This window comes from Trachurus trachurus, assembly GCF_905171665.1.
Source record: "Trachurus trachurus genome assembly, chromosome: 22".
Taxonomy (NCBI): domain Eukaryota; kingdom Metazoa; phylum Chordata; class Actinopteri; order Carangiformes; family Carangidae; genus Trachurus; species Trachurus trachurus.
In genome coordinates, this window is record NC_139907.1 from 14,705,466 (window position 1) to 14,777,554 (window position 72,089).

Sequence of the window (72,089 nt, forward strand, 5' to 3'; positions counted from 1 at the left end):
CCTATAATAAAAAAGTTTAGAGTAAGCAAGTAAGCATCTCAAAGGAATTTTAAATCGAAAGCAACTAGACTTGGTTATTTGTCTAGGAAGACGTTTCACCTCTCATCCAAGAGGCTTCATCAGTTCACCTACGCCTCTGACCAGGCTGGGACTGGTCCAACTATCTGGTGTGGAGACCCAAGTAAGCATGCACAGCCCTATCCAAGTAAAAAATTCCCATATCTCTCCAAGAAATGTTTCTCTTTTTACATGTTAGTTGGTTTTTGTATTAAACAGAGATGTAACCTGTTGATCAGTGAATGTTACATGTGTTTGTAAGTGGTTCTCGCCACCTTTGGACTGAGTCAAGGCTAGCAAAATTTGCTGAACTAATTTAAACTAAGCTGCTGTTAGCTAGTTTTGTATCATGCTGAAGCTAAAAACAAACCAATCCTTCATGGCATGTTCTCATCAATGTTGTCAAGCAGGTGCATACTTAAGTGTCATTCTCAAACACCTTTATTCAACTAAGTGTCATATTGGTCCATATACAGTAAATGAATTCCACTGTTGAATTGCAGTGAGGCTGTTTGTTAGGCTCCAAACTTTACTACACAGTTAAGTGATGCATGTTTCACTGTATTATCAATTTATTAAAGTTATGTAGTAATGGTTCAAGACGTGTATTAAAACTTGTGAATTTGTGGACTTAATCTTTTTTTCTTTAAAGTGGTGATTCAGTCCGGCCATATGATAGTGTCGTATTTCCCCTCCTTCCCTCCCTCGCTCTCTCTCAGCTCTCTCTCCGCCCATCAGTGTATTGGCAGCGTGAGGCGCGCGGCGCACAGCGTGGACTTGGAGATGTCTTGGCAGGATTACGCACGCCGACAAGATCAACGCGACAGCCTCTTTTAGTCGGACAGGACACTTTCAAGCCAGACTGGACAGACTTTTAATCATTCGGCAAACATTAATTATCCCGGTTTCCCTCAAGGCGATTTTCTTATCTTTTCTTGAGAGACTCTGAGGAACAAGCAGCGAGTCTGTGTGACTTTTCCACCCCCTCCTCTCAGACCCGGGTCACAGTGACAATAGAGGAATGGGACCGATGTAAGCAGCTGGTGGGAAGGAAAACAGACTCTACAGAGCAACAGTTTTTTTTTCCAGCGATCACTAAAAGAGAGAGGATGATCCCGCCGGCCAACATGATCCAGGACGAAAGTGGGGGCAAAGAGGACGAACGGGACCAGAATGAGACACCGAAATCCCCAACGGCGAACGCCAGCCAGCAGGAAACCAAGGTAGGACTGCTCTGTTATTATTCTTTATTTACCACCAACCGGATACAACGAGATCGCACTGCCCAACTCTTATTACTAGAGCAGCTAAGCAAACTTCTAAAAACATGACAATAACATCCGACTCAACAGGGATCAGCTACACACAACAACATTCATTTAAACTCTGTCAGAGTCTGATCAGCCTTTTACAAACAGCCTCAGCAGTCTGGTCCTGATTACATGTAGGACGGCACTGTATAGGCTACCTGCTGCACTGATTGACTAACAACGATATCAGATGTACAAAACACGAGCACAACACGCTGTAAGTGCCATAAAGAGTCACCACACAGACTCATTCTCGGTACAACACAGCACCCTGCAGTTATAAATACCAGTGCAATAACATCATGCCATTGTACCATTTACGAAAATAACCTTTAAATTAAGATGATATCAGTTTAAACTCATCAAGTATCACTGTTACTCTTCATATATTTCTTATCTTTAACAGAAAGGTGTTTTATTTGTCTAGGAGAGACTAAAACCATGTGTAGGATCACAAAACTGGAATTATTTAATGTAGGAATAATGTGGATGTAGAAGCTCTTTAAGCCCCGGATTTGCCTGTAAACAAAATCCATGGTGTGCTGTAGTGGCAAAGGAAACAATATGTTGTTGTTGTTATTATCATGGAAATATTAATAAAAAGTGGCATATGGGTTTGTACTTTCTACTTGTGGCTGATATAGAAAAGTAGGCTGTGTGACAGAGATCCACAGCTGCCTCAGGCGTTTTGCCATCTATGTGGGTCACATGGTGCCCAGACTACTACAATTAGCAGTAAAATATTGGACGAGTCATCACGGTAGTGGATGGCTTCAGTGGCTCTCCTCTCTCCTCTCCAGAGCTCTTGCAAAGGACAGATGAGACTCAAACTTTCTCTATTTGACTTTTGCAGTCATGTAATCAGTCCTCGGTCCCAGGTTTGTCCGTCGCAGCAGAGATGACACAGATGATTTCCTCTGTTTCTGCATTTATGTCTTTTAAGGCCTGAGCATGTGAGCTCCTACTTTGGCATGTGTAGTTCGAGAAAACTCCTGGCTGACTTTTCACATAGTACTGAAGCTTGTGCCGAACAGCCACTCTCGCTTCCAAAATCAGAGGCAGAACAGCTCAAGAGAAACAAAAAAAGATGATTTAATAAAGTGTTTTTAGACTGGATAAATAGGCCCAGCTCCTTAATTGGAGTATACTACCGTTAAGTAAAGCTGTGTTTGTGTTTTTATTCCTCCTTAAAGAATACTGTGAGGCCTGAACATCACAAGCGCAAGGTGAGCCTAAACTCTTGTGCAAACTGTAGAGTACTGCTCATTTAAGTCCATCGCAACAGCATATACCTGCATGTACGAGCTGTTCAACATTACAGCTTTTACTGTTTTTAAATGATCACTCAGTTCTATCAATGCCACACAAGATGAAAAACCATCAGGGCCCATAATTAAAGAATGCACTCTTTATTTCTGGGGCTGCATCAGTAAGCATATTTATTCATTTACTATGATTTGATATGTTATCTGTAAGCAATAACTGTTTGTTTTTTTGTTTTGCATTTCCCTGCCCAGCCACCATTAACCCTCCCAGCTTCCTGACAGAACACATCTCTTATAGATTTGTGTCATCAAACACAGCATGAGCTCCTGGATGCATGCACGCATTTCCCCACTTTGCTCATTTTACGATAACTATATTTATAAAGACTGTTTTTTAATATAAAACCATTTTACATGATAAGTGTAGTATACTTCATCATCACACCATTTATAGATAAATACAATGCTCCACGAATTGACAGGGAAAAAATAATGTGTCAAATTTAGTTTTTCACAACCAGCTGTGTTTGTATTATTATTATTATGTCTTTACCGCCAATTGTATTTTCAGTGTATCTAAAAGCCATGCAATTGAGGAGCTACAATAGGTTGTGGGAAAATGTATGAGGTCTTTATGTTCATGTCCGTGTGTGAAGCAGTGTGTACGTGGGTGGTAATGGCAGAGAAAAGGGTCTAAATTGATTGTTCCCCAAGTGACCCCATGGAGCTGATTGATCTTCACCATGCCAAAGCTGCAACAATAAGCACTCTAAACAATTTACTCAGGCATGTTTGCCAAAAGTATTAACAGCAAACGATAATGTTAATTCTCCTTAGTGTATAGGATTAGTTTAAGTCCAGGATTTCAGGAGAATCTCTCCCCCTCAGGATCGGTGGATGTGGACGGTGTCTGTGTGTACATAGCTGTTACTTCATGGCAAACAAACTTCACAGAGGACGACTCAACCTTGAGCGACCAGCAGGAACAACAGTTAATCCCCACAGGTGTTTGCCTGTTTACAGTTCTACATTCAGGCCTGTACTATAAGAGATATGAGGGATCATTAGGAATCCTTCCCTTCCTCCTTCAATCACAGACCTACAGCTACACACCAGCCAGAAACCAGAAACCAGAAAATCACATTTCAGTCGCTCGGGCATCCTTCATTATGTGTGTGAGCTCAGAATTGGGTGCGTTTCACAGGGGAGGACGTACACACTGAGAGGTTAAATGAGGAGTTGTCACTATGGAGTATTATGAATAGCTTTACTGTAAAATAGGAGGCTAATGAGATTGATAGAGGCTGCGGCCAGAAACGACGGCACAGCTTGTGAGAAATGGTGTTGATATAATGCATGAGCCTAACCTGGAAATCACATTATCCTCCAGGTAGGGAACCTCCAAGATTTTCCACTAAGCAGCAATAAGTTCCCTCTAGCTATGGTCTTTTTTTTTTTTTATCTGGACATCAGACAATGAGACATTTGCTTTAAGGTTTTAAAGACTTTGTAAGTTAGTTTATTGCAGGAATTGATTTATTTCACGTCCCACTTTTCTCTCTCCTCTGTCGTTCTTTCTTTTCATTCTATCTTTGACTTTTTTCTCTCCCTCGCTCCAGTTTTCTTCAACTATTTCTCTCTCTTTGCAGCTGCAGAGACTCAAACGTTCCTTGTCCTTCAAGACCAAGAGCATCCGGAGCAAGAGCGCCGACAACTTCTTCCGCACCAGCAACGACAACAAGACGGAGCTGCTCTCCGATGTGAGCAGCAGCACGGGCCATCTCTGCAACATCGGGATGGCCCCGCCACACACCACCAACCTCTCCATCCCTCCGGTCCCTCCGGCCATCCCCTGCGCTCCTCCTCCCACATCGCGCTCCCAGTCACGCAACCCGCTGCAGGTGGACTCTGCGGGACACTGCTTTATGGAGCACATCTTCAAGAAGCCCACCTTCTGTGACGTCTGCAACCACATGATCGTAGGTATGGTAACGACACCTCAGCCCTTCATTAGTGTGCTCAGAATATCAAACAAAGCACAGAAGACAAAGGACAAATCTGTGACACAGCAATAAACTGTGCAATCATAGCATTCAGGTTATTCCTTACATTACTACACCTTCATTTGTTTATGTCTAGGACTTTGAGTTAAAATTAGATGGTGATACATAATAATATGCAGATATGCAAACAGCGGATAGCGTTTCCTACAGTGCTTACCTTTGTTTTTGCATTATGAATGCAATGCCATTATGCAGTGAGAATAGTTTGCACAGATTTCACATACACACACACACACACAGTATAATGTCAGACATACAGACAGTTGGGCACCTGACACTGAGTATCCAACCTGACCTGCTGACATGTGACTGAAGTATCTCGGTCCTCCACACTGAGCCCATCCCTCCATCTGTCCACTGAGGTGCCAGGTAGTCAAAATCACCCATGCCGGCACCTCGGCCTGATCTCCCCTCGCCAGATGTTTTGGTTTCTCCGGCTGCTCCCTTCCTTGTTAACCGTCAGTACTGAGGGACCACTAAGTATTACTATCCCAGGGCCTCTGCACCATGATAATGACGAAGGCTGTCCACACCATCTGCTCAACAAGCCCCTGATATCAAGTTTGGTAGCAGATAAAAGACGTCAGACTGGTGGGAACGTGCTGTAGGTGGCTCAAAATATGTGCATGTAAACAAGCACATGTATAACCAGAGTTAAATCACCAAAAAGGGGTCACACATAGACAGAGATTTTTCACCAAACTCTGCAGCTCCTCTCAGCACGGCAGAGTTTCATAGTATCTCTCAGCTCATTGTTTTTGCTTTAATAGCCTGCAACTTTACAGTTGTGGTTGACTTTCATCTTTTTCCCAGCTGGAGGATGCAGCTGCTTTCAGACTAAAGAATCTGTGCAGTACTGGCCTGCACCAAACGACAGATAGACACCATTAGCAATGAGCATTTAGCAGCTAACAGATATTTCCCTTTAGGATTTGATAAAGATCAAAAACAGATTACCGGTAATAGAGAGTGAATACTTTACATTACATTTGCAATCATCACTCAATGTTGCTCCACAACAGCTAGATTAGCAAAATAAACAGCTGTTTACAAACTAGTTTGCTATTTCAACAGGTGATAATATGTTTTAATAGTGTTTACAAGCGATTTACACGTACGGCCCCAAAGTGGCCAGGAAATCTGTAAATGCAGGTTTAATGTCAGCTGGTTTAATATGTTCTCCTCCACAACTTAACGGCACTGAGCAGCCAAACAAACACCGTACCACAGGTATCACAGGAATTTTAAATGATTTCTGACACAGTCTTCTCATAAGGATACATCAGATCTATCTACAAACATTTCAGCGTCATCAAAAAGCGTCCTGGCTTCAAATGCAAAACCACTACAGTAAAGCTGAACTTTTAATTCCACCATGAAATTAATTTACACGTTTATGACCATTATTGCTCACCCTGGTCTGTTTTATGTGACTTGGCCACTGAAGCACGTCCAGTGGCCAAAGCACTGAGTGGCCCTCTGGTGGTCTGCTGGTAATGAAAGTGTGATGTCAGGTCTGTCTGGCCCTGAGGTGGGTGCTTTGCCCCCCGGTGCACTCGAGAAAAAAGATGCTGCCCTCTTCTTCATTTGTCCTGTTTTAATGAGAACATGGCACAGTCAGCAGAAAAAGGAGAGAGAGACAGAGTGGAGGGTGGTTCTCTCTCTCTCTCTCTCTCTCTCTCTCTGCACAAGTGTCTGTATGTGTGTATAATGAGATGCAATAGTGCTGTCAAAGTCTGACAGTGTGTGTGTGTGTGTGTGTGTGTGTGTAGTGAAATTTCTGCTTGTTTGGTGAATTGAAATGGTGCAGGGATTGTTCTGTGAGATTAATTAAGATGCAGACAGTTGTGCAGTGTGAATTGGAAAACACTTGCTTGAAATCCACATTTGTAGTTTTCTGTGCACAAAATCACTGTTACATGATCAGTATAGATCCCCATCCATGCTTTTGTTAGTCTCATCAAGAAAACAACATGTTTTTTAACTTAATGAATCTACAAGTTAACTGAGTTGTAAAATACATCAAGGTGTGATAGAAACATACCATGTAACTACTAATGATAGGAATAATTAGGAAAGGTGTACTAATGCATCAGTTTTACTTCAGTGATCAATCTTTTAATGACTTTCACAGTTTTTGACTGTGAACAGATGCATACCAATATCTTGATTTTGCAAAAAGCAGACTGGAAATATTAAACACCCACTTTCATCCTACAGAGGATCCTTTATTATATAAAAGTCTGTACAAATTGAATGTGTCATCCATTATAAAAAAGAAAATGATGAATTATATTATAGTGCTGCCTGAGTCATCCATTAGCTTTACTAGATGAAGGCTGTGTAAACTACATTAGTAAATAATGGATAGAGCCATAAACACATTACCATGTTTCTGGAGGCGTTCATTTCTTCTTCTTTTTTTAACTCCTTGTAGCGTATATAAAATAATACATATTGTGTTCAGTTGATGTGACCGATTGTAACTCAACATCAAAATAATAAAAACAGCCAAACACTGAAACCTACATTACAGTTAAAACATCTACAAGTCTGGACTGACATGGGTTGAGTCTATTGACTTTCTTTCCCCACTAATCTGCCTTCAGTGTATCCAGTCAATTCAGCACCTTTCATAATAAATTTACCTCAAATGAATTGATTTCATTTAATTAATATAAGTGAATTTCCCAGTAGTTTAATTTATAAAAAATATAATTGAGTCAAATTAAGTTAATTCAATTCGATCTTATTCAGTAATTTTAATTATTTACTCATTTATAATTTATTTCACCGATGCATTCGACTGAGTTAATTTAATATAATTAGGAGGGCACAGTTGAAACCTAATATTCAAGAACAGAATATCACTGTCTATCACTGTCTCTATAAAAAGCCTTTATAGGTTAGACGGTCATTTATTTATCATTTCATATTATTTATTTGTTTATTTACTGTCATTCCTGAGATGCTGCACTCCTCCCTGTGTATCACACTTTGTTTTTTTGGGACGTTATCACATGTTTGAGTTACATAGTAAATGTCACCACACATGTGCATTGTTTCGGGATACTAGTGGGTTTTTTAACAAGCCTGATCTTCCACTGACTAACTACTGACAGCCAACACTGTCTGTTGTGTCTTGAAAATATCCCACACATCTGTTACAAAAATGCACCAGTCCAGGAAAAGTTTACTGTAAGGAGAGTGAACATTTCTTTCTTACAAGTAGCTATTTTTAGACATGTGAGGTTGATGTCAGTCTGCTGGACTTTGGTCCCAACTGAAATATCCCCCAAAACTATTTGATGAATTGGCACAAAATTTTGTTCGGACATCCATCATTCCCAGACGATGAATCCTACAGACTTAAGTGATGAGACTGCGATGACCTTAGTGGTCCTCTCTGACTTCTCCTCACACGCCACCATGAGTTTGTGGTTTTGTGTGACTGGCTTTCTGCGGGGACTGCGTGAGGATTTCAGAGAATTTCTGATAAAACATTTTTGCATTTTTATTCCTAAGAACATTTCATGCGACATCAGAGCACAGAACTACAGCTGATTTTAGATAACCCCTGATCACAAATGGATACACAAAAAAATTGCATTAAGTATTCTAGGACTTATTTCCTTCATTTCCCAGAGGGGGAAATGGTGGGAGAAAATCAAATGGCTGTGGAAGAAACTAATTAAAGTCTGCAAATAAACCAGAGAGATCTGCACAGGTCAGTGTTTTGGAGGAGCTTAAGAAGAAGCAAAGTTGGAGGAGTGATTGTCACGATGAAGGCTAGCTGCAAAACAGGAGACGTGTTGTAAGATCAGCACATAGTCAGTGTGTGGATCTTGTAAAGACAGCGCGTGGCGTCAGTAGGAAGACGAGGAAATAGAGGATGTGAGACTGTGGGAAAGGAAGAAGAAGATATGGGAAATGGCAGGAATCTCTTCTGTGATGCAAATGAATAATAGACTAACAATAACAGACTACAAGACAGAGTAGCCAAGAAAAATGAAATGCCAGAGAGAGCAACACTGTTATTCACGTTCCCCACAGCTGTAATGGCTTAAGGCCTTGGACACTTCTGAGGAAAAACACACACACACACACACACACACACACACACACACACACACACACACACACACACACACACACACACACACACACACACACACACACACACACACACACACACACACACACACACACACACACACACACACACACACACACACACACACACACTACAGCATCATCACCTAGCTATTTCCAAAGACAAAGTCAGCATCTTGTATCTTCCTGCTAAGACACAGCGGCGTGTTGATGTTTAAGCTGTTACAAGTTAACATGGAGGCATCTCATTCCTCTTTCATGTTGGAATGAGTCAGCTCAAACAAGTCTACAGTATCAACACCAGCTTTACACGGACTCTATTTGCTTCTCGGTCCCATGCATCTGAAGAGACAGATAAAAGTTTGAACCAGGGTGGCTTAAAGACACCGGAGAGAAATCCTCTACTGAATGAGAATGACACTCAAAGTGCTCATTAAGCAGCATCATCAGTTGACCTGATTTCAAGTGACCTAAAAAAAATTGTGCAGATTGTGTTCACTGCATCTGTTTCTGCTGCTGCTGCTGCTGCTGCTGCTGCTGCTGCTGTTGTTGTTGCTGTTGTCGTCTATGGCTGACCAGCAGAGAGGATTCAGGCCAGGATCACATTTCTCCCAGTTTCCATCTCAGTGTAAACCAGCTCTGGCAGGTCAGCCAAGCAACACAAGGAGCTTTAAAAATGGGGTGGGGGGGGGGGTGGGGGGGGCATCCAGTTTTCCAGACATTACTGAGTTTCACTGCCGTCCAGCTCCAGATAGCTGTGACATCGTGTCACATTGCAGCACGTGAAGAGCAAACAGAGATTCTTTTCCACCCTGTTGGTTGAGTAAACTGAGAAGCTTTGTACCTTTAAGCACACGGTATCTTGTGTTTGCCGTCTTGTTCAGGGGGGATCAGGTGTTCTGCTTGGTTTCATTTTTACAGTGCAGCATTACCTTTGCTTACTGAACCTCCCCAACCTGCCTGTCAAACTGAATATGCTGCATTTTGAGGCTAATCTGGACTGAAATGCTCTCTGTATATTTCTGTGATGATACCTGGATTGGTCAAATCATCACCTCTACAGTATACGTACACACCCTTCTGCACTTCACGGCCACTGAAGTGGATCGATAATTCCTTTGCATACTTTCATTCACACACACATGGGCGGTGTGGAGCAGACCATGGCACGTGATCATTGATTAATCAATAAAGAGCTGGAAGCACATCGCTGTCAGACTACAACTAATAACAGCACAGGGATTTGGTAACAGTGTCCTCTCTTGTTAATGTGGAACAGCTGTCAAATGATACACCGCTGCCGGCTCTAAGTGGTGGCTTTTGTCGTCCCATGTATGACACATATGGGTTTCAAGGTAATTTGTCTTCTCAGGAACCCGAAACCTGCTTTCATCTTCTCTGGGGATTATGCCGACTTTTATCATTTGACACATCAATTCTACTTGAAAACAAGAGATTAAGAATTTACATTTTCATAGCTGGTTATCAATTTATCTTCTAAGTTCAGTTTTTGCTTCAGATTGTGTTCAGATTTGATGTTTAAACTAAATCTCAGTGGAGCAGAGATTGGACTCAATTTTCAGGATCTTTTTTTGGCCCTGAGTAGGAATGTCACACAAGATGTTTCACAGTCTATAGGAGTAATGTGAGAATCTTTTAAATCTTTTAAAACTTTGACAGATAAGTGAAGTTGAGCTATTTACCTGCTAAGTAACTACTTTCTTAATGATCAAGTCCACATTTACTTAATTACTCTGCTTTATCTTCTATACCTAATTAACACACATTTATGCCTATTCATCTCTTGCCCTTTTGTTGTCTTTCTTTTAGCCTTATAAACACAAACTCTCAATGATCATCATTAAAAACTGAGCTGTCACACCATGTAAGCTTTACTCTCTGCCAACACTTCTCTCTTTATGATTTCACATCTCCATCCCAAACAAAACAATCATTGTCATCTCTCATGTCTCTATCATCTACAGTATCTGCCTCTCCATTGTATTTTTCAAAGGTTATTAATTTGCTATTCATGCACAAACACTCATTTCCAGCGACAGTGAGTCACGCGTTAAAAAGTGAGGGTTGAGCTGCACTAAGACAGAAGTTTGAGATTACATGGTGATGATAGCACAGGCTCACATACAGTTGGTTTGGTCCGGGTTATTTTGATTGATTCGCTCAATTTTGTCCATGTTACTGTAAAATATTCAACATGTATTTTTTTTTTAATGGCTGGGAAAGGCTCCAGAAACTCTGTCTTATAAACAATAAATAAATGAATGAGATGGAGGCCAGTTCTTGACAAAGCAGATTTGAACCTGTTGCCTCTTTTTCTGTGTGTGTGTCTCAGGTACCACTGCCAAACATGTGGTGTTCTTGGCGGGAAACACAGCAAAACACGGCCTGCGATGCAAAGCCTGCAAGATGAGTCTGCACCACAAATGTGAAAACGGAGTGGGACAGCAGCGCTGCATGGGAAAACTGGTAAGCACAACATGGAAAGATACAAGTCATGATATGATATAGGTGCCACATTCTCCATTTAGCTGTCAACAGTTTGGGAGACTCCGATATAGTTGTTGTAATTGCGAACAACCAAAACAGACATGTTGGAGTTGGCTGTCTGACCATTTCCCACCAGAATGTGCTTATTCAGAAATCACACTCTACGTGTGAGTGTGCCGGTACATCTGTGACCAACGTCCGTCCTCGTCATCATCCTCATGATCGTTATATCATCGCTCTGTCGGCCTTTGTGTTAGATAATGGTAATGCAGCACACCATTTACAAAAACGCCGACCTCCACCTCACCTCTGTCAAGTTCTGCCATGTTGCAGTCAGCATATACCATTAAGTCAGGAGGATCAATATGATGCAACACTGATGCAGCTTTATAACACACTACTGGAGATCTGTTTCATTTTGTGTTTGACATTTCACACAAGTCAAGTCTTATTTTTTGTAGAGTTAGAGGGTGGAAAAGCGAGATTAGTCATCATTATGATTAAATATCTTATCATCCGCAGAAGGGACGGGTTTGTGAAAAGTTATCAGTATCAAAAAAATGGAGAAGTTGGCTGTGCTATCTAGTGATAAAGACACTGAATAAATAATATTACAACAACTTATGTTGTTAGCAGCCTGTCCTGCCCTTTTTTGTAGAAATAAAGATTATTTTTGTTAAGTTTTAACTTTTTTAACTAAAATTTTGTCTTGTCTTTCGATGTCAACAATATGTCATGTTTACATCCGTCCTCTGTCGCTCACCCTGAGGTTTCTCCTGTTATTTTTCCCTGATATGGATTTTCTTTTGTTTTGATGTTTTGTCATTGTTGTGTCTTCACCATGGGGAAAGAAAGTTCTTCATGAACATAGTCATAGTTTTGGTTAATGCCATTAAGCTTAAAAGGAAACTACTCTGGTCAATTGTAAAATATTTCTTCTTTTTTTTTTTTGGAAAAGGTTTTATTATTCCTCTATCTATATATTCTCTGTTTTATACAAGTTACTTCTTTTCTAATTAGCTCAAAATCATTAAGTTCATACTGATTGATCAGTTTCACCTAAACTTAAAAGTTGTTGTAAAAAGCTAGAGCAAAACTTCCGTGTGAAAAATGATTTATTTAAGAAGATAGTATCATCTATAAGACTCTTAGCTTTATTACGTCAGAAATTAGTGGTGATGACCACACAGTAATAACCCTTCAACTGACAATGGTTATTGTCTGTTGTGTCCCCCCAGAACACACTTTCTGATGGTCTGTCCTCATTGTTTGGAATTGATAGTTTAGAGTTTGGACTATGATGATATTCACAATCATCACAGCTGAAGACCTGCTGCATTATAATGAAACCATTTGCTCATGGAGCTGGACTGTTGGGGTGGGCAGGCTGTCTTGTTTGAATGTTTTTTGTTTTTCTTTACTGGAGAAGGATCGGTCACTAGTAAAACCAAGAGCCAGGGCACAGTCATCTCCTCCATAACAGTTCAGAAAACTGGCAGTCAGGACTGAACTGTTGCTCTTTAGTCATTCATACACACATCCCACACGTGACAGGTCGTGTTACGTGTGATTTTCTATCTTTTCTAACTTGACTACACCTCACTTGAGAAAATTTGCCCGGAATCAGTTGAAGATATCGAAGTACATCTTCAAAAAAAAAAGGGGGTTTCAGTCATCAAGAAGAAAGGGAACTGACGTCTTATGGAAATATTATGGACATGATACCAACAGCACAGGCCCCCTTTTTCTCCTTTCCCTTCCTTTGTGACGTCTTTCCACTAGATGCCTGAGGGATGAGGCCTGAAGATATGATCGGCTCTCAGGAGTGGAAAATGAGGTTGAGAGGTCATGCATAAAAAGGGAAGTTTCCCCAGTGGAGTACAGCTCTAAATTCGACTTACTCTAAACTTGGACACTTCTGCAGCCAAGCTTGTTTCTGTTGGCTTGAGAACCCTTAAGCTAAGAAATCAAGTTACCTCATGATCTGCATCTTCAGAGTGTCTTCGTTTGTTCAGTAAGTTTCTGAACTTACTGACACAGTAATACTCTTGCAGATGTAGTTGAAAAATCAGTGGTAATGAACATGTAAGCTCTCAGCTATTTGGTTACATAACCTAACTTCATTTGTATTTATTGCTTCAGATAGCTGAGTTATGCTCTAAGAGAGAACCAATGTTTATAATTGTTGGTTTTGGCAAAAAACTGTTCTAACATATTAGCGTTAAAGATACAGTTTTAATGTTTTTATCAGTTCTACCAGATACTCTACCAGTTGTTTAAGTTATCTAGAAACACTGTGTTATTTACAGTGAATCAAAAATACTTAGTAGCAACAGTTTGCAGGTATACAGTACGTCGGTGTCTTTGCTTAACAAAGCTGAGCACTGACTGGAAAAGATTTATTCTCTCCTCCTAGCATATGGTTGTTATTCAGTCTCAACAACAACAACTCCAGTCTAATTAAAGTTTCTGGGAGACCTGCCAGTTTGGATCAAACATGATTAATAATCAATATGTGTCAGTTAATATGTGAGTCACTGCTTGAAACTCACCCTCTTACACCCTCAGTCAGCAGCAGATTTGAGTCGTACTACAGTGCTTGAACTACATATTGAACCAGATCTGCTGCAGTGACACAGTTCGACTGATTCAGAGTCTTACTCACGATAAATAAGATAATTCACTTAAGTTTGGACGAGCAGTGCTTCTTATCATTCACACACAATCAATAGCAGGTGTCCTCAGTTCCTCCCGGACATGTAGCTCATATTCTGACCACTACATCATGCAGATCTTTTACTCCATCTTTCTTCCATGTTTCCTTGGTGCCTTCTCTAGACAAGCGGTTATTCAAAAGAATGCAGCCTTGAGCGCTGTGGTTTAGGAAGTCAGACCTGACTCGTGACACTGCTTTCAGCGACTGAAAGAGACAAGATCACAACATTGGTATGCTCTGCCCCAGAATTAAAAAACAAAACAAAAAACTTCAGCCCTTTTCTTACTTTTCTTACTGTGTGATTTGCCTGTGTGATCAAATCAGTGCCTCCCAAAACAGAAAATGAGCCAACACAATGACACCTTTACTAGCTCTTACTTAAGTATCTGCTGTAATTTATTAAACAGTCTTAACAATGTTACACCCAGCTAACACAGAAATAACACACCCTTAACCATGGAAGATCATAATAAATGACAAATGACTGAAAATTCTCAACCCCTTGTGAGTAAATCTGTAAAGACTTCTTATTTTCCCTTTGTTAAACCCTTTGTCCAGGCTACTGAGATTAGAGTTTGTTTGTGTCTACATCTCCACTTGTTTCAGTGTGTACATAATAAAGCTGACTGTTGCATAAAGATAGGCCAGACCAGCCCAATGAGGCTGAGGTGCTGTGTCAGTAAAGTCTGTATGCACACTGACAACAGAGGGTTTTGTTTTAAAGTTCACCTGTACTTGGCTATAACCTTGTGCAGGCAGGAAGGGTGTCTGTGCAAAACATCTGCGCATGAATAAATTATTCAAGTGCTGTGCTGTTCTCATCATGACTTTAGATGAATATATAAACTGCGACAGAGAGGCTTCAATGACTTTAACTATACTTTTAACTATATCTGGAATCAGTGCTGCTGCAACATCACTGTAGTAAATGTACTCGCTGACAGCGACGGTGACAGATTTCTTTAGTTTGCAGCCAAAAACGACAAAAAACAAACAAAAAGCTTGCTCTTTTAACCTTTTCCTTAATGAGGTTGCCCCTGAAAGTCTGACCTGTCAGTTCTTGCAGGTTGCTCATTGTGGCCGACTCATGATGAGAAGTTTTAAACGAAAAAACAAGTGGGAACTGCTTAACCAGCTGTGGCCTAAACACACCATGTGTAAACAAACATAAAGATATCCAGTATCTCATCTCATCAGTAAATGGCTGCACAGTGGTTATTTGGGACGTTTGAGGACTCCCAAACATGGAGAAATGCTAAAATAAATGTAAAAAAGTGAATATATACAGTTCAGTTATCCACTGTGCCTTGGGTGATATAATACCTTCAGTGACTGTGGGGAATTTCAATCTCCTGACTTTCTTCTGTGCTTAAGACGGATTCAGCACTGATGGGGAAGTATTGATCGGTTAGCACGCAGGCAGGTAATGGAGAAAGAAATGATAAATGTTTCAAGGTCCTGGGAAATGCAAGGACATGACAGGCAGATGAATTAAGCCCTAGACTTTAAGAACAGTTTTTATAGTCAGGTGATCAAGCAGGCAAGCCACATTCTCTACTCCTGCTTGTTTGGATTTCAACATAACAAATCATTTATTATTAGTTTATGACAGTCATGCTTCAACTGCCATTGTTATATTTTTCATTAACAAATTAATGTGCTAATATTCAACTTTAATTGAGTGTAACTAATGTTGCACCTCTGCTGCGCGGTAGTGAAGTATTGAGTGTGGACTGAGTCTGACAGCTCCTTCAGCATCTGCGTCTCCTGCTGTGTAACTCTCAAGCTATCCAGACCAGCAGTCATGCAATTGTTTTTCACATCCTCACCTTTTTTTTTCATGGCAGTTAGTTAGTTACACTGTGATTATACTACATGATGCATGTCTCTCTCCCCTCTGCACTGAATCACACTTTATAACTTACATTAGGCCTAACAAATTGCTTTATACATTGGAAATTGTGCATTATGTTCTTGGTAAATAATATTTTTGTAATATTTGATTCTGATTGAGGCATCAAACGATGTATTAGTGTCTTTTTAAACAGGATCATTACCCATCCCCCCATGGGCAGATACTGTAGGTGCCAATTAACGTAGTTAGCTGCAGTTTTGTGTTCTGGTAACCACAGACAGGGTTGTGCAGTTCACATCTTTAATTAGGACAGAAACACAAACAGCTGAAGTGTCAATTCTCAAGTTGGGTTTACATGGCACATATGACAGCGGTGATCAGTATTATACTAATATAATAATGCAGTAAAAAAACAACAACATGTAATTACTAGCAAATTGTAACCACAATTATTGATCATCTGTATATTTATAGGATATAAAAAACAAAAAACAAAACAAAAAGCCCACTGGAACATACAGTATTTATTCTATTAATATGGGATCATTTATTAATTCTCATATTGCTGTGTCAGCATAGTTTATAAATATCTTAAAGCAGATTAACAACACAACTAAGAAGGCTAAGGATTTATGCTTATAGGAGCCTCTCACTAAATTACCTTTGTAATCATCAGCATAAATTGAATATTTGATTTTTTATTTGTACTAATCACTCCCTCATGAAGGAAGCTAGGCAGTTAAAACATGGCACAAAACCAGCCGCTAATTTGCACACATTTTAATGCACATCTAAGGTGTTATCTTGTACCTTGGGGTGAAATATGCCTTGGTTTGCTGTAATGCCTGGTATGCAGTATGGCAGAGCTTAAATCTCGACAATGACAGTTGTGTTCAGAAATGTCTGATTAAATAGAGTTATGTGCAGTATGTCAGTGTCAGGGTGCTGTGCTGCCTGCAGTGCTGCATATTGATTTGTCTCTAACGTCTGTCCCCCCACCCCCCTCCCCTCTCTCTGTATTCCCCTCTCGCCAGCCAAAAGGCTTTCGGCGGTACTACAGCTCCCCATTACTGATCCAGGAACAGTACGGCTGCATCAAAGAAGTTATGCCCATCGGTGAGCAGCTCACATCTCCATAATAAGTTCAGTTCTGGGTGGGATGGGATGCTCTTCAGCAAAAACTCCACTCTCCCAGAAACAACTTTTCCACTTAAGCTGTTTTACAATATTTACCTATGTGGTTTTGCAGTGTTGTAAATGACCACTTGGCTTTCACAAGAGCTTTACATTTGTCTGTCATCACCTTTCATTATGTCTTGTATATATCGTTCTTTTTTCCAAAGCCTGTGGCAATAAGGTGGACCCTGTATATGAGGCCTTGAGGTTTGGGACATCTCTGGCACAAAAGGCCAAGAGGGCCAGTGGCTCTGAGTCTCCACACAGAAACTCGGTAAGAAAATGCATCGAGTCATGTTTGTTTTTACCCTGTTGACCCTGTGTTTAGATATTTGAAATATAAATCAATTTGTACTCATTGAGGGTTGTTTATACTATTCCATCTCAGTTTGTCTCTTAATTTAGCCACACTACATACTAGTAGATGATTCCAGTTTAGTTCAGGTATTATGCTTGTTATCATTTGTCCCACGAAGCTGATCGTCAAAATAGATATGGCAACAGTAGGACTGTAAACACTACCAATAAAGGCAGTCTGGTCCAGGCACTCAGGACGGGAGATGTCGGTACTAATGCTCATGTTACAGCTCTAAAGATGGACTGGACTGATTGGAGGGCTACAGTCTTTTCCAGCCTCCTTTCCATCTGCGTGTAACTCAAAGGCAAATCTGTGTTTCATAGCTTATCACTTCTAATGTAAGCTAAACTGTATAAGCAGTCTGGACATGAGCCTCCGTATGATGACATCTGAAAGCTGCTGGGCCATCCTGTCCCGTCCTGGGCAGCTGTTAGTGAATGGGTGTGTGTGTATGTGTCAGTGGAGACTCACAGAGGCAATGTAATCTCAACAGGGGTTATGCTAATAGTTTCCACATGCAGACGTAGAATCAGTGTGTTTGCTACGCTGCAGATCTCTCTCAAAAACAGCTGGTTTCTCTGTGAAAGAGGGTGCGTTTTAGAAAGCTTCAAACCACACACCTCCATCTGTTTGCCTTAATCACTTTTCCTATCAGTTTTTCTAACCATATATCTCCCTTTGTCCATATCTATATCTCTTTATCACTCTCCCTCTCTATTAAAGACCCAGAGATTAGTCTGAATCCCTTTTAAAAACAACAACAACAAAAATAGGCAAGAAACTCCTGCGAAATTGGTCCCCTGTTCCCTGTATGATGGTAAATCTTTGTATTTGGGGTCGTTGGTTGGACAAAACAAAACATTTAAAGACATTCTTGACTCTGGAAGACTGGGATGGAAATTTTTTCTGACGTAAATAGACAGAAAAATGAAATGACTGATATATTTTCTTTATCTAACGTACCTAATCTCTGCAGACTAGTGACTTGGATAAGGTTCCAGAGGAAGTGGTGGCTCACAGCAGCAGGCAGGAGCTGTCAAGAAAACACAGCGATGATGGTGAGTATTTGATATGGTACACTGTGTGCATCTGGATCAAAGCCATGTAGTTGCAGTGGGAACAAATACTATTGCTATTGCTCTTCCCACAAATGAGTCTGAGAAGGTTGCAACATCAAATTCTGCTCTTATGAACCATCAAATAAGGTTTGTCACTATTTTCCACTGAGTCGAATTTGTTCTCTTTGCTCTGTTTGACCCTGCTTTAGAGTAACCCGTAGAAAAGACTCACAGAAACGTGTGGATCCATGTTTTTCTTTTCTCTCTTTTCTTTTTTTCTTTTTTTATCTTGCATTGGGTGTAGCTCTTGATATAATTGTGCTAGGGGTTTTCTGCTGCACAATAGCCTCTGTAGTGAAGGGCAAGGCACTGACCCTTTACAATTCAATGTATTATTCACTCTGAGCAGTGGAGACAAGGAGAGTAGTGGAGGGGACTACGGTAGTCTCAGAAAGTGCTATCAGAAAGTGCTAGAACGCTGCTGAAATACAGTATTTGCTGCAGAACAACCTGACCCACGATTAATTTAAACTTTTTGGCCCACGCTACGTCTTCACCACCAGCCTGCTCTCGTTTCTGGACAGCGTTCAGGTTTATGGAAAGAAAAAGCAGCCAAGGTCAATAATAAAGTAGCGCAAATTGTGTTTTGGTGGCATCTTTGATTTGTTGCTACAGTACCATCACTTCCTAGTTGCAGACAAGATAAGATCATAATCCGAGTTGATTGCTCCGACTTCGTCTAGACCCATTTCATTGACAGCAATGACCACATCATCTTTCAACCTTGTCACACTTGTGTCACACACTCAACTCATGTGACAGCTTTCCCAACTCTTTTCCTGGCAAAGATGTTAGTGTATATTTGTGTCCAACATGGAACGTGATGATGATAAATGGTTTATTTTTTGTGTTTTTTCAGTCTTCACAGTCATTGAGAACGGGACAGAGCATTACCATCAGTCAGAGGGAAAAACAGATGATTTGCAAGTAAGAAACTTATCAATCAATTGTTGTTTCACAATATATGTGCTGCATAGATCTAATGCTGATGACTGAATGTGCACATTTGTTAGATGCCTGAGGAGTACAACAGCAATATATTGTCATTTACTCTCAAACTAAAACTAAATGCAGAGGAAATCAATTGATGATGCTCAACTGTGTTGGATTTGCAGATAAATTATTTTCATTTCTACAATATGCAGCTTTACAAGCCACTTGACTGTAAGGCATTCATTCTGTCAAAAGACTGTGTTTGACAAAACTCTAATCTCAGTGAATTTCAACTGCCAAAAAACCTTTTATCTATGAGCTGTCTTTTCTTAAGAGCAAAGCAACCATCTAGTTTTTCTTTTATCAACAGCCCTGAAGAGTCAGTTATGTAAACAGTTGTTGACAAGGTTGTGAAATTCTTTAATCCAGCATAAAATCGTGTGATCCTTCAAGTTAGGGTAAAACACAAACATAATCCTAATGTGAGGTAAAGACTTTTCACCTGAATACAGAAGAGAATCTGCCACCACTATTCTAAATACAGTATAAAGGCTTTTAGTGAATGATAAACTACTGATTACATAAGGATGAAAAGAGGAATTACAAACTTCAACTGTATTTTCTGCAATTTCACATGTCGGCAACTGCATTCGTGTTGCTGCAGAGTGTTGTTGTTATAATCCATATTATTGATGTATTCTGAAACTCTCTGAGGTCTGATTTTGTTCACTGACCAACTTCTGAACCCTGCGTGGTTACTCTGAGAACTGCTACCCAGCCAGTCCTGTCTGCGTCCATTAAGCATGCTGCACTTGGCCCCTCGCCTCTATCATTGCTGCTGAATTTCCCAGGACTTTTGAGGGAAAACTTCTCTTCCTGCTGTAACAAATCATACCCAGGCTGACATGACCACTGGCCTGCACTGATACGGAGAAGCCTTGGCCTTGATGTTTGGGTCTGCAGCTCTGGGATCCGTGCTGCTGTGACTTTTATTCTCTACGGTGCAGATAAAAATGCTGATGGTGCAAAAATTCATGCCAGAGATGGTAAAGGGTTAAATGTCTGTATATCTATATCTTATCACCCCGTGCATCTTTTTCGGCCTCCATGCTGGGATGTGTGGAGATATATCAATGTTCTTTGTACATATTTTCAAAGAGGAGCCATCTGTCATGTTTACTTTTATAGTTGAACATGTTTATCTCCATTGTCAACAGTGGAAAAAGAACCACAGATACTTGGACAAACAAAAATGAACAAATAACCATACAAGGCTCACACACGTGCACGTACACACATGCACACTTCTTCCCTCTTGCAATACAATCTAGCAGTCCAGCCATCCATTTCAGGGAAGAGACTTGAAATGCATTGTGTAGCGTTATCAGGCTGGACCGAGCACAGCTGGCAGCGGGCTGTTTGTCTGTCATTGGACGGGTCCATTAGCTCAGGCTGGCGGACAGACAGATGGAGACTCGGCAGGGTAATGAGCAGAGAAAAACGCTTGAAAACTGCTTCTTCACCAGAGAAGGGGCCTCCAATTTGAGATGAGAGGCTCACACGCTCAAATGGGAACACACACAGTCACACACACACACGGGATCGCCATCTGTTCACAGTTTCCAGGTTTTGTGTTAAACTCCGAGATCAATTGACAGTGAAGTAGTCTGGTTCAGTCTGGTTGCTGAGATTGCTTTTTGCTTGAGCCCTCTATTTGGAAAGTGTGATCTTGCAAAGGTGGGGCTATTTTTGTTTGTTCACCTAAAGCAACTCCTGTTATATTTCAAACATCTATTGGTTGTTCTGCTGCCACGAGCAAAAGCTCTTGTCACTGAACCATATTAAATGGAATGAAAATATTGGAAAATAGCACTGTCAGCCCTCACTGAACCAAGATTTGTGTTGGAGTTTGTGTTATTCTACACAAATTAAAGGTCTTTTTATCACAGATTTTCACAGTGTACAAAAAACACACAAACAGTATACTGTATTCAGTCTAATCCCAGGTGTGTTAATCTAAATTTTGACACCAAATGTTTCATTTTTACTGCAAGTGAATACTTTACTAGTCTAATAATCGGTATTGGTATCGACCCTGAAAAAACCACATGGGTCGATTCCTATTGCAATTATGTTCACATCAACATTTAAGGCAATATTATGTTAATAGCAGTGTTTACAAGTTGTTTTACAACCCCCAAGTGGACACAAAAGTAAATAACTGTGGGGCTAAAAGAATCCACATTGCTTTCTTTTTTTTATGTTTCCACTGCTGCATTGAAAACTCAGTTTCAAACAGGCTAGTATCTTGACAGTCCACTTGGTCCCCTGTTCCCTGTATGATGGTAAATCTTTGTATTTGGGGTCGTTGGTTGGACAAAACAAAACATTTAAAGACATTCTTGACTCTGGAAGACTGGGATGGAAATTTTTTCTGACGTAAATAGACAGAAAAATGAAATGACTGATATATTTTCTTTATCTAACGTACCTAATCTCTGCAGACTAGTGACTTGGATAAGGTTCCAGAGGAAGTGGTGGCTCACAGCAGCAGGCAGGAGCTGTCAAGAAAACACAGCGATGATGGTGAGTATTTGATATGGTACACTGTGTGCATCTGGATCAAAGCCATGTAGTTGCAGTGGGAACAAATACTATTGCTATTGCTCTTCCCACAAATGAGTCTGAGAAGGTTGCAACATCAAATTCTGCTCTTATGAACCATCAAATAAGGTTTGTCACTATTTTCCACTGAGTCGAATTTGTTCTCTTTGCTCTGTTTGACCCTGCTTTAGAGTAACCCGTAGAAAAGACTCACAGAAACGTGTGGATCCATGTTTTTCTTTTCTCTCTTTTCTTTTTTTCTTTTTTTATCTTGCATTGGGTGTAGCTCTTGATATAATTGTGCTAGGGGTTTTCTGCTGCACAATAGCCTCTGTAGTGAAGGGCAAGGCACTGACCCTTTACAATTCAATGTATTATTCACTCTGAGCAGTGGAGACAAGGAGAGTAGTGGAGGGGACTACGGTAGTCTCAGAAAGTGCTATCAGAAAGTGCTAGAACGCTGCTGAAATACAGTATTTGCTGCAGAACAACCTGACCCACGATTAATTTAAACTTTTTGGCCCACGCTACGTCTTCACCACCAGCCTGCTCTCGTTTCTGGACAGCGTTCAGGTTTATGGAAAGAAAAAGCAGCCAAGGTCAATAATAAAGTAGCGCAAATTGTGTTTTGGTGGCATCTTTGATTTGTTGCTACAGTACCATCACTTCCTAGTTGCAGACAAGATAAGATCATAATCCGAGTTGATTGCTCCGACTTCGTCTAGACCCATTTCATTGACAGCAATGACCACATCATCTTTCAACCTTGTCACACTTGTGTCACACACTCAACTCATGTGACAGCTTTCCCAACTCTTTTCCTGGCAAAGATGTTAGTGTATATTTGTGTCCAACATGGAACGTGATGATGATAAATGGTTTATTTTTTGTGTTTTTTCAGTCTTCACAGTCATTGAGAACGGGACAGAGCATTACCATCAGTCAGAGGGAAAAACAGATGATTTGCAAGTAAGAAACTTATCAATCAATTGTTGTTTCACAATATATGTGCTGCATAGATCTAATGCTGATGACTGAATGTGCACATTTGTTAGATGCCTGAGGAGTACAACAGCAATATATTGTCATTTACTCTCAAACTAAAACTAAATGCAGAGGAAATCAATTGATGATGCTCAACTGTGTTGGATTTGCAGATAAATTATTTTCATTTCTACAATATGCAGCTTTACAAGCCACTTGACTGTAAGGCATTCATTCTGTCAAAAGACTGTGTTTGACAAAACTCTAATCTCAGTGAATTTCAACTGCCAAAAAACCTTTTATCTATGAGCTGTCTTTTCTTAAGAGCAAAGCAACCATCTAGTTTTTCTTTTATCAACAGCCCTGAAGAGTCAGTTATGTAAACAGTTGTTGACAAGGTTGTGAAATTCTTTAATCCAGCATAAAATCGTGTGATCCTTCAAGTTAGGGTAAAACACAAACATAATCCTAATGTGAGGTAAAGACTTTTCACCTGAATACAGAAGAGAATCTGCCACCACTATTCTAAATACAGTATAAAGGCTTTTAGTGAATGATAAACTACTGATTACATAAGGATGAAAAGAGGAATTACAAACTTCAACTGTATTTTCTGCAATTTCACATGTCGGCAACTGCATTCGTGTTGCTGCAGAGTGTTGTTGTTATAATCCATATTATTGATGTATTCTGAAACTCTCTGAGGTCTGATTTTGTTCACTGACCAACTTCTGAACCCTGCGTGGTTACTCTGAGAACTGCTACCCAGCCAGTCCTGTCTGCGTCCATTAAGCATGCTGCACTTGGCCCCTCGCCTCTATCATTGCTGCTGAATTTCCCAGGACTTTTGAGGGAAAACTTCTCTTCCTGCTGTAACAAATCATACCCAGGCTGACATGACCACTGGCCTGCACTGATACGGAGAAGCCTTGGCCTTGATGTTTGGGTCTGCAGCTCTGGGATCCGTGCTGCTGTGACTTTTATTCTCTACGGTGCAGATAAAAATGCTGATGGTGCAAAAATTCATGCCAGAGATGGTAAAGGGTTAAATGTCTGTATATCTATATCTTATCACCCCGTGCATCTTTTTCGGCCTCCATGCTGGGATGTGTGGAGATATATCAATGTTCTTTGTACATATTTTCAAAGAGGAGCCATCTGTCATGTTTACTTTTATAGTTGAACATGTTTATCTCCATTGTCAACAGTGGAAAAAGAACCACAGATACTTGGACAAACAAAAATGAACAAATAACCATACAAGGCTCACACACGTGCACGTACACACATGCACACTTCTTCCCTCTTGCAATACAATCTAGCAGTCCAGCCATCCATTTCAGGGAAGAGACTTGAAATGCATTGTGTAGCGTTATCAGGCTGGACCGAGCACAGCTGGCAGCGGGCTGTTTGTCTGTCATTGGACGGGTCCATTAGCTCAGGCTGGCGGACAGACAGATGGAGACTCGGCAGGGTAATGAGCAGAGAAAAACGCTTGAAAACTGCTTCTTCACCAGAGAAGGGGCCTCCAATTTGAGATGAGAGGCTCACACGCTCAAATGGGAACACACACAGTCACACACACACACGGGATCGCCATCTGTTCACAGTTTCCAGGTTTTGTGTTAAACTCCGAGATCAATTGACAGTGAAGTAGTCTGGTTCAGTCTGGTTGCTGAGATTGCTTTTTGCTTGAGCCCTCTATTTGGAAAGTGTGATCTTGCAAAGGTGGGGCTATTTTTGTTTGTTCACCTAAAGCAACTCCTGTTATATTTCAAACATCTATTGGTTGTTCTGCTGCCACGAGCAAAAGCTCTTGTCACTGAACCATATTAAATGGAATGAAAATATTGGAAAATAGCACTGTCAGCCCTCACTGAACCAAGATTTGTGTTGGAGTTTGTGTTATTCTACACAAATTAAAGGTCTTTTTATCACAGATTTTCACAGTGTACAAAAAACACACAAACAGTATACTGTATTCAGTCTAATCCCAGGTGTGTTAATCTAAATTTTGACACCAAATGTTTCATTTTTACTGCAAGTGAATACTTTACTAGTCTAATAATCGGTATTGGTATCGACCCTGAAAAAACCACATGGGTCGATTCCTATTGCAATTATGTTCACATCAACATTTAAGGCAATATTATGTTAATAGCAGTGTTTACAAGTTGTTTTACAACCCCCAAGTGGACACAAAAGTAAATAACTGTGGGGCTAAAAGAATCCACATTGCTTTCTTTTTTTTATGTTTCCACTGCTGCATTGAAAACTCAGTTTCAAACAGGCTAGTATCTTGACAGTCCTGTCAGACACTTTTCCAGCATCAGTGCGCTCTCAAGGCCAGAGACAAGCTTTTAGTTAGCTGTAATGGATTGCCACAGCTTGATGTTGTTGTTTTCACCCAAAGGCCACAGAGGCTTTTTGCCTTGTGGCCACAGTTAACGCAACTCATCCATCAGCCACTTTGCCAGTCCAAGTGGGTGACATCGCGGGAGGCACAGAAGACCAAAAGCACTTTTACTCATTGCAATAAAGTGGCACAAAGAAGTTAAATACCACTATTGTCTTGCAGAAATAGCCACAACTGTGGCACCATGCATGAACAGGACACATTCTCATATAGATGGATTTTGGAGGAGGCAGGATTACTGTAAAACTGGAGGTACTGGTGGCGAAACAGGAAAATGCACCCACCAGTTTTCTAAGCAGGTGTGAAGAGCGCCAGAATGGCAGCATACGGATCTCCTTGCTAATTGTGCTAACACCTCTTCAAGAACTTCCTCTCCACCCACAACCCTGTGCAGTTTTAACTTCCCGAGTGTTCCTGAAAACCAGATCCCGCCTCATGTTGACGCTGGATTTACAGGAACAGATTGCAGAACAAGTGAAGCAGCTCCTCGGTCTATCAGTATACTGTAAACAAGAGCTTCTCTTGCTTATGTTGGGTATTTTAAGATTCAACTGTGAGAAAAGGGAGATGCAGAAAAGGTGTTTGTGGTTGTCGTTTTGAAAATCAAATCATCTGTGTGCTCCTGTGTCTCTGTTTTTGTTGTCTAGTTGGAGCAGAGCCAGCTACAGAAAGACATCCTCAAGCTCAACACCTATGTGGCCTTGTTCAATTTCACTGCCCAAGAGGGCCATGACCTGGAGATGAGGTCAGTATATACACACATGTACACACACGAGTCAATTTGATAAAGAAACCCTGCTGCACCACCCACTGTCATGACTCAATATAGCACCTGCCCTGGCCATGCAAATGAAACATGTTGCTGGCATCAAATAAAAAATGTGCATACCATTTTTAATAAACAATTTAATTCAACTTCAATTCAATTTAAATGTTAAGCCACCTGACTATTGAATGGATTGCATGGATATGGGACATGGAGTGTATTCTCTTTAATCTCTATCTATTCCTTATTGACTCTAAATTGTATTATATTGATCAGTTTCACATGCATGCCATGCAGGCGCAGCAGCAATGAGAACAACTAAGCCTCGGTTTCAGTATCCTCTACCTTTTTTAATGTATGTCTATGTATTAAATGCATAGTGTACATATGGTGTTTTCATTTATCTTCTGTTGATGAGCTGTCTTCACCTATTCTTTCATGCCGGAAAATCAAGTCTCTTTATTAGTGGTTCCTGCCTCATCTGTTTCATAATCAGTGCGTTCGGAGTGGCACAGGTGAAGATAAACAAGAATAGATTTACAAAAGGAACTAATTAGTGTCCTCTTTTTAGTCATGGTCTTCAAAGATTTATTTCTCTGGAGTGGCCTCATTATAAATATCAGTCAATCATGTCTTCTTGAATTTATCCTGAGACTGAAGGAGAGTCCATTTATAGCTCCAATGGAGCCGTAATGAAATTGGCGATTTGAAAACCGTGTGAAAACTATTTGTGCCAGGGAGTGGTTTGATCTGATGAACCGACATTGAATCTGGAGGTTTATAGTCAGTTTCAGATCATTGTTGTTCTACCCACAACTTTCCAGTTTGGTTTCACACTTATCGCTCTTTTAGTGTTGTTTTCACTCACAGCGACAGGAAACCGTTTTCAGTATTAAAGCTACAGTACCAAATGATATTGCCTGCACAGTTGGACCTTAGCTGGGACACAGAACTACAAGAGACTATAGGACATACAGTATATCAGAAGTGAAACATTGCATCATGAGAATTGCAGCAAAAAAGCTGTGTTTTCTCTTCTGTGTTTATGTGTGTAGGAAATATGGATTCGGATACAGATCACTGATTGGGCTGTGGTCAGAACTGCAACCTGATATAATTCAACTCATAGACGTACTATAGCATGTTGACAAACTCTAATTCTCAATTACAAAATTATAGTATGGACAATTATGATTCAAAATCAACACAACTCTATGCAGTCAAACATGTCTTATTTTCTCTGGTAATGTGAAACTCAGGCTGCAGATTGTTTCTCTACCTTACGTATGATTGATAGAGCTAGGGCCCTCAAGAATGAAAGAATCCATCATGAACAGTCCTTCAGCCTAAGTACCCATTTGTTCTTGGTTCTCACAGAAACCCTCAGAGGATTTAAGGCTATAAGAGCGCACTTGTTCTTCATTTCCTCTATACACAAACACATGCACACACACACACTTTCCTCTCTCTCTTTGGTCAGAAAAAACTCAGCTTCACTTAAAATTCATTGGCTTCCTCCTCTAGGAACCCTGTCCACCTGCTCTACAGCACCAAAGCTCACCTAGCTTTGTTTCACTTTCTTTCTTCTCTTATGAAAGCTCACATCAATGCGTTTCTTCCCAGAGCCTTGCCTTAGGCAGTACTCAGTACATCAAATATTAACACGTAAAACATAAAGAGAATCAAATCCTGAATGAAAGAGTTCAAATTGATCAGTTTGTGTTTATTTTCATGATTACTGTCAGACATGTGGTGAATATGATGACGTTGAGGGATGCATCATAGTTATAGATGAGACTGAGAACATCCTGCAGAACACCTAAAGATTTTATTTCTTTCATCTCTTACTCGACTTGATTTGAATGCACAGTATTTCAAGGAAATGCTCATCTGCTTTGTTTTCTGTCCTTCTAATCGAATCAACATGGATCTTGTTTACATAACCCTCAGTAAACAAATAAGATTTTACAGCCGTGCCGTTTCTCACCTTCAGTAAACAGTGTTTTCTGAGTCATGATCATTATTACAAAGCAAAGGACAGCCAGTGTTGTAAGTGAACCACAGGAGGAAGAAAAGGGAAATTACGTAAAGCAACATTTGGCCTGACTGTGCTGGGACTTCTGCCGACTGAAGCCGTCGGCTTTAAGCATATGCTAGTAATTATGACACATGTGGCAATGGGGTTCTGTGATTCATGCATTTCCTGGATAAATAAGAGATTAAGGTGTATTACATCTCCTTTAATCAGACAGACGATGACAAACAATTGTCTTTTGTTTGAACATGCTTCTTTATATAAGAGGGCCTCTAAGGTGAAATCACAATTTATAGTTTACTTTAATTGCTGCAACTAGTTAATTAACATTAACTCTCTGAACAGTTTTATAATCTTTCCATCTAACTCATTATGGAGGTGACAGCCATAGCCAGAGGCATTAAGTCTTCATGTTGTCTGACTGTCCATCCCGTCTCATTAACACTAATACCGCAGTACATTTAAGCAAATGTCTTCAGATCTGGTACAAACATTCACTGGGGCTAAATTACAAAGTGATTATTGATGTTTCAAAAGGTCAAAGTCACATAGACCTCTCAAAAAACTGTTTTAGCCTTAGCAAACATAATATCTCAGTACTACATTGAGGGAATTTTTGATAACATTGACTCAACAGGGGGTCAGCAGACTTCCCCAATAGGTCCAGCTACTAATATATGAGAAAAAACCTTTGGCTTGGGCGTCCATCTCCCCATTTCCTGTCTCTCTACAGCTGTCCTATCAATTAAAAAAACAAGCCCCACAAAAAATATCAAAAAAAAAAACTTTTGGCTGAATATGACTTTGTTTTGCTTTTTCATTGCAGAGCAGGGGACAGGATCTTATTGGCTGATGACTCTAATGAAGACTGGTGGAAGGTAGGTACAAAACCTTAGAAGTGACATGGTTCATCTCACCTGTCAAGATGCTAGCTTGAGCGGAAGATAGAGATGGAGTTAAGATAAAGTTTGCAGGTTTGTTGTTGTCCAGTTTGCTTTCCACAAAGCCGCAGAAACGCCTCATTAAGAAATGGATTGATAAATTACTGGATGTGCAGCTGTACATTACGAGAGCAAGGAAGGCAGGCTGCCTTAGGACATAAATGCATGACAGATAAATTAGGGAGACAAAAGGGCCAAAACGTGACTGTAACAGAGGCAGCCTGCTGCCACCAGACCATGGAGAAAACTCATCACGCATTTTAATGCTGTTGTTGCTCCCTACAGCCTGTAGATAAACAGAGGCAGCTGGCCTGTATGGTCTTTGAACAATGAATACCTAAACAAGTCAAGAGGCATTCATTAGCACCTGGTGTAAGACCTGCATATAAAGTATATGAACCATATGCAAATAGGTACACTCTTATTCTTTGTTTTGGTATCAGGGCCATATAAACTAAATAAGACTTTATACAGGTATAATGAACTGTAGCCAATAGAATCTCTGCTGTTTTTCCCCCCAAGGCTTTTATCTAATCACTTGTGAAAACACTGGGTCTGTAATCCCCTTATGTCCTTTGCAGCTCTTCCATGCTTCAGCTCTTTTAATGTTTGATGAATTCATTTTTTTTTTCCAGGGGGTAATTGAGGACAGGATCGGTTTCTTCCCAGCAGCCTTTGCACATCAGGTGCGAGTGGGGGAGCAAGTGTTCAGGTGTAACCGGACGTTCATCGGCTGTAAAGAACAAGGCCAGATCACCCTGAAAGAGGGACAGGTACTGAAAATTATAACGATGAAGATTGTGACTGAATTACACTTTTCTTCATTTTTCAAGATGACACTAGATGGCGTTAAAAAGACCTGGTCACCCAGCTAAAAAGGCTGGTGTAAAGATATTGCAGTAGAGATATGATTGCTGTTTGGACTAAATGCTTGCCCCTGAAACCACAAAGTCAAAACACATGAAAAATTAATTGAGAACAAACATTAGCAGGGTTGATCCAGTGAATATCATCATCATCATCATCATCATCATCATGTACTGGATGGAGGTACTGTAACTGTTAGCGGGGATGATAAAATTGCCACATTACACCTTACAGTCATTACAGTCCCATTATCCAGCAGCCATTATATTAACCTCCTGCAGCTCCCACGACACCGCTCACCCCCAGCGACTCTGCCCTCTCATACACTGACTCAAAAACTTGACACGAGTTGTCAGACATAAGAGAGTTACCATTAATTTCGCATTTTTGGCATAATGGCTGTACTTAGACTCCCTTTTTCCCACAATACTTTCCAGGGCATGTTGGGACTCAGAGGAGACTTAAAGTAAGCAACCCCCAGTGGAGATGAAACCACCGAACACAAGACGGGTCTGTGACCTGCTGCCTTTCTTTTCCACTCATAAGCCCAGGGGAAGATGTAGAGTTCTTAGAACAAGCATGGCCTATTATGAGGGTCAGAGTGAAATTAGGAAAACATATTTATTGCTGAAAACACACCCGATTCCCTCCTCTTGAAAGTCAATTTTGCACAATTATTGGCCGAGTCTCATCACAGCTACAGCGGCATTATCATCATTACCACTTTTTGGTGTAATAATAATCATACATGAAGCCACAAAGCATACTCATGCTAGACAATGCACACCATTTTGTGCAATGCAATCATTCTACACAATTTATTTACTTAGTAACTTTTATTGTACCTAACATACAGGTAATGACAGTTACAGGTGACTAATTTTAAGTCATTATTGCTAGAAATAAAGCAACTGGAGACTAAGGCATTGAAAGTTAAGTAGAGTTTTTGCACTTCTCTTTGGAACAACTAGGCTACAGTGTGAGTCTCACGGTAGAGCACCAGCGAGGCCTTCATGACTCACACATGAAAGCATTTCAGATAATTACCTGGACATCATGGAGACCATTTAGTATTTCTTAAAGTGGTAAAAGGGTTTTGAAATCAACTTTTAAAATAGCTGTAATGTGTGGTCTCTTTCTGGTCAGGCAGCAGTTTTGAATCAGTTGTTGCAAGCCAGAGCCTGGGGCCTTTTTTACAAGAAATCTCAAGAAGTTCCAGAGGGTGTCACGGCAGCCGAGTGGTGCATACCATGTAACCACAATGTTTCCAGTTCTAAAGCAGTCACAGACTTTTTTGTCACAGTCCAGAAAAGGTCTTCCCATCTAAACCACAGTTTAATGGACTTTTCTGTCTTCGGATTCTCACCACAATGTTGGGAACACACTGTTATCTTATAGATTATTGTATACTGAATTAACTGTTTTGTTTTTTTTCTCAACTAGAATTATGGCCTAAATCCAAACCATGAAATACAGATCTATACCAGAAATACATCCACAAAAATAATGAGTCCTACATCATCTTACAGTAAATATATTAACAGCACAGATCTTTCTCTAGGACTGTTGTTTGCCCTCTTACCAACACACAAAAAACTATGCTATTAGGCTACATAGATATCAAAATACTTGGTTGTTTGACTTTATCAATGTACTTTCTGTTGATGTTTTTTGTTACTCTTCATTATTCATCTCTTCTGCTCCTAGATCTGTGTGAGCAACGAGGGTGAGCGCAGTGGCTTTATCAGAGTGGCGAGTGGAAAGAAGAGAGGCTTTGTGCCCTGTGACGTCCTGGAAATCATCTGAGAGAAACACTCAGGGAATCGAAGAGGGCAAGAGAGAAGGAAGCTGGGATCAGCCGCCTGGAGGCCAGAGGAGGAGGAAACTGAACCGACGAAAAAGGCTACGAGGTACCAGGGAGGGAGATTTCTCTCAGAAAAGAAAACTGGAGTTTGAACTTCAAAATGATGCTGGTTTTGTCACTGAGGACTCCACTTTGTCGCAGGTCAGAGTCTCGGTACCTTCGTCACTCCCTCAGCGCAAGGAGAGAGGTGCTGAGATGACTGTTTTGTTGTTTGCAAGATGACAGGAGATCACTGTAGCACTGGATTTGATTTAATTTATATAGCCAATGTGTGTGTGTGTTTCTCCCCTTAGTTTTCTTCTGCTCTGAGAGTGGGTTGGCTGTTCATACCTGAGAAAAAAGACACAAACACTTACTACAGTTATTCTTTTTCAAGGTTTCAGTACATACAATGGCATTGCTCCTACAGATTTTTCTTTCTCATGCTTCACATGACGCTCCAAGTCAAATTCCAGCTTTTCATACACAGTAGTCTACACTATGCTCTGAAATGGACGACATAAATCCAAGAAAAGTTCATAAGAAGATGAATTAGTAAGAAAGTAAGATTGTTTTGTCTTTTTTGAAGCCTTAAATTCCCCAAACATGTCTAAAAAACTGTCTGAATAACCCTCAGCATTCAGATGTTTCCCTTGTAACAGGTAGCAAAGCACATCAGGTGCGACAAAGAGATGTGGAGGAGTAATTTCAAAAGACTTAAGTTATTCTCGCTGGTCTTACAAAAATACCGCTCTCCCACTACCCATCTTGATAATAACTGATCTGAAATCTGTTCCAGTGAAGACAAGACATTTTATTTACCAACTTTAACATTTAGCATTTTTCTCAAGGTGCAGAATCTTCAGGCTTTTCATTTTAATAACTGATTGTATTGTCTCTATTTTGGGTTGTTTTCATTAAAGGTTCAATCTTCATCATCACTATAAAACAGAGGAGAATGCATAGCAACAGCTTTGGTATTATCATGAGAGAGGCTGTTTTGATCGTCCAAGCTCATGTGATCTGAAAGGATTGACTTGTGAACGCACAATGATCGCTGTAAGACGTTTAAAATTGTGAGCAAATGATGCATTTCCAGTTAGTGTGTTAACTTTGAATGTGATCAGTATCTTGTGGTTTTCCTCTCTCTCAGTACAGACCTTTCTGAACAGGCCTTCCGCTTCAGATGCTAATGAAGTGCATTTCTGGCAAGATGTTGCATCATAGTAGATATAGTATATCTCTTAAAGGCTGTTCTGCACTGAAACGTGGCTTTACTGAATGTCCAAGAATGCTATATTGTATATAATGTACGTACAAGATTAAAGTTCCTTCTTTATCACAATATCTAAACATGCTTTATGATGATTTTTGCAGTGTGTCACTTTTTCTTTTCTGCAGCAGACTTTTAGATCCCACATTTCACAATTTACCAATTTTTACATCAGTCTCAGTGATTTATACATTTCTGGTTCCATTTCCTCTTGTGCTCAGCAATTAGTGATCAATAATAAGCTCATCATTTGCTCAAGTGGGCCTCCAAAATTTATGCATCACACAATTATGCATATTGTAATGTGATTTTGCCGGAAAACAACTGGGGTGTGACTCAGCCATTCTGTGTGAAAAGAAGTAAATCCATCTTCACAGTATGAAGGCGTCAGAGGCTGAACATGGGAGATGAATAAACTGAGGATTTTGCAATCATGGACTTTTTATAGACCATAACACTTAATATAGGCCTATGTTATAATGTAAAATTTGACACATTTAAAACAAATTTGAGATATCAGGGAATGTATTCCACAAAAGTTTTAACAATTCAAGTTGGGTGAGATTCTTGTGTGTAGTGTCCCTGATTCAAGACTCAACCAGACTGCCTCCAAATTGTCAAACTTTCAGCAGAATAAGATGAAGCATATTGTACTGTAACTAATGTAACTTTTAATCTGAATGTAAATACACAAAGCTAAAAATAGTTAGGAACTTAGCCTTGCACCAAAGTCAAACTCATAATGAAAACCTTAAATGACTTATACTCTTTTTTTATTCCATACATTCTTCTTCCTTGTCTAAATGTGGCACCTACATCCTACCCACAATGCAAACTGACACTCAACTTCATGAAAAAGTTTAGTTTGGATATCCTCTTTTTCCACAGCTAAGCAAACATCATCTGATAATAAACAATGTGTAAAAGAAAGAGAAAAAAAGTACATTCACTTCCTTGTGTGTCTGTAATGGCTCACAACAGGCCGTCACTACAGGATGCCAGCAGGTCTCAGACTTGACTCAAACGCCCCCTGTTGGTATTCTGGTGTAACACCAGGCCAGTTCAATGGCCTCTAAACTAGGAAAGATCAAATTATGTGAGGACAGACTCATCTGCAACTTGACTCATCTTGCGCGCACGCACACACACACACACACACACACACACACACACACACACACACACACACACACACACACACACACACACACACACACACACACACACACACACACACACACACACACACTCTTCACTGCATGTGTAAAAGACGTGTCAAAATTTGTGGTTTGTGCAAAACTCGTGGTGAAGACTTCTCAAGAAGCCCCCACATGTTTGCTTATAGAAGACATGGTCAAGAGGTCAGGGTCACTTTATTAATACCCTTAGCAGGTAGATATTGGTTTATATATTTTTGGACTACATACGTTTTCTTGTTTTAAAAAAAAAAAACTATGGTTACACTGACCCACAGATTCACAATGTGTCCAGAATAAGCAATATCACACTATACCTGACCTTTACCGTGTAAGAGATCATTGTTTCTATGGTCAATGGGTCAAATGACGGTGTGGTTTGTAATGAGTTGCTATTGCCAAACTCCAGGAAAATAATCAGTCAACTCTACGCTTCTCCTCCTCTCTGTGGTTTTAGTGACTTTCAGCTCAGCATTATCCAGCCCACAGATGTACCGTTTTAAATTCATGCATACCGCTTGCGGTAATTTCAGCACTTTCCACTGAGCTCTACCTATTCATGCAGGCAACTGAGAGGGCACAGTGGAACTTGTAGCAACGCCATGAGCCAGATATTTACATCAGGTGTTGATGGAGGCATCAGTTGAGATAAAAAAGGGGCGTGAGTGGACTTCTGTTCAGCAGGTGGCGGGAAACAAAAATCCTCATGAACATAAACGTTGCTCTGTGCCTGTTGTAGGCATTGGTTGGGGTTCATTTACTATCCAATTCATTTTGAGTGGTTACAGGTTTAAACCGTTAAAGTCGACATTAAGGAAAACTTGGCTGGTATAACAAGTGACACAGCGCACGTAGTGAAACTGAAATATGTCAAAATGCTGATCAGACACAACTGTATCATCATCTCCTATTTTTACCACTGCATTTTTCTTTGACATGGCTTTACATTTTATGTGAAACAGTGAGAGGAAATCCTGAAAAAAAAGTTGCTGACTGAACTTGTGAAAACCAATAAAGAATCTGCAAAAAAAAAATGCAACAGAGAATTTGCACAAGTTGTGATTCTGCTGCACAGCAACGGTCATAAATACCACAGTATCTGATGTCTCAAACCACATACGAGAAACAAAGAAAAAAGAAGACGACGGATAGTGGGTTTATTTCCCTTAAGTTCCTTTATGTCTGATTATAAACATTTTTTTTTGAAAGATTTGAAGAAGTTGATTTCCCATCCCAGTGTAAACAAGAAAGACCATTACCCAGAGGGGGTGGGTTACTATGACACAGATAAACAGTTGGACTGTTTCATTTGTAGGAAACAACAGTGTTTTTATTCTTTTTTTAATCCCCTCCATTTTTTCAGGGTCCCCAAAAGCGATGACAGATGACAGATAAAATAATATGTTTATTCATTTTATGTGTTTCAAGGTTGTGAGTGATATTGATGTAGAAAAAAACAACAACACCAACATTCAACCTCACCACAACACAACTAGAAATAATGACCATTCAAATTAGCAGGGAGGTGTGAAGATGTTCTTTGGTGAAAATGTTCTAAAAAAAAACCCAAACCACTCAGTTGTGTGACTTTCCCATAGCTGTGGCCCCTAACTTCTGTCAAGAATAAAAGGGGGTGATCATCAGCACTGGTACACTTATTCACACACAGAGACCAGAGATCACAACTGCCTGTTAGCGATGGAAAAGTCTGCAGTCCTCATTCTGTGCATCGTGGCGACATGTTCAGGTGTTTTCCTTTCCTCTCTTTCCCTCGTAGAACTGTGTCTTTGTTATACAAAGTGTATATCAACATTTTTTGTACCTTCACAGTCTGGACAGTCAGTGGGAGAAACTTTGAAGTTACCATTGATGATCATGATCAGGAGCAGGAGGCGGTGGAGGTGGAGGTGGATATCTCCGTGCAGGCTGGCAAGGTAACATGTTACAACATACAGAATGTAGGTTGAATTTGAAAGATCTGTGTTCATCTTAAAATGTCATATACAGTAACAAAATGTTCAAAACATATTCCTTAGTGCTGTATGTCTGTAAGAAATGTAAGAAACAAAAACAGTTATCCACACATTATTATATATTTGGTTGTTAGACTCTTAGTACTTGCCCTAATTCCTATAGTATTGTAGGTACATGCAGGGGGTTATATCTTGGATGGATATCTAATGAGAAAGAATTTTCATATTCATATGTATTCATAACATTAGTGTTTTTTGTGTATAATATTGGATATTTCCATGTCTTTGTGCTCCTTTGATGAAAAATTTGAAGTTTATATGAATATGGCATTCCTCTGGTACCAAAAAGGCGCTCCAACCGGACACTGCGATATACTGTAGTTACAGGCCAGAGAACAACATCTTCAACATTCCTTATGATTACCCTTACAATTATTATTATACAATCTTTACAGATTCCAGGTGCATGCTGGGTATGTACGTGGGTTTTAAACAAGGCGAGGAAAACCATTTCATCAAATGCCAGTGTGGAGGTAAAGTGTCTAAAGAGCCACAGTTTGATCTAAAGCATCTTGGAAGAAGCACTAATTCAAGTTTTGCTCTTACAGTACATGAAATCAAAGTTGATTGCCATCTGCAATGAAATCGGCCTCTTAAAAAGTGTCTGCCGCAAACTTATCCGCAAAAACATGGGAATATTGATCGAGGAGCTCACAACCACCGATAATGTGAAGACGATCTGTGTGAACATCAAAGCCTGCAAGTGAGTTACCAGCCAACCACAGACTACACAATAATACCCAACATCAATAATGATAGCCACACTTGTAACAAGTTACACATTTAACCATCACAATTACTCCAATGCTGTTTAATTAAGGTGAAATATGTCATAGTTAAGCTAGAAAATCCTGCACAGTTCCTCTTAACTGATAGTGGCCACACTCAGTGCATTTGCTTGGTAATATCCTTTCACTCTACCTTTCCCTGCAATGTAAAATTTTCATTTGTTCTTAATTACAACTGTGCTCTCTTTAGGCCAAAGGAGCTGTCTCACCTGATCTTTTACCCAAGAGAGGAAGATTCACCGATTGAAATGATTGGATATGTTCCCTGATGTTTGATGCATTAATGAAAGTCTAACTTCTGCATTTAATCCCTATGAAAAAAACATTACCCTTTTGTGTGCAACCACACAATGATCAAATTTTCAGCTTTGCTTTCAGTTACATTTACTTTGTGTTGCACTTTGTCTTGTAATGTGCCATGGTTTGGTTTTCAATGCAATTTATTTCAATAAACTTTTGCATTTCAATCTGTGATCTTTTCTGTACACAACAGGGTAAATAAATTAATTGAGACTGAGACTGATGGGCCACATGGACAGAAAAATAAAAACAGTTTGCACATACAGTACAAACTCTGAAGTATTCAAATAATGAACATTTAGCTTCAAGCTTATAGGCTCTCTCTCTCAGTGTGTGAATGAGTGTACCAGCTGATGACGCCCCCCTTTGACAGAAATGAGGGGCCACACAGCTACAGGAATTGCACAGCAACCTTGTTGCAAGTCACACAACTGAGTCTCAGTTGGTTTTTGCGGAGGGCCGTTTCACCGAAGAACATCTTCACACACATTGTCATTATTTCTAGTTAATATACTCAGTATGTTGTGGTGGGTGTGAGTGTTGGTGTTGTGGTGAACTACATCACTCAGCCCTGCAAATATTCTTTTATCTGTTATCTGTGTGAGGTGCTTCACTGGTTTGATGAAATTAGGAGTACATGATGTCCTATAAACAATGAAATTGACTCTAAACTAAAAAAAAAAAAATTTAATGAATTTGTAATTATATAATTATATTTTATAGTTCATTTATGTTTTTTTTTACAACAACATTTTTAGCATCATTACTGGAAGTAATGACAATTCAAGTGAGGGGGGAGGTGTGAAGATGTTCTTCAGTTGAACTGCCCTCCATAAAACCACCAGAAACTCAGCTCTGAGACTTGAAACAAGCTTGTGGTTTAAACTTCCGTCATTGTGTCGCCCCTCACTAACTTCTGTCAAGAATAAAAGGGGGTCATCATCAGCACTGGTACACTCATTCACAGAGACCAGAGATCACAACTCCCTGTTAGAGATGGAAAAGTCTGCAGTCCTCATCCTGGCAATCGTGGCAACATGTTCAGGTGTTTTGCTGTCTTCTCTTTCCCTCATAGAACTGAGTCTTTGTTATACAAAGTGTACTTTAACATGTTTTGTACCTTCACAGTCTGGACAGTCAGTGGGAGAAGCTTTGAAGTTGCCATTGATGATCTGGAGCAGGAGGAGGTGGAGATGGAGGTGGATATCTCCATGCAGGCTGGCAAGGTAACATCTTATAAAGTATATATTTTAGACATGTTTGCCTTTAATTGATAGTTCTTAGTGGAGAGGGACAGGAAATGGGGAGGCAGAGAGAGGGGGAATGGCATGCAGCAAAGGGCCACCTGAGTTGGGATTCGATACAGAGCCGGCTGCAGCAGGACTGTAGCCTCTATATACGGGGCGCCTGCTCTACCGACTGAGCTAAACGACGCCCCGGTAACATGTCTTACAGAATGTAGGTTGAATTTGAAAGATTTTTGTTCATCCTAAAATGTCATAAAATCAAAATGTTCAAGTGTCACATTCCTTAGTGCTGTACAGTATGTCTGCTGATTAAGACACCCTGGTTTTCAATCTGACAAAAAACTTGAATCCACACTATATTCATTTATTAGATTGTGTTAGTAATTATTCTTAGGCAGCATTTTAGTATTGTATAAGGGGGGTATTTTAAATTACTTGCCTCCCATGTCAGTGAGTCATGACCCTGTCATTGGTTTACCACTGTTCCTTCCTTCCGTGGACGGTGGACCACTTCTGATAGATACTGACCACTAGACCGGCATCACCCCACAAGAGCTGCAGTTTTTGAGATGCTGTGATCCAGTCCTCTAGTCATCACAACTTTTTCAAACTTGCTCAAATCCTTATGCTTGCCCATTTCCCCTGTTTCTAACACATCATCTACTTGAGGGCAAAATGTTCACTTGCTGTCTAATATATCCCACTAGGCCTGCACGATATCAGCAAAATGTCTGTGTGCGATGACACTGCTCAATATCGCGATGACAATATGACTTGTGATAAATTGGCAAATATTGCATAATAACTAGGGGTGGGGGAAAAAATCGATTCATGTAAGAATCGAGATTCTTATTCTCTAAGATTCTGAATCGATTCATAATCTTCAAAAATCGATTTTTTATTAATTTTCTTCCGTCTCAATACGCGCCCTCACAGCGCCGTACACAGCGCTGCAGCACGCCATGGCGCTAATAGACGCTCGTTAACCGCCTACAAACGTTAACTGGTCTGATTTAAATGCTCTATTGAATGTCTGTGACTAGGCTTGTGTACATCAGCAACCCGACGCTCTATTGAGGCGAGAGGACGATCGCTGTTTTTTTTTTGCCATTAAACACACGCGCGCTCCAGCTGAGCAGCCACATCCACTGCGCTCTGGATCAGCTGATCGGTGCTCAGGTGACGTTAGATCTTCACTTTTTTAAACTCATACAAAGTGCAGCCAAACACCAGGCTGAAGAGAGAGGACCAGCAGCAGCAGCTCCTCTGACAGCTCCTCTGTGGTGCTGCAGAGTCATACAGGCTGCAGGTCAGCTGGCGTGAGAGCGGAGTGCCGTCTTTTTTCTTTTTTTTTTAGCAGCGCCTTTGTTACAGGTGATATATGTCTATGTGCATGGGCATGAGAACTGATTTTGAATCGAATAGACACCCAAATATTCACATCCCTTCAGTCCAGGCTTTTGAAAAGAGAGTAGTCTATAAAATCAGCTTCATGTAGCAGTTTACTTTAAAATGGTTCAAATATATTGCTGCTGAGTAAATATGAAACATGTGATGTGCATTTTTTGGGGGGAAATATGGCTTCTGATATAATAGTCTGCAGACATCATCATCATTCAACTTTTTCACATGGTCTGGTGTTAATAAAGCAAACTAAAAATCGCAAAAATAAAATCAAGAATCGGTTGAATCGAATCGATTTTTGAATCGAATCGGTTGAATCGAAAATCGATTTTGAATCGAATCGTGACCCTCAAAATCGGAATCGAATCGAATCGTGAGCCACCCAAAGATTCACATCCCTAATAATAACGATACAGTTCTGTGTCTTTCAGAAAACGACTTGATACTCTGTAGTAGGACTACATATGCCAGGCTTATAGTGGCGATGTAACACTGCCACACAAATACACCAAAAACAGAGAAGAGTAGAAAAACTTGCACGCTGTAACTAAACTCCAAACATTGTTAAGTCGAGTCGACTAATCATGAGAAGTCGTGTCAGTACAAATATGTTGATCAATGTCGTGTGGACACGTTTCAGGCGTGGTATCCGAGGGACCTGACGGCAGTTCGCCATTACGTGATAGGTCTAGTGGTATGGTTCAGGTTACAGGTATGAGGTTCGCCTGTAAATAAAACGTACTCATTGCATTTCAGGCCTAACTTTTGCAATGTGTTTATCGTGCCTGTTGACATCGTGATGACGATTAAAATAAGATATATCGTGCAGCCCTATATCCCACCCACTTATAGGTGCCATGATGTGTTATTCAGTGTTATTCACTTCACCTGTGCCATAGGTGTACTGTCTCCAAACCTAGAACTCGACCTCCTCCAGTGGGTAGAACAAAGATTAGATATTTCATGAGATCTTGATTACCCTTATAATTATTATCATCGTAAAATATTTTTCTTTTGCAGATTCCAGGTGTATGCTGGGCATGTAAGTGGGCTTTAAACAAGGTGAAGAAAGCCATCGGACAAAATGCCACAGCAGAGGTAAAGTGTGTAAAGAGCCTGTACAGTTTGACATAAAAGCATCTCGGAAGAAGCAATAATTCAAGTTTTGCTCTTACAGAGTGTGAAATCAAAGTTGAATACAGTCTGCAATGAAATTGGCCTCTTAAAAGGTGTCTGCCGCAAACTTATCAAAAAATACATGGGAGAATTGATCGAGGAGCTCACAACCACCGATGACGTGAGGACGATCTGTGTGAACATCAAAGCCTGCAAGTGAGTTACCAGCCAACCACAGACTACCCAATAATATATTAAACATCAATAATGATCCAATGTCATATTAATATAAAACTGATAGTGGCCACACTCAGTGCATTTACTTGGTAATATCCTTTCACTCTACTTTTCCCTGCAATGTAAAATTTTCATTTCTTAATTACAACTGTGCTCTCTTTAGGCCAAAGGAGCTGTCTCACCTGATCTTTTATCCAAGAGAGGAAGATTCACCGATTGAAATGATTGAATATGTTCCCTGATGTTTGATGCATTAATGAAAGTCTAACTTCTGCATTTAATCCCTATGAAAAAAACATTACCCTTTTGTGTGCAACCACACAAAATTACAGCTTTGCTTTCAATCATTACATTTACTTTGTGTTGCACTTTGTCTTGTGCCATGATTTGGTTTTCAATGCAATTTATTTCAATAAACTTTTGCATTTCAATCTGTGATCTTTTCTGTACACAACAGGGTAAATAAATTAATAGATACTGTGAGACTGATGGGCCACATGGACAGAAAAATAAAAACAGTTTCACTATAGCACATACAAAGTCTGAAGTATTCAAAGAATGAACATTTAACTTCAAGCTTGGGTTAAAAAGAGTGACAAAAGATGTCTTAAATATGGTGGCGAAAGATGATTGGTTGAAGAAAGTGAGAAGATGAAAAGGAGGATTTCTGTGAAATTGCTCTCTGTGAAGAGTTGATTCATACGACTGACAACAAGGTCGTGGTTTAAATTTCCGTTGCTGTCATGAATAAAAAGGAGGGTCACCGACAGACACAATTACAAACAGAGACCAGAGATCACTAGTGTGTGTTAGCAATGGAAACGTCTGCTGTCCTCCTTGTGTGCATCCTGGTGACACACTCAGGTGTTTTCGGTCAGGTACAGTAATACCCTTCACAGAACTTGTTATATTATTTATATCATTGTTATATTATTGTGTGTCTGAAATGCTCAGTAAGTTATTAAAATATAAACATATGTAGGGTGGCCCTATGTGTTGTGAAATTGATTAAGTTGTTTTCTAAATTTGTAGCATGTGTATGCTCTTTGCATGTGTGTTCTTAAGTTGCAAAGCATTGAGCCTTTAGGGCCATCATGCATATGAGAAATTTAGACGTGAAGTTATTGTAAAAAGGCCAATAAGATGCGTAATTTTCACAGCGATTATTTCACAGATTATTCCACCATGTATAAAGTAAGTTAACAATTTAACATTCAAAATCACCAGTCACTTTCAGTTGCAGGTTCCAGCTGTGTGCAATGCATGCAAAGAGGCTTTAACCCATGCAAGGAAAGAAGCTGGAGAAAACGCCTCCAAAGAGGTAATTATTCATACACACATTTACTTTATTTCAGAAACAGAGACAGACACACAGATTAGGTTGTAGCGTCTAAAGATCTAAAGAGCCTGGACAATTTGATCTAGAGCATCTTGGAAGAAGCAATAATGCAAATTTTGCTGTTACAGGTCTTGGAATCAAAGCTGCATACTGCTTGCGATAATGTTGACTATAAAACCTTGTGTAAAAAATTCATTAAAAAACACCTCAATGAATTGATTGAGCGGCTGCAAACCAATGATGATGTGGAGAAGATCTGTGATGAGTCCGATGCCTGCAGGTGAGTAAATTCATCCACCTAATGAGTAATCTAAATACCGGTAAACTCCGCCCAGACCTACAGTATCGTAACATTGAGATACCACTTTAATGTCAATACCAGTAGTCTTATTGCTACTTGCTGCTACTGTATGGATTTTACTTTGTCCACCACAAATAATCATTAAGCCTTCTGTTTGTGTTTCAGAAATGGTTACTCTACTAAAACTTGGCCGCCCCACCGGATTGTGATTCTGTGCAATGTCGATGCACAGAATCAAACTGATTTTCCCTAATGTTGCTGAATTTAATTCATAATGAAAATATTAACCTCATGTGTTTGTGACCCCACATGGATCACAGTTTCTTTTAATCATAATTCTTGATTGTAATTAAGTGATATAGCTCTTCTTTTGATTATTTATGTTTATTTTGTGTTGCACTTTGTTTTGTACCATGAATCATTTTTTGATGTAGTCATTTTCAATAAATGTTTGCATTTCCACAGTGACTCAACCACTCTGGCTCTAGGAGGGGGGACTGCCTTAAAAAAAACATATAAGCTGATAAATAGGAAATAAATGTTGAAGTAATAAAACAAAAAAGGGAATACAAAGATGTTTAAATGCATAAATATATATGAAGAATTTAAAAACCAAGTGCAGAAAAACTGAAATAAATAAGTATAGAACTGCATGAATAAACAGTGAATAATCTGTTCTTAGATATTGATACTTGATCAAAACTATAGGGCAGAAACAGACAGGTTGTAGGCCTACTGGCTTACTGTACAAGACTGTTCTTCAAATGAATGCTGCTCTGCTTGTGGTGTTGCCACAGTATCTGAAAGTTCTCCCACATGCATCACATACAACGCTGTTGCTGAGCTAAAAGAAAAAAAAGTTTTTAACATTTACCACTGTTAACCCTATTTTCAGTGCCTTACACATTTATTCCTGACCCCGGTCCCAACCCCAAGGTTGAAAAACACTGGTTTAGGCGAACAATTCACTGCTCCCTTGTGGTGAAAGAACCGAGACAATCTCATGAGCCACTGGCGGAACCACTCAGTGGTTCACTGACATACATTGAACATGAGCAATAAGTGAACTGCTTTTCAAAAGTTTAAAAGACTCAATTGTCATTAAAAAGCATTATCTCTAATACTCAGCAAACAAACTAAATTTATAAACAATTATGGACAGAGCCATGGATGTAAATCATTCAGCCATTTGTGAAGTGTGATTAGTGATACCACTTCCAGTTAGATACCAAGTAAATCCAAGCTGGTAACAACATCATACTATAGCCTATCAACAAACCCAAATTGAGAATACAGAGGCCATATCAACACCTACAGATATATTTTATCATACAGAAGTTACAATACATGATTGAAACAATACTTTCCCATGTCACCAGCAACAGTATCAATATTAGCCTTCAGTCTAGTTGAATGACATTATGCAAGTGCACGCTGTCCCACATCCACCAATCAGCTTCCTTCATCATACAGCGAGAGATCATGGATGGAAAATGACGTTACAGCCTTTACAGTCTATGGTTACAGCGCATGTAACCTGTATCACACAGGCCTTTCAAAGCCCAATGACACGATAGGTGACTGTGCAACTACTTCACACATAAACACACCCTGCATGGGAATTTGCAGACAGGAATATTTGTACAGTAAATTAAAATTATCCATAAAGTATGTTTTTTTTTTATTAAAACCTACCTCCTGGTGAGACATTTGGTCTTTGGACTTTCTCTGGTAAACTCCTGACTGTATCATTCACGTTTTCCGGAAGAGGCGTTGTTCCCTTGTGTTCTCGGTTTCAGTCGCCATTGGATTAAAAAAAAAGAAAAGAAAAAAAAAGTAAGGAATTCGTCACAAATCGCGGGGCCGCTAGACTGGTAAGCTCCATAGCTAGGTGTGTTGCAGGCAGGGCCAAGGCTCTGTGCTACAGTACAGTTGGACTAACAAAAAATCAAAAACGTCAAGGCAAATGGTAAGTTTGTCCGAATTTCAGTCTCTCTAAAATAATGTTCTCAAATTATTCACAACTTTTCGCTGTTCTACTTCTCCAGCATTTGTTTTTCCACAATGTTTCCAGAAGCCTTTACGGTAACTCTGGTGGTAACCTCTGATCTCCCATGGTCACTACCTGACCTTTGACCTAGAGTGTATTTAACAGCCAAAACCTTAAATAATCATTTGTATTTTGCACATAAAGTAATTCTGCATCATTTGTTTTATTTTATAATCTAAATATTCGATTAATTTGTGTTTTAAAAAAAGAAAATTAGGAAAAGGCTTCGGGTGGGGTGTTTGGAGGCCCCCTAGAGGTCGGAGGACCAGTCTGCAGGAAAATAGACTGTCATGAAATGAAAAAAATGTGGTGAAATTTACTCACATTTACATTACAAGTGCTTTTCATTTCTAGTGCCTGCCACGTTTGCTGCCTGTTTGAACACACACACACACACACACACACACACACACACACACACACACACACACACACACACACACACACACACACACACACACACACACACACACACACACACACACACACTTGGTGAGACCTGGGTGAGACAGAGGTGAATTCACTTTCTCACCGCCAGTGACAGTAACAAATGTCTCTCTCTGTTGCAGGGTAATTCCTGCTCTGACTGGTCTGCCTCACTCTAGCAGCTCCTCTCCCCCTCCCCAGACTGCTGCCCTTTGTTTCTGTATTGAGATTTAATCTCAGGTAATAAACAACGTTTTTTGGGGGGGTTCCCACAGACAGTAGCCCAAAGTCCACCCACTTACAGTACATCACATACAGCATTGTTGATGATCTGATCAATCAAAGGTCAACTCTCTTACATATTTAGTGCTGTTTGCATGTAACTGTAGCAGGCAGCAAGAGAAGTAGCTCATGTCAGGCAGGTTGTTATGAATGTACCAATAGTATTATGTGATGATACTAATGTGAACTGCTTTGCACATCACTAAATGTCAGGAACAGTCATTTAGTTTTACGTAAAGTTGGCAGAAATTATGTGATTTTTAAAATACTAGTAACCCTGCTCAAATGGTGGAGGTGCAAGTTCTGCGGGCATGAGGGGGAACAAGTTCGTATCATGGCTCATTGATCTCAGGAGGCGCTTGCCCACAGCTATCACACTGTTCAATCAAAAGTTGCAGCAACCACAAGCTGACGTGCCAAGCAGCGAAGTGTGAAGCAAGATCTGTGAAAACCAGACGTTCTTTCTTTGGTTAAAATTGGCCATTGAAAGATAAAATCATCACAAGTCACTTTAACCTACGAGTTGTCTCCAGTTTGCATTAGTTAATGTGTGACTGTTTTTTCCCCTTATCACAGTACTTTTGAACATCTATGTGTGCATCTGACAGACTCTGTGATGATGCCAGAGGAATCAAGTACATAGAATAAATCTTACACTGACAGAACAGAGATATTGCACGATGGCAAGGCAAACCGTAACACAAATAATACCACACCCACAATCTCATCAGCAGTTAAGTGGAAAAAGATGATTGGTTGAAGAAAGTGAGAAGATGAAAAGTAGGGTTTCTGTGAAATTGCTCTCTGTGAAGAGTTGATTCATACGACTGACAAGGTCGTGGTTTAAATTTCCGTTGCTGTCATGAATAAAAAGGAGAGTCGCCGGCAGACACAATTACAAACAGAGACCAGAGATCACTACTGTGTGTTAGCAATGGAAACGTCTGCTGTCCTCCTTGTGTGCATCCTGGTGACACACTCAGGTGTTTTGCTGTTTTCTCTTTGGCATGTTTCTCACATAGAGCAGCAAAGTCTATGTCAACATTTTTTTGTACCTTCACAGTTTGGACAGTCCGTGGGAGAGGCTTGGACTTCACAATTGATGATCAGGAGGAGGTGGAAATGGAAATCCCTGTGAAAGTTGGTCAGGTAATATCCTTCACAGAACTTGTGGTTATATTATTTATATCATTGTTATATGAAATGCTCAATAAGTTATTAAAATATAAACATGTAGGGTGGCCCTATGTGTTGTGAAATTGATTTAGTTGATTTCTAAATTTGTAGCATGTGTATGCTCTTTGCATGTGTGTTCTTAAGTTGCAGTGCATTGAGCCTTTAGGGCCACCATGCATATGATAAATTTAGACGTGAAGTTATTGTAAAAAGGCCAATAAGATTTTGAGCATGCGTAATTTTCACAGATCCACCATGTATAAAGTAAGTTAACAATTTAACATTCAAAATCACCAGTCACTTTCATTTGCAGGTTCCAGCTGTGTGCAATGCATGCAAAGAGGCTTTAAAGCGTGTGAGAGAAGAAGCTGGAGAAAACGCCTCCAAAGAGGTAATTATTTATACACACATTTACTTTATTTCAGATACAGAGACAGACACACAGATTAGGTTATAGCATCTAAAGATCTAAAGAGCCTGGACAATTTGATCTAGAGCATCTTGGAAGAAGCAATAATGCAATTTCTGCTGTTACAGGTCTTGGAATCAAAGCTGCGTACTGCTTGCGATAATGTTGAGTATAAAACCTTGTGCAAAAAATTCATTAAAAAAAACCTCAACGAATTGATTGAGCGGCTGCAAACCAATGATGATGTGAAGAAGATCTGTGATGAGTCCGATGCCTGCAAGTGAGTAAATTCAACCACCTAATGAGTAATCTAAATACCGGTAAACTCCGGTCGTAGTTGTAGTATTGTTTATTAGTAGTCAGTTATTGCTACTTGCTGCTAATGGCCTGCTAATGGCCTTCTGTCTGTCTTTCTGATTTGGTCTCCCTAGAGTAACTCGGCCGTCCCACCGGATTGTTTATCCAAGCAACGAAGATGCACAGAAATCAAACTGATTTTCCCTAATGTTGCTGAATTTAATTCATAAGAAAAAACATTAACCTCCTGTGTTTGTGACCCCACATGAATCACTGTTTATTTTAATCATAATTCTTGATTGTAATTAAGCCATGATTAGCTCTTCTTTTGATTATGTTTATTTTTTGTTGCATTATACCATGAATCATCTCAATAAATGTTTGCATTTCCAGTTGTATGAATATTTTTCTTTGTTGGCCTCTGGACACATACACACACTGAACATGAACCCTAGTGGCAGTGACTCATTGACTCAAATGATCAAATGATTATCTAACACTCCAGGTTCCTCGGACAGATTCAGCTCTCGGGAGAACTGCATTCAGTTTTTCTGCTGCTCATACCTGGAACTCTCTTCAACGATCTCTGAAAATGAATTCATTTGTTACCCCAGGCCCGTTTAAAAACATGATCATAAATATGCACGCTTTTGAATGCAACTGTTTCAAAAAAAAAAAAATCCTAAAAAAATTGTTGATAATGTGTGATCGTATTGCTGTTTGATGTATTTTTATGATTACTGTATTTGTTATGTGATTGTTGTTTTGATTTGATGTGCTCTCGACGTCATTGGAAATGAGGGTTTACCCTCAATGGCTTTCGAGATCTAAATAAAGGTTAAAGAAAGAAAGACTGCATCACTATAACCACTCTGGCTCTAGGAGGGGGGGCTGCCTTAAAGCAGAAGTAAGCGGAATGTTTGTGTTAATATAAGTCATAAATAGTTATATCTTCCGACAGCAATCACTTACATAGTGTTTGGTCTGAAACACGGATCTGTCAGTCACTCTGCTCCGCTGTAAGCCAAGGAGAAAACTTTCCTTGTATCCTACAACCTTTATCCAATGAGGAGATAGAATGGCATAAAGGGGACGGTCCTCTCTGCTAACTCCATCGGCTCACAGGAAGTTAGCCAAAACGACCGGATCGCTTACTTCTGCTTTAAAAAAAAAAAGCTGATAAATAGGAAATACATGTTGAAGTAATAAAACAAAAAAGGGAATACATAATATGTTTAAATGCGTAAATATGAAGAATTTAAAAACCAAGTGCAGAAAAACTGAAATAAATAAGTGTAGAAATCATAGACTGTAAAAAATATGGACGTAGCATCCATGACGTCACCCATTGGTTTTGGGGAGTCGTTTTTGTGACTCAAATATGGCGGCCTGAACAGCGCCATGTTGGATTTACCGGCCGAGAACCCGCCCACTGGCCTCGAAGCAGCTGTCTCCAGACCTGCTCGGACATTTCACAATTTTTGGAACGCGGAAGTGAGCTTCACTTCTCAGACCGACAACTGCCCCCTTGGTAGAAATGTTCTTAGATATTGATACTTGATCATAACTATAGGGCAGTAACAGACGGGTTGTACTGGCTTACTGTACGATACAGACTGTTATTCAAATGAATGCTGCTCTGCTTGTGGTGTTGCCACAGTATCTGAAAGTTCTCCCACGTGCATCACATACAACGCTGTTGCTGAGCTACAAAAAAACGTTTTAACATTTACATTTACCACTGTCAACCTTATTTTCAGTGCCTTACACATTTATAGAACCACAGTTTGCATATAATTATAGGTGGAAGTTGAAGCAGCTCTAGCAGGTTTTGATAAATCACTGATGGTAGTGATTGCACTTAATTACTCATCACTCTACTGTGATGATAAAATACACATTTAACCCAAATGATATTGATTTTTTTATATTTGAATTTGATTATCAAGTGGCTGGAATATGAAGTATAGGATCAATTCACACATCAGTGTGAGCCTTGCTTCAGTGAGTGCGACTGCAAAGTTGTAGCCTTACATGTTAGATTAAAGAGTAAGCACATCGCTGAGTTTTAAAGTTTGCACAACTCAACTTCCGTATTGTGTAAAAAAGAAAAAAAATCTTTTCGACACAACTTTGCACAAGTGATAAGTTTTGTGTCCCATAGTGCATCATCAGCTCATTCACCTCAGGCTGCTCACACTATCACAACGTTTAATCAAAGGTTGAAGCAACCACAAGATGACATGCTCAGCAGTGATGTGAGAGAGCAAGATCAACAAGACAGACACCGGGGCGCTGGATAGGTCACTGGGTTGAGCCGGCGCTCCATAGGCAGAAGCTACAGTCCTCGCTGCAGCCGGCCCCGGTTCAGTCACACCCCACCGGCCCTTTGCTGTGTGTCATCCCCCTCTCTCTGCCTCCCCATTTCCTGTCTCTCTCAACTGTGTGATCTATTAAAATACTTCTTAAAGGGATAGGGAAGGCACAGAGGACTCTGAAAATTCTCACAGCCCTTAGTCGATATGAGGGTGAATAGATAATGAGTGAAATTTGAATTTTGGGTGAACTATCCCTTTAAAAGACAGACATTTCTTTAAAATCAAAAATAGGCAATCAATCGAAAGACAAATGCATCAGTCACTTTAATTGTTTTTCTTTCTTCTTTTTTTCAACAAATCATAAAAAGATTCAGTGGGTTTAAATACATTAACGCTAGGAGCTATTTACAATGTTGATAGATTGTGTTAAAGTTTCTGCTTGTCGTCTTAGCAAAGTCCTTTTAAATATTTAAGTGTGCAGCCTCAAGTCACTGGTAACTGAACACAACCAAGAAAACATTCTGTGTGTTTGTAAACCAATACAACTCAAGTTAGCTACTAATTTCATGTGGTTGAAAATTCAGAGTTTGGAGATAAAGATGTGCACATTTGGTTTCCCTCATGAGGAAGCTGCAGTGGAGAGCAGGCATTTGGCGTTTCGGTCGATGAAGTGTCCACGCGACCTACCATTGTCCCAGCTTTGCTTTAAAGCCTGCCTGTCCAGCTTGTTGAGTCCTTGAGAGCAAAGACGGAGATCCTTGACCAGCTCTGTCAAACTATCCAGACCTGCAGGGTCCCAAGGGCCCGACACCTGACAACCTGAGGGTCACGGAAAGTGTGTATGTGAATGCATTGTTCGGAGTTGGAAGGCACACACAAACAAGAGAAACACATTTCAATGGATGGCAGAAATAGCACATACCTTGAAGGTTTAGAAGAGTCAAAGGTCGGGAAGCTTCTCTGAGAGAGTTCAGGACGCTGTGAAGTCCTGCTGAGGTGATAGATGGGTTTCCTGACAAGTTTAAACTCACCAGAGACGGACATGTAGGCAGGCACCTGGAAGGGAATTAAACAATACCCAGAACCAGACAGCGACAACAGATTAGAACCAAAGAAAACGTAACTGGGATCCTAATTATGAGCCAAGCGTGTTGGAAATGTTCCAGCAAACGCATACACACCTGGCCAAGGTGGCCACACTGCTGTCCGTCAACCCGTTCGCTGCCAGACTCAGGTGGGTCAGTGAGCAGTCCTCCTGTGATTGAAGATATCATTTGTTTGTACTGTACAGTAGTTATAGGGCCCCGTAATCTCTCTTTAATCGATTAATGTAAATATTGACAGCTGTATATTACACTTCATGGTTCATGTGTGTGTACCTGTGACACAACTTTGGTGAGGTGTTCGAGTGCTGGGAAATCAGCAGGACCCCTGCGGACGGCAGACAGGTCCAGGTGTGTGAGGGAGTGGAGAGGCAGAGTCTTCAACACCAGCTCAAAGCCAGTGGAGCCCAGTGCATTGTGGGATAGACACACCGATTTCAGGTGGCCAGTACCTTAGGGATCAAAGGATGTGAATCTATAGGTTATTTACTCGTGTTAACCCCCGAAAGCTTAAACAAACTGCACAGAATATTAAATGTCTGGCTTGTAAGTGAATAATATTCTATGACAGAGGATTAAAGATATACAGCTCTGGAAAAAACTAAGAGACCACTAAGTAAAATTAAATTTAAAAATTTTCGTTTTATTCTATGAACTACTGACAACATTTCTCCCAAAATTGAAATAAAAATATTGTCATTTAGAGCTTTTATTGGCTGAAATTGACTAAACTAGTCTAAATAACAAAAAATATCAAGTCTTTTCAGACCTTGAATAATAATAATGCAAAGAAAACATGTTCATATTTATTCCTAAACAATACAGCAAGAATATTTTAACTCGGGAAGAGTTTATAAATCAGTTTCTGTGGGATAATGTCAATGTTTAATCCCAGCAGTTTATAATCTTCCTATAAAACCAGATGTGGTTCAGGTGATGACCTCATCAGTGTCTCATTAACTAGAATGAGTTGTGTTTGTATTGGTATTTAAAAAAGAAAAGAAAAGAATGATTGTCATACATGTAGAGATGCTTTTAAGAAACATTTGTGAAAGTGGTCTCTTATTTTTTTCCAGAGCTGTATTTGTGCTCCATCTCCTGTCTCTCCCGCTGTCAGTTCATTTCTCAGTGTAGCTGAGGGAACACAGCTTCATCCATGACATATGACGACACATTCTCAAACCACGCATTGCTACATTTTGGGTCGTTACCTGTCAGAGCGCTAGCCAGCAGCAGTCGATGCTGCTGTAGGAAACGAGCGGTGAGGCCACAGGCCTGCAGAGACAGCTTGGCTAACACAGGGCAGCAGGACAACAGGCAGGACAGGGACTCGGACACACCGTCCCCCAGGGGGTTCATACTGACGTCGAGCTCCTCCAGGCACTACCGGGGGAAAACCAAACAAAACAACAAAGTCAGTTTATCTGAAATGTGCGTCCTTCCCAGATGTGATGGTTGATGATGATGGTTTAGACACTGTGGTTTCAATAGATCTCACAGGGTTCCTCCCTAACCCTAACCCTAACCCCCTCCCTCCCCCTTCTCTGACTGGGCTGCTTCCGCCACTTTTACACTTCTAGATCAGACTGTTTTAGCTTTATCTGTTTTTAGTTTACTTCAGTTTTATCTTCTGATGTTTTGAAGTTTCAGTTTCCGTCTGAAGACAAGGCAACCAAGTAAATAAATAAAGCTGACTTAAATGTTGTAGCTTTTGTAGTTTGTAGTACTCAAGGGGATTACAAAAATATATTTTAAAATATTAAGAACAATACACATGTCTAAAAACATCTGATCATATTATGGGTCCCAATTTTACATGCAGTTGCAGACTTTTCAGAGCTTGGAGATGCACAAAGGAAATGCCTTTCATCTGAGGCAAAACAACAAAAAAATGTTGCACAGAAAACTTAAACTGCATCATAAATAAACATTGTGATTTAGGATTTATTTACCCTTAAAAAGTATGTACGGTATGTGTATGTGGATCCGATAGCACAGGAAACAGTCATCCAAAATGCTCTTATAACTTCCTTGTGGACCAGATATGGAACAAATCTTAATCCGAGCTGTATGAAATCTGAGGAAACACTGATGTCGGCAGGTGAAATAAAACCAGACTCTCCCAGCTGAGAGGTGTTTACCGGGAACGGCTGGTTCTGTCCTTTCAAAGCGTTCGCTGCCTTCTCCAGCCCTTCTCCTGTCACGTGACTGGCTGAAATGTCCAGCAGCCGGAGCCGAGGCATGGTGATGGTCGTCGCGATCAGCTCGGAGAGCAGGTTGGCGTGGAGACGGTTGCCGGAAATCCGCAGCTCCGTGAGGCTGGCCTGAAGTTTCAAGGCACGGAGCAGGGGGTTCAGGGAGGCGGGGGCCAAACTGAGGCCGCACACCGACACGGAGGAGCTCCCGTCCTGCACCTCACACAGCCTGGTGACGCGCTTGTTCTCATCTGTGAAGACGAGACACCTTGCTTAATGAAGTACTACTGAAATGTCTTTGTGTCTGACTCATTTGCTTGTGTTGCTCACCCACTGCCAGGCTGTGACAGGCTTTCTTGTAACGCTCAGGGAGAGGGGGGAGATCCCAGGAGCAGACTTCAGCCAAAACCTGCGACATGCCCCGATATATTACAATTCAGTTTAAAAAGAAACTTCATGCGAGACACTTTTTTTGTTTTTTTTTAAGACATCTGCAATCAAACTGGACTCACTTCCTCATTAGTGTGCAGCACGGCCAGCAGCAGGTCCTGTGGGGAGAGGAGAGCGCCTTCTTTCTGCAGCGAGAGACGAGGCAGGAGGCCGCACTTCTGGTAGTAACGCTGAGCTGCCTGCTCACACAGCCACAACACCGTGCAGGAGTCGGCCTCACTAAAACACAGTGGAATAGGAACAGGTGCATGAAAAAAATGAAAAAAGCAACAACAAAAAAACACACATGCACCGGTATTCAACCAAAGTGCTGTCTCTTACAACTACTAAGGTCATAATAGAATATGTTAGGGCAAATACATTTTAATGACATTTATTTGGTCATTAAAAAGAAAAAACAACCTTTGTGGAACTGGGATGAGGAAAACATCTTCCTGAACTCTGACCCTCATTCTGATTGGTGGAGGAAGTGAAGTGGGCATGGGAGCGGCCAATGTTTGTGTTGGAGGCTGGAAAAAATAAATAAATATAAAAAAAAACAACACCACACATGCAACAAGCTGGTTTCTTTCACTCAAGTCTGGATGTGTCACCAAACCACGGTTATTATGTCTGACACATCGAAACCTATGATACAAAAAGCAAACAAACAAAAAACCACATAGTAAAATTAGATCCCTGATAAGAATGATATTGAAGCGTCAGAGTCTTAAGATGGCTCTGCTTTCAGTTCTCTCTCTCTCATTCACAGCCACATTCATCACTATCTAATGTTAATCAGGAGAGAAGACAGACCCCCTGACAAATGACGTCCCACTCATGACCCCTAGACATAGTGAAACATTAATAACCGTCTCGCTGCCGTCAACGCTGCCCTGAATAAGTAATATGAAAACTCCGTCTGAAAGTTGACTTTGAAACGTTTGTGCGTTGCTTCGGACTCATGATGACCGGCCGACAGGATACCTGCACGTGGAATATCGGAGGCGGTGGAGGCGTCTCAGGTCTCATATCGTCGTCATCGGTAACGGTGGGGCTGTGTGACCTGTTCACTTCTCGTCTGCCCAGCCTCACCATCCCCGGCATCTGAGTCATTTTGACTTGGTGCGGCTTCACAGAGCCATTCTTTTTCAGAGAGAGCGTCCTGCTGGAGGACGAGGGAACTGCAGAACCTGAGAGAATATAAGAAGAGCATAATGAAGGGGAAAATAAGCACAGAAATATGGAGAAAAAAATGTTATAAAAGCTTAAAAAAAAAAAAGGTGTTAACCTCTGTAGGTGGTGTCAGTGTTTGAGTTCCTGTTTTGGCTCCTGGCAGCTGAGAACGCGGTCGCATCATCTCCCATCATCCCGTTCGGCTCCTCTCTGAGTCTCCTCTTCTTCTTTGGCTGAACTTCCCCTAAATCGTCCTCCAGCCAGTCGTCGGCCAAATACTCCTCCTCAGGAACCAGAGCTGATTTACTGCTGGATGATACAGCCGGTGTGCTGGAGAACTGAGGTTGTGACAGACCCTGGCGGAGAGTTTTGGAGCTGCCCAAGCCTCGAATGGCGCTGTGGTACTCCTCTCGCGCAAACACAAACGGTGCGGGGGCCTCTCGGACGCTTTCTCGACCCGAGGCCGGGATCGAGCTGGTCTCCCTGGTTGGAGGAACCTCCTTTTGACTCGGGGCTGCTGGTAAAATGTTTCTTGGACGGACGGGACGGAGAGGACTGACGTGGCCGTCAGAGTCGCTGTCGTCCGAACAACTGCTGTTATTCTAAGGAACAGATGAATAAACAGATCATTTTTATTTATTGTAAAGCACAATGCCAACATTTACGTTTTGTTTTTGAGAAATAAACAAGTGCATCTTTAAGTGGGCTAGACCTTCTTCTTTTTCTTTGTGTGTTCAGACTCCAAGGAAGCAGCTGTATTGTGGAAATGCATTTAAATTATATTTTCTATTTTATTTTATGTTAATGTGATCAGATTTATCTGACTATTTATGTTAATTAATGAAAAAGCAATGTGTGGCAACATAGGAAATTGAGGATGTGATGCATTGAAATGCATTGAGATGCATCATATAATCAACTTTTGTAGATCGAAATTGTAGACTTGTGAATAGTAAATTGTGAGGCGAGAATCCACTTTGTATTATCTCAGTAAATATCAAGCATGTTGTGTTGTTGCATAGAAAGCATTCTTCAGACATTACCCCATACAGGACAGCAGCCTCTGTTCCTCTGGCGCGGTGCCTTTGTGTTGCACCGTTGCTCTGCCACCGTTTGGGGCTGGCAGGTGCTGCCGCCACCTCAGAGTTCCTGTTGTTTCTGGGCCTGTCTTGGCTGAAGGAGCAGCCCCCTCCAGAGGGCGACAGCGACAGCGGCTCGGAGTTCTCAGCATCAAACAGCTGGCTGTCCTGCAGGGCATCGAAAGGCTTGGCTGGGGCCGGAGCAGCGGGCACTGTGGCAGAGAGATAAGTGGGTAAAACAGTGTAGTAGTGCTTGACGGAGCAAACTGAGGCTAACGTGGTAAAAGCGTGTGAGAGGCTCACCTCCCCCTGACAGTGCCTTCCTCAGCAGCCTCTCTGTCAGGATGCACTCCTGCTTGGTGTCCTGGTCCAGCTCTCTGCTGTACATCCTCTGCCACTGACGCAGTGCGTCCAAGGCCGTCGCACCCTGACGGAGGAGAGTGGAAAGTCCAATTAATTTCTCTGGCGAGGTGGAGGTATTTTCTAGCAAAGCATACAACTACTACATCCGGTTTCTGAAGACTTATTGTGCATCAAAAATAGTGATAAGGATGTGATGAAAGGGACTACAGGTGGAAATTAGCAAATGTTGCTACAACCTGGCTCAAGGCATCTTCTCTTGTCTCACAAGATTAATGTTTTAGTGCATTGTCCCTGTTTTAAATAAATAAATTCCTAAATGTATGTGTTATCTGTATGAATTATTTTTTATTTTATTTTATCAATTATTTTACCAGATGAAAGTTTGAAGACCAAAGGCCTAATAGAAATCTGACCTCTCATACTACTAGATTTTAAATTAAAAGTCATCATAAAAACTGCTACTTGGCAAAATACAAACAAAAATTTGAGCGAGGATTGTTGGCAGCATATTTATGCAAAAATTTAAAGATGCCTGGTATGAACCTTGTGAAGAAATTGTAGGAAAAAAAAATAGATGAGGATTTTTCTTGACCACCTGCCCTTTAACATCCATTCTATGAGATAGATGATAATTCACCTTGGAGTTGCGTAGTGTGACAGAAGCCCCTTTTTCCACCAGCAGCCTCGCAACTGTTAAATTGCCACAAGCGAGGGCGTCATGTAGAGGAGTCACTTTTTCACACAGGGGTCCACCGGGGTCATTGATGTTGGCGCCATGCTCCAGCAGCACAGCAACAATGTCTGTTTATGACAGAGAGAGAGAAACAGACAGAGACAAGAGAGTGGATGAGTGTTTCATTTTTCAGCTTCATAAAATAACGAAAGAAGTTCAATACAGGTAAACCTAAAGTGGTTACCATAGTGACCGTGGTTGCAGGCTTCATGCAGTGGAGTCCACCCACAGTAGTCTCTGGGGTTGACAGGGTGACCCTAACACAGAGAGAAGCAGGGAGACAGTAAATATCATACACTCCAAATGGTAACACTTGCTCTGTGTCGACTTTGTTTTTTTATTCTTCTCTCTGCATGAGCATCTATTCTCATAAATGATTCAAAGATGAGCAGAGAATCTGACTCTCTGAGGTGAAGTTTGTTTCTTTTATGTGTAGTAAATATTTAATAAGTTCAAGGCAAATAAGCATGTTACTGTTTACAGAGGATTTTGCACTCAATGCAATATTTTTGATTTGTCTTGACTTTGTCACATTTCTGATGCAAAAAAAGCGGTGTCTTATATAAAATATGAAATTGTAAATCCTGTTTTTGCTCACCCGTTCCACCAGATACTGGACCTGCCTCAGGTTTCCTTCTATACAAGCTCTGTGCAGAGAAGTCTCGCCCTTTTCATTCCTCTTGTTCCACTAAAGTGAGGAGACGGATAAAGGGGCAGCACAAAATATCAAAAGAGTTGAAAGATGAGGTGATTGCTTGTGCATTGTAACCACTGATTAAAAAACTCACCTTTCCTGCCTTCCTCCTTCCTGACACCATCTTGTCATACCCCTCCATATCATCATCTGGAGACCACATGAGGAGATGAACATCAGATCAGACGACTCATTTCATCCAAAAAAAAACTGTCATGGGCAAACTCAGGAGCTGGAGAATGACTGACACAAAGCTCACCTGAATCTGAGAGGACGACGTCGCTGTCATCCAGAGGTTCGCTGTTGTCCATCTCTTCCTCTTCATCCTCCTCACCGTCACTCCCATCTGGATTCCAGCCCTCTGCGGCACACAGCTCCTGCAGCTTCGCCTCAGTGTCCTCAGCGTCTGGTGAACCGCTCCGTCTCTGATAGGCCAACCAGAGCCTCAGCACACGTTTCTGTGAGAGGGAAAGAGAGAAAAATATTCCAAAGGTTAAGAAGACAGTGAAGAAAACAAGTCTGTCTTTTAATTTAGTTTGAAAAACATTTTTCCTCAGATTCTAACCAAAAAGTTTCCAATTTTTTTTATAACTTCCACCTGCTTGTATCAGCTCACCTGTAGTCTGGGCTGCCTGGCCGCCTGAGCGGAGCGTAAAGCCGTACTGTAGCTGCCGTCTATATCCTGTGATGGACAGCTGCTCTCTTCTTGAGCTGCTGCGATGTTCAGCCAAGTGCTAAATTCCTGACAGAGACAGTTTTAAATGAACAGTTACATCACACATTACACCCACCGACTGTACAGATGATTCATTAATTACAGAATTTGTCTCATTATTAAATTCTATATTGTGATGTTTTCTAAATTAAAACTACAAGCCAAATAATGGTAGTGCTGATAAACAGGCGATTTTCCCTGCACAAATAAGTAGAGGTTTTACAATTTAATTAATGCAGCATCATAAGAAAGCCATCTAGTTGCTTTCAAGCCTATATTTATGACAACGCATATAAAAGATGCTCAATATTAAATGAATCCAATTTAATTAATTATTTCAATTTATGAGTTCAGCTGATATTTTTTTGTGTATTACAGCAGCTGTGTGTTCAGTACCAATTTAGCAATGCACTGCAGACTGCCCATTTAAAACAGCGTAATGTTGGTTAAATGTGAATACCGGTAAATAAATACATAAATAAAATTACATAAATTATGATATGAGTCATGATCATTTCATTGTCACTGGAAAAAAAAACTATTTAATTAAACATGTTCCATTTATGATACATTGTGACACAAATTACAACTCTCTGGATTTGGATATTGCAATAATTGTTCATAATTGTCAATAATGTTTCGATTAGGTGTTGAGTCGTAGCGAAGATGCAGGGCGGTTGTGTTTACCTCAGAGGAGCTGCCCTGTCGTAGAGCCAGCTCCTGTCTGTAGTGCTCCACTGCCTTACTGTGCTGCCTCAGATCAGTGTACGTCGCAGCCAGGGACACATGAATGACGGCCAGCTCCCGTGCAGCCTTTCCCAGCGCCTCGGCACCCTTAAGCTGCACCAGAGTGACACAGATTCATACAATTCAACACCATGACAATCTATTATAGAAGCTCTAAAGAAGAGACACAAGAGAGCAGTTCAGATGCAGTGGATATTGTAAAGTTAAAACTGCAGGGATATGAGCTTGGTAAATCTTTGAATGTTTCTCACTTGAGCTTGATAGGCATCCAGAGCTTTGCTGTAGCAGCCAACTTTACAATACAGGTCCCCCAGCTGCTCTGCCAGCTCCACGGCCTGACGGGAGCTGAGTCTTTTGCCTTGATCTTCCCCCAGCTCTTCCTCCAATTTACAGCCCTGGTCAGCTTTGAAAGAAGAAAAATAAACCCTGCCATCAACTCAAATGTCTTGGGGAAGAAGAAAAAAAAAATCAAACATTAAAATGTTGCTCCCTCACCGTTTTTGAAAGCTTTCTTCACTGCCTGTCGGTCGATGGGCTGCTGGGAACCCAGGCGGAGGGCTTTCTTCAAAGATCGTCTGGCAGCTACAAAATCACCCAGAGACAGCTGGACCTGTTGATAGAAGACACAAGGACACAAACACACTCATCCGTTACAAACTGTAGAGTCACAGTGACAGAAAACACAGAGGGTTGGGTGAGTTTGTACCTTCCCAATGCAGTGAAAACACTCGCTCTCACTGAATTTTTCCTTCATCTTCCGGGCACACTCTTTGGCTTGTTCTAGACAGCGCACGGCATTAGAGGGTTGACCATTACGAAAGTAGATGCTGCCAAGGTTAAAGTTTGCACGGTAGAGATCCTCCAGCAGCTGGCTCTTCCTTTACAGGAGGAGGGAAATTGAGGAAGACAAAAGTATTAACAGCAAGAAAATGAACACTACTGACACCTTGTCTTTCCTATTGGAATTTTTACATTAATATGTATGGTTGAGGATTTACATACTCTGCGATGAAGACACTTCGGCGAATAAACTCGCTGCAACGTTTGGGTTCCCCCAGGTGATCGCAGACGAGACCGAGATTGAGGAACAGGCGAGCCTTCATCTCACTAATCTCTCGCTCTGGCACTGTTCCTAGAGTTAAGGAGAAATGAAAAGGAAAAGGCTAAGAAAGACAAAAAAATAATGCAAAAATAAACACAAGCCTGTCAACGAACGGTACACACCTCGTAGACGGTCGTCCACAATGGCCAGGCTCTTCCTGAAGGCATCCTCTGCTTGCTCTAAACTCCTCCTCGATTGGTCTGATTCATAACGGAAGAGGTAGGTTCGACCAATAGTAGCCAGCGCCCTCTGTTCCTCTGCGTCATTTCTAACAGAACGAGCCAAGTCCAGGTGACACTGCTGGTGCTGGAGGGGACAAATACATTAAAGTCCTTATGTCCTTCTGAGACAACAATGTTGATGGTATTGTTATTTAACTCTGTTTTTGCAGCCAATTTGAAGCCAACCAGCCAATCTACTCACTTTCAAAGCGGCCACAATGTTTCCCATCTCTGCATAGCACTCTCCTATCTTACGATTGGCCACTGCTCGGCCAATCACGTCATTCAGCACCTCAGAGAGCGCCAACTCCTGCTGATGCTCACTAATGGCTGCTTCATAATCACCTGACACAGAGGGAGATTACACAGAGCAAACCAAATAAACAAGGGGTAGCATGCACAAGTCAAAATTATACTGCACTTTTTAAGCAAGGGAGGGGGCAGAGCATAAATTCAAAACGGCAACAGGATTAGGATTAGGCAACAAAAGTAAGGGATCACATTGAGTCAAAAATAGAGTTGGTATGATTGACAGTACAGATATAAACAGAAATAGCATGTATAAGAAGATTGGCATCGCAACACAGTAATCAAAACTACAATAGACATGACATGTGATGAATGCCAAAAGATAAAGTGAGGTCATGGATTTGTGTTATTAATGACAAACATAATAGAGTGAGGAGGTAGTGGAGAAGGCAGATAACTGGACTGACTGAATAAACAACTGCAGTAACTCTACACTGAGTTAAACCCATAAGATAAGACTTTATTCATACCTCAATGGGGAAATGTATAAATAATAGCAACTCAAGCACATAATGTAAGCAAAAAAGAGAAATAAACGGGTACTAGAGGAAATAACGGTACACAAAAAAGGATAATACTACTATTAAAAAACATGTAAGGAAGGAGAAGGGGGGCACAGGCTACATAGTTTACACAATTAAAAAAAAGAATGGGACATAATTATAAAAAAAACGTAAATAAGAAGGAATATTACAGACAGAAAAACAACATCACTGATGGTGGCTCCCATTAACCTCCCAAAAGAGGAAGAAGATGAAGGTCCAGATTGTGTTGTTTAGGATTGAGGAACTTCCACTTCCATCTAGCGTTACATATCCCTATTGTCTGAGACCTAATGCACATGACTGTATAACACAATACAGCACACATGACAAGTATGCTACTAACTTAACCCTGGCCTGTAAACATCCAGAAGTTACAATAAGTGGAGCAAGCATTATCCACCCTGGCCCTAGTTATTGTATTTAACCATCTCACCATTTCTGGACAGTAGCTCTCCTAGCTGGTTGCAGATGTTCGCCTCCTCTTTCAGGTTGTTACTGCTCTGGGCTTTGCTCTTCGCTTTCTGCAGCTCTGTAGAGACCCGGATATCAAACATTTAACTGTCAGGACTGTCAAGCTCCGCAACGAGTGGAAAAACAAAGCAATACTCACGTTTTATCTCCCGTGAGGAGCTCATCTCGCCTCCTCTCAGCCTGAAGCCGCAGATAAACGCAGGCAGCGCGCTTTGGCTTCAGCGCTACGAGATGAGCAGGGCGGAGGAGAAAGTGTCTCTGTTTTTACCCTCCTCTCACTTCACCGTTACCGACACGAGTCTGTGTTTGTCCATGAATGTCCTCCGGTATCATTTATGTTTTCGATCGTGATCCGTGTATCCCGAAAACAGCTCTTCACATTTTAGACATGTAGCGGTTTCAGCTACCAGCCTTTACAAAGCCCCGCCATTACTGTGAGCCAATCACTTCACGGCAGAGATATGAGTTGTATTTTGCCCTCCGTAAAAGTTTTCAGGCACAAATTACACTTTTATAACTCGGATAAAAAGGTCGCGTTAACAGTTCAGGTCATCTGGTACTCAAACAAACGTTTTTTGTGTGTTTTTATCGCTGTGCGTGTTATATAGCCTGAGAGCAGCGTGTGGCTTCTGCCTGACAGACCATAATCTGGGGGGGAAATATAAACAAAACCTAAATAGAGACCGCTGATTGGCTGGTGTTAGAGTCGGCGTAGCTGACGTAGTCCCCCATAGAAACACAGCGGAAGGATCATCAACTGCAGCAACACGGAAGAAACCCGAGCTTTGTGGTGTTGTAGCCTGACATCTAGCGATTGTTTATGCACATATTAGGCTGCAGCACGTATGGCAGGATGTACATGCTCTGTGGCTGAAACATCACAGCGAGGTGGCCAAGCCAAGTGAACCAAAAGGTACGAGGTAAGAGCCCCTGTATTTACCGTGTGTCAGTTATCACAGCAAAATCCTGTTACATTGATCCATCCAGGGTTGAGGAAAACTGAATTTGTGTTGTACCGTAATAATGCTTTGGGTTCTATTCTTGTAGAAAAAAAAGAAAAATAACACTAAGGTAGGGGCAAAATGGTGTTATAGCAGCCAAATATTAGAAACTGATAAGTGCATTATCATGGCCAAGCTACTGACTGATGATGGGAACATGGGTAGCCTACTGCAAAGATATGATGCAAGCAGAAACAGCACTGTCAAGTTTTTTTTAGTCACAACTGTCTATTATCTTTTCTCATATCATGTGTTTATTTTAACCTTAAATAGTGCAAGAGTATAAGGTTAGATAATAAGTCAAACTTGTGTGATTTGCTACATATTCTGGACAGGTTTTATTTTTATTCCTGAATTACCTGTTCCCTGAATGATAGGCTTTCATTTATACATTATAAGCATGTTTAGGTATTACATTAAAAACATGCTTGGGTTTTTTCACAGTTGTCAAACTGTGTCATGTCAATAATGTCAAAGTCAACCCATGATGTCTCTAATGTGATTCTTAAAGCAGAAGTAAGCAATCCGGTCGTTTTGGCTAACTTTCTGTCAGCCGATGGAGTTAGCAGTCCCCGCCCTCGTCCCTACGTCACCACATTCACGCGCATCCCTTGGCTGCACACACAGAGAGGACCGCCCCTTTACCGCGTTCTCTCTCCTCATTGGATAAAGGTTGTAGGACACAAGGAAAGTTTTCTCCTCGGCTCAGAGCAGAGCAGAGTGACTGACAGACCCGTGTTTCAGACCAAAAACATCACTATATAAGTGATTGCTGTCGGAAGATATAACTATTTAAGACTTATATTAACACAAACATTCCGCTTACTTCTGCTTTAAATTACACCTGAAGACCACTGGACTACAGAGGGTTCACTATGACTGTAACTCAGGAACAACAAGGTACCTATAAGGGATCTGTTTAATTATAGTAAATACAAGGATATTCACCTGATTGTTGCTGGCTGTGTTGGTTTGTACAGTTGGTGGCTGCTACATCTGCTCTGTCAGCAGGACGACTACAAAGAAGGATCTGCAAATCTCAATGGCCAGCATGACTTACACCAGTTTTCAGATTGACGTCCATGGAGCTAACCTAAATTCATGATCTTATAATCCAACTGTTCAGGGATGACACGTGGGTTGGATGATGCTGATGTCAGTGCTGAGACATTTTTTTGTCTTTTGATTGGCTTATTCAGGTAGACAGATCACTTGCCCCTCTTGGATTTTCTGTAGGAGATCAGTAAGTATGTGAAGATCAAAATGGTGTTAGATGCTGTCTGTGGGGACCATGTGATATTTTATTTTTCCATCTATCGTCTCAGAAAATAGAGAAAATACTGCAACGATTTAAAAAGTAAGTTGCTTTATAGTCTTAATATTTATATATCAAGATAGGATAAGAAGGTTTCTCATTTTCAGTGGATTTCTTCACACATAAACCTGTGAAATCATGTTTGGAGAATCCCAAAATATTCCCCAATCAGGGTCCTTTGAGAATAAGTAGTGAAAACACCACATCAAACAGAAAAAAACATTCACTGTCCAGGTTTTGCATTAACGATTTCCTGCTAAACTGAAATGCTGAAGCAGAAATGTGGATTTTTTACATTTCTGGCTGAATGCCAAAACATTTAGCCAGATCCAAGACCGTAGTATAAGAAGGAGCCTTTCACATTAGACACAGAGCTTCCTGTCAGCCTGTGTGAGTCTGTATCTCTAAACCGTTGACCTTACAAATGAGCACGCCGCATCATTGTGAGAATTGGTGTTTCTGGGCGGTGCGAAGTGGAGTAGAGCACATCAGAGTGCAGGATAGAGCCTCTCTGAGCACAGCAGCGCAGAGAGAGGCAGGCACATCCGCCGCTGGAGGGATCAAATCTGTACCATCTGACGCTCAAGGATTTATGGGTTTAGTCAAAATTGCTTTTCCCACTGTGGAGATTAAGCACCGTAGGATGTTTTCCACTCAGGCCGTAGTGTAGCTGCTGCTGCTGCTGCTGTTGCTGTGTTTCTCCCCTTTCATCAGCTGCGGCGCTGGAGAAGGGAATGTCTCAGGGAGGAAGAGTGCTCCAAACCCTGGAGGGGAGTAGATTCTGACTGACAGGAGAGGTCTGTCCTCTGGGGAATGTGAACCATGCAGGTGGATGCTGTTCTTGTGCTCTTCTGTGTTTGGCTCGCGGGTGCAGCTGGGAAAATGGCCCAGTCGAGGGGTCACAAGCTGGAGACCTACAAACAGAGCAGGTAATGTCAGAGGAGTCACAAATGTGAAGGACAATGTGTGGTTTTAATGTTTCCACAGGATATATGACAGTTTTAAATTACGGTAAGCTTCTGATGCAAAACCTGAAAAAAAAATGTTAAAGCTCCCTTTCCAGTCAGAGTTTCTGTATTTATTTTCCTATAGATGTTTTATTTTGGGTTTACACGATGTTGTCCAGTGTTTCCTGTGTCACCTGTGCAGCTCCCTCCCCCTCTGAAAACAGACTTATTCAGACGGCAGATTGGAGAGTGTAGGGAGAGAGAGAGAGAGGGAGAGAGAGGGAGACCTAAATCCCCACATCTATTTATGTACTACTGGTGAATGCTGTGTTCTTTTGCCCCACAACTGCTGCAGGCCAGTTAATGACCATTTTCCCCAAAGGCAGGAGTTGTAGTCAATGTCATTTCCAGGTGATTATTTAGGCTAATTGCTTCCTTTGTTAATGCATCCATTGGATTAGGTGTTTCAGTCCAACCATTTAGTCTCGCATCCTCAGTTCTTATAGATTGAATTGACCTGGACAACAGAGGTGATTTAAATAGAAAGGATTGTATTTGCATTCATTTGCATATTAGGATGTCAGAAGTTTCAGAAGTAGCAGTGTATGGAGGGACAATCCAGACATAGCTGTGTTTTATAGAAACGTGACATTTACAACTCAAAACAAGCCGTTAGCATTTCAGTCATTTTTGGATCACAGCTGGACTCAAACACAAAACTGATTGATATAATGTTTCAATACATTTAGAAAATAAATTGATGCATGAGTTGGATTTCTCTTCCACGTAGAATTTATAGGATCACTGTCAGATGATGATTATTGTGCATAACGAATGCATAACAAAATTGTAGCTGTAGCTAATGATTATTTTCTTAAATTTATTACAAGTTTAATTTAAACATTTATCCATCAGAAGTTCCCGAAACCTAAGATGATGTTTTCAAATATCTCGTTATCCAAGCAACTGTAGGCTACACAAAACAAAGTATTTCACAAACAAACTGAAATGAGTGAATGTTTTTGCCATTTTTGCATAAAAACACTAAAATGATTGATTGGTTAACTGAATATTTGCAAAATACTTAATGGTTGATTGACTAGTTGATAAATTGACTGTAACTGTTTCATCCAAAGTAAAACTACTAGTTTTATTTATTTTAGTGCATATACTGTAGCAACCTGACTATGACTGGTGTAATGAAAGAAATATGACTTTGACACTCGAAAACAAACAATAAACAACTTAGTCTTAGGATGTCAAAATTAGCATTATTATGCAGCAAACATTATTAGACTCAATTTTGATTGGGGAAGATTATAATAACAACCAGCATGTATATGAATCCAGAATAACCTCAACACTTTCAGATCAGAACTGAGAGTTGAGGTATAACACATTATACGAATCTGCTGATTATTTTATTGCTGAATAAATCATCCCTGATCATAATGAATATCAGAAAAAATATATAAAATATTCACACCTTCCAAGTTGATATATTGGAATTAGAGTTTTACACAACCAACTGTGCAAAAGCACAAAAAAAACAAAGAATTGGAGGAAATCATCTCATTTTTGACATTAAAACATGGGAATGTTTGACACTTTTGTCTGAAAAAAGAGCTCAGATTATTTATCTGTCATCAGAGTAGTTCATTCCTTCTGTCAATCTGACTTTTAATTAGTCAACACAAACTTTCCAGCTGTGAAAAACAACACTTGACTCAGAAAAATCTAAATTTACACTGACATATTTGCTTTTATCCCCCTCCAAAAATGGTAAGAACACTGTCAGAATTTTTTTCCCCCATGACTGATTAATGTTTATTGGACTATTTTCCAGAATGTATGTGTACAAAACCACTATTCTGTTGTAGAAATATCAGCTCAGAGTGCAGCTGTGTAGCCTGCAGCCCCGGAGAGAGAAATTAAGATGATAAGATTCTCCCAAGCAGGCAAAGCACAGCTCTGCACACCTCATAACGCTATCAGCATTGAATGATTTGCATCTGCTTAATATATCCAGCAACCCCTGTCAAACCATAATCCCCCTGCCTTTAGATACAGTATCACTTTTCTGCTGTTATTTATAGATCAGAGGCGACGTCAACCCCCCGCAGCCTGCTCGATATTAAGATACTGATCCATTTGAGTTAAATAAATGTGTTTGGCATAACATACAGCTGCTTGTATACATCAGGACAAACTGTCAGGATGCATGACATGGTGAGTCTGATCTCACTAAAGGGATGTGTGTGTGTGTGTGTGTGTGTGTGTGTGTGTGTGTGTGTGTGTGTGTGTGTGTGTGTGTGTTAAATAGTGCACGGTTAAAGCTGCCTTTTTAAATCTGAACAATCCTCCATGAACTTACAGTCATTTAAAGTGATCATCTCTGCCCTAAGGTGATTAAGATGATCATTAAGTATAAGAGGAGCACTATCGTAATCATCTGTGGAAAATCTGCAGAAGACAAAGCACAAGTGGCTCAAAGCTGCGCTGTAATCTCTGAACACCACTGTCGACTTGTTATCAAATCTGCCCTTTGCTGTTTTTTTTTTGTTTTTTTTTACCCTCAACTACTTGAAAGTCTTCTCACATCCGTCTTCCCTTTGCTGATACACACAGCCTGTGAATACAAATCTCTCATCCCTCTTCCAGCAAAGGGGGGAAATCTCATGCACTTATGTAGAAGTCAAACTCGGCTTCTCGCTGTTTCTCATCATTCCTCTTCTCCTCCTCCTCCTCCTCCTCCCTTGAGTGTGAAATTGCAGAAGCGGCTGGATGTTGCTATAGCACGGGTTGTGGGAGTTTTCACTCAATTACTGAAAATGTTTTCGCTCGCTGCCTTGAAGGAGGAATAGCGGAGTTGGGGATTTGTGTGGGACAGCAGAGTCCCACACAAGGGAACATCTGAGGAGAAAACCCTCATGAGGTTTACAGGATAATTTGGAGTGGAAGCTGAATCATTCTTTGACAGAAAAAAAAACACATTTTTGATAACTATGATCATCCATCTCGTCTGCTCTCATTTCCCTCTTCCACATTTGCTTTATTTTGACACTTGTATCTACACACACTGTAAACATCTAAACCAAACTATCCATAATAAAAACACATTTAAAATGCGGCTGCAGTGTGGCAACTAGCTAGTTAAAACTTAGAATTTATTGACATTTATTTGACTAAATGTCTTTAATTTGAAATGACATGCTGAATGTATAGTTATTTTATCACCCAACATGGCAGAAACCTGCTAAAAACCAAACCAAACAATCACTTGTGCGCAGTCGAATATATCTGGTAAGCTAGCCATGGCTAACCTTGACTAAAGCTAAACTGATTCGTAACAGTTTACTGGGTAAAATACAAACTTCAATTCACTACCATCTTGGTTGTTCAGTTATCCTTGAGGTAGAAAAAAAAGCAGAGAGTAGTAGAGGAAACTTAAGTTCCTTATAAATCACGTTTAAATGTATTTAACCATGAGTCTTTTAAAAATAACTCAAACAATTTCTAACAATGACAAATGGACAACATAGAGCAGAGAGAATTAATTGTATTTGTTGACACTGTTTTGTTTGTTTTTTTGCTGCATTTTAAAATCTAAAAATAGTCTACATAAAGTTAAGACATTGCACCCATTTGTTACAGTTCTCCCAGTGAGCCTGTAAACTCTAAACTCTGTTTCCTGGGCTTCATTTTGTCTGTAGTAGCCTATAGGCTACATTAGGATTTAATATGTCCAGAATGACCTCTGTAGAAATCTGGCCATTTAACCCTGGTGCAGCCCCTGCAGTGATGCATGCATGCATTCAGAGCATCCGCTGCAGCACACAGAGCAGAGCAGTGTGCAGACAGGCAGTCTGCTGCGTGGCGTAGGCAGGCAGAGAGGGGATTGGAGAGGCATTTCTGCCAAGAGGATTAGGAACCAGCTGCTGGACGGACACAGACGAGTAGCACCCATTGCCCATCACATCACTGCAGCTACAGTAGCGGCCAGAGAAACCCCCTGGTTACTGTTTCACTTTGCTCTCGCTGTGTTTTTCAGTTTTTGTCCAGTCAGTTCATCTCTCTCCCTCTCTCTTGCCTCCGCTGTGGTATTTCCTTAATGCATGTCTGTGGTTGTCACAGGGATTTGGCCCTGTCTGTCACAGCATGCTCTACTCTATTAATCCATTTTAGGGTTTTTGGTATTCATCTTTTCCCAACCTCTCTCTCTCTCTCTCTCTCGTGGCCTGAAATGGTGCCTAAAAGACAAGTACACAAAGGGAGGCCTCGTGAAAAGTGACACCAGAGAAGATCTGGCTTCATTCAAATTGGATATGATGAGGAAATGCTTTTTTGCCCAATGTGTGATTTGTGGATAAAACGTGTGTGATGTAACTGCATGTATTACATCTCCAGAGCAGAGAAGCATCAGAAAAAAAAGTTATTATTGCCTTCTGATGCTAAGTAGATTTAAGATAAACACAGTAATGAAAAATGTTAGTTGGTACTGTACATTGAAAAACTGCTTGCTTTGTGTGTTCAACTGCCAAAAACCTAAATACATTTTTTTCATATATAAATAAACATTATTGACCAATATAGAATATATACCACAGAGCTATACACACTAGAAATAATTTAATGAAGTAACTGGAACAATGGAAATGGAAAATAAATCAATCAATATAATATGAAAAAATAAGAAAAATGAATTTAAAGTAATTAAACTATGGTGAAATAAAGGAATATACAAAAAAGTGACTGAATAATCATCTTTAAAAAATTCTCATTCCAACTAAAGTCAAAATATCATAGGTAAAAAAAAACACTGTAGAAAGAAGCTAAAATACTCAATATTTTGTGTTGTAGAGGTAAAACAAAGGGAAAACACTATATTCTCTTTATACAACACTGTTCTGCTGTTATGACAGATGTCCTTATTTCTTTGTTTCTTTATTGCTGCTCTTAATTAACAGGTTGCGAAGAGAGACCAGAATGGACGGGGGTGGAGGTCACAAAACTGGAAGGTACGCTTTAAAACTCTTATTCTGACAGATTTTCAAAGTAATTTAGATTCATTTTCGAATTGTGTTTGACGTTGTAAACTTTGCATCACATGTCCCTCGTTGTGTCCACACGTGCTTTTTCTGTGTTTCGCAGCCCGATTTACAAGCGAAGTCCAGACATGACAAAATCGCCAATGACAAAATCTGAGCAGCTCCTGAGAATAGACGACCACGACTTCACCATGAGACCAGCGTTCGGAGGTCAGAGAATCAGATTTGAGTAATTTGAGTCAAAGTGTTTTCTTTCCTTAATGAGTCTGCAGCTCAGACGTGCTGGACACATGATTGCATCGTAGGCTGCGTGGTCGGTCATCAAGTGCAGTGGGATAGGATTTGTGCTGTGGTCATTGGTTCGGACCAAACCGTCCTATAGACTTTAAGCTCTCGACCTATGACACCATCCATGCAAGCTGTGCTGGAGTTTCCAATTGGAGCTCAGTTCTTTGCATCACAAGTGTTAATACATGTCTTTTGCATCACTGTATATTAGAGGGATTTGATGTCAGCATTTTGAAATCAAATCTGAAGGATTACATTGAGATAGACACAAGCTTTTGTTTTTACTAAAAGATCATAATGGAATATAATCTTTTTAGCTGTCTTTATCTTTTTATTTGTCTTTCGTGGCAAATATCCACACACACAAAAATGGTATTTAAAAAAAAAAAAAAAGATTCAATGCGGTGGGCCGAGACACGTGCTGTTTTTATCAGAGCAGGTCTACTTTTAATCACACGACAATCTGCTGTTGAAAACACACCAAGTGACCCTCTGCAGACTCTGTTTGCTCTGTCTTGTTTCGACCATCAAGCACCTCTTAGCTGGAAGTGGAAAACAGAGCTGGATTTCATCCACCGCTGCATCAACTTTGATCCATTATTGTGACCTAATTGTGTTTGTGTACTATTGGAGGATGATGATGCAGAGTAAAAAGGCTGAAATAGGTCAAAAGTAGAGTCCCAGCCAGACCGACACAGTCATGACACAAGCGCTTGCTCTATATTTTTCTGATTCATTGTTGCTTTTTGGAAACGGGATTTCCAAAATAAGAGGGTGAAAGAGTCTCTGTAAGGGTCATGTTGACTTTTTTTTTTTTTACCCATGGCCACATTCATAATGATGCAGAAACACAGTCGGTCAGTTTCCATGGAGAAAAATAACATTTCTGCTTTCTGATTTCTCTATTTTACTTTAGGTCCTCCAATTCCTGTTGGAGTAGATGTTCAGGTTGAGAGTCTGGATACCATCTCAGAAGTGGATATGGTCAGTATGACACAGATTATTCAATAATGGACAACAACAGAAGAGTCTGAAAATGAATCAAATTTGTGTAAAAGAACTTAAAGCAGATATCAGCTTCACGGCCGTTTCGGCTAATGCTGCGTTCAAGGCAGGCTTTTGAAACCGTAAGTTACAGCTTCAAGTCACAACTACGACTTGGTAGCGTTCCAGGTAACCCGTAGCTCGTGTTTTTACCGTCCTGTTGTCTGTGAAAGTTCCCTATAACGGCCACTCGTAACTTCCGACCCGTGAACTCGTACCAGATCGAACTGGTATGACTTCACAGGAAGGAAAAACACAAAGTACGAGTTTCTTTGAACGCACCATGAGTTAGCAGCCCCCGCCCTTGTCAGGCATCAATTGGTCCTCGTGCTACGTCACCACATTCACGCGCATCCCTTGGCTGCACACACAGCCCTTCATGCCGTTCTCTCTCCTCATTGGATAACACTTGTATCCCACAAGGAAAATTTTCTCCTCGGGTTA

General features: G+C 40.5%; 4 protein-coding genes across 6 annotated transcripts in view; 3 read left to right on the forward strand and 1 right to left on the reverse strand.

Moving 5' to 3' along the window:
• Window positions 1-821: 821 nt before the first annotated feature.
• On the forward strand, window positions 822-33,194 carry stac (SH3 and cysteine rich domain). Its single transcript, XM_083997564.1, has 12 exons — window positions 822-1,280; window positions 2,561-2,593; window positions 4,282-4,615; window positions 11,162-11,295; window positions 16,922-17,003; window positions 17,231-17,337; window positions 18,398-18,479; window positions 22,978-23,045; window positions 26,124-26,221; window positions 29,104-29,155; window positions 29,854-29,991; window positions 31,793-33,194. The coding sequence occupies exons 1-12, from the start codon at window positions 1,167-1,169 to the stop codon at window positions 31,889-31,891; spliced, it is 1,341 nt and encodes a 446-aa protein (XP_083853690.1). The 5' UTR covers window positions 822-1,166; the 3' UTR covers window positions 31,892-33,194.
• Window positions 33,195-38,488: 5,294 nt separating this feature from the next.
• On the forward strand, window positions 38,489-41,926 carry gnly (granulysin). Its single transcript, XM_083997550.1, has 5 exons — window positions 38,489-38,563; window positions 38,647-38,744; window positions 41,190-41,267; window positions 41,347-41,501; window positions 41,686-41,926. The coding sequence occupies exons 1-5, from the start codon at window positions 38,515-38,517 to the stop codon at window positions 41,762-41,764; spliced, it is 459 nt and encodes a 152-aa protein (XP_083853676.1). The 5' UTR covers window positions 38,489-38,514; the 3' UTR covers window positions 41,765-41,926.
• Window positions 41,927-50,739: 8,813 nt separating this feature from the next.
• Window positions 50,740-62,166, reverse strand: tonsl (tonsoku-like, DNA repair protein; the record flags this gene model as incomplete). Its single annotated transcript, XM_083998240.1, has 28 exons — window positions 50,740-50,939; window positions 51,043-51,176; window positions 51,302-51,375; window positions 51,500-51,675; window positions 52,435-52,606; window positions 53,365-53,669; window positions 53,749-53,827; window positions 53,931-54,087; window positions 54,271-54,377; window positions 54,835-55,040; window positions 55,139-55,625; window positions 56,067-56,314; window positions 56,406-56,529; window positions 57,103-57,266; window positions 57,383-57,455; window positions 57,797-57,886; window positions 57,987-58,042; window positions 58,152-58,350; window positions 58,509-58,634; window positions 59,295-59,447; window positions 59,606-59,757; window positions 59,850-59,964; window positions 60,061-60,232; window positions 60,357-60,486; window positions 60,579-60,762; window positions 60,880-61,022; window positions 61,965-62,060; window positions 62,142-62,166. 28 exons carry the CDS (start codon window positions 62,164-62,166, stop codon window positions 50,740-50,742), a joined length of 4,347 nt encoding a protein of 1,448 aa, XP_083854366.1.
• A 602-nt stretch (window positions 62,167-62,768) lies between these two features.
• The window catches only part of LOC311005476 (gamma-aminobutyric acid receptor subunit rho-1-like), a 15,569-nt gene continuing 6,248 nt past the window's right edge, over window positions 62,769-72,089 (forward strand). The window contains exons 1-5 of one of the 3 annotated variants that reach the window (XM_083997891.1): window positions 62,769-62,922; window positions 64,203-65,247; window positions 70,233-70,283; window positions 70,417-70,523; window positions 71,518-71,585. In XM_083997891.1, the coding sequence (XP_083854017.1) occupies window positions 65,141-65,247; window positions 70,233-70,283; window positions 70,417-70,523; window positions 71,518-71,585 (333 nt within the window). In that variant the 5' untranslated portion in view covers window positions 62,769-62,922; window positions 64,203-65,140. Of the gene's footprint in view, window positions 62,923-63,983; window positions 65,248-70,232; window positions 70,284-70,416; window positions 70,524-71,517; window positions 71,586-72,089 lie in introns of all 3 variants that reach the window. The other 2 variants (XM_083997892.1, XM_083997893.1) reach the window with 2 other exon arrangements.

Excerpts from the sequence above, each read along its gene's own strand:
- stac (XM_083997564.1), top strand. The coding sequence starts at position 1,167 with ATGATCCCGCCGGCCAACATGATCCAGGACGAAAGTGGGGGCAAAGAG. Across the intron at positions 4,616-11,161 it reads CTGCAACCACATGATCGTAG|GTACCACTGCCAAACATGTG; the intron begins GTATGGTAACGA and ends TGTGTGTCTCAG. Across the intron at positions 29,992-31,792 it reads TCACCCTGAAAGAGGGACAG|ATCTGTGTGAGCAACGAGGG; the intron begins GTACTGAAAATT and ends TTCTGCTCCTAG.
- gnly (XM_083997550.1), top strand. The coding sequence starts at position 38,515 with ATGGAAAAGTCTGCAGTCCTCATCCTGGCAATCGTGGCAACATGTTCA. Across the intron at positions 38,745-41,189 it reads TCTCCATGCAGGCTGGCAAG|ATTCCAGGTGTATGCTGGGC; the intron begins GTAACATCTTAT and ends TTTCTTTTGCAG. Across the intron at positions 41,268-41,346 it reads GACAAAATGCCACAGCAGAG|AGTGTGAAATCAAAGTTGAA; the intron begins GTAAAGTGTGTA and ends TTGCTCTTACAG.